Source organism: Pinus tabuliformis, chromosome 5_2 (assembly GCF_031772625.1).
Source record: "Pinus tabuliformis cultivar Carrire ecotype Pingquan chromosome 5_2, CPIR1, whole genome shotgun sequence".
NCBI classification, from domain to species: Eukaryota; Viridiplantae; Streptophyta; class Pinopsida; order Pinales; family Pinaceae; genus Pinus; species Pinus tabuliformis.
The window spans coordinates 550118888-550190976 of NC_142306.1; the positions used below are offsets into that span (position 1 = coordinate 550118888).

General features: G+C 36.7%; 1 pseudogene across 1 annotated transcript; it reads right to left on the minus strand.

Annotated features, from left to right (window-relative positions):
• Positions 1-33153: 33153 nt before the first annotated feature.
• Positions 33154-40709, minus strand: LOC149160123 (S-type anion channel SLAH2-like; annotated as a pseudogene). The gene is made up of 7 exons (XR_016261779.1): positions 40538-40709; positions 39660-39826; positions 39423-39510; positions 38814-39061; positions 34071-34841; positions 33902-33933; positions 33154-33640 (listed from the first exon to the last, which is right to left on the minus strand). The product of XR_016261779.1 is annotated as an S-type anion channel SLAH2-like (transcript).
• Between the last annotated feature and the right edge of the window lie 31380 nt (positions 40710-72089).

Sequence of the window (72089 nt, forward strand, 5' to 3'; positions counted from 1 at the left end):
ACCGCTGTCATCTGACAAAACTCTTACATGCAGCTATATGAGAAAAGAGATCTTTGTCTTCAATGAAAGTTATCACTAATTGAGAGATATAGAACACAAACTTAATGCAACAATCGAAGAATGAAATATTTCACTAAAATCTCCTAAATGCACTTAATCTTCCTATAACAACATAAGAAGTTTCATTTCATTTTCAATGCTTATGATGATGCAATTCTAGCTTCTCAATAACGCTACTAATGCAATATTTTTGTTTCAGTAAACTAGAATGATGTTCTCCTTTTCATAAAATGCAAAATGAATCTTTCACATAAAGCACTTTAAATGAAAATTTTCACAATTCCGAACAAACAAGCAACAAATCCAAAGCATGATGAATGAAACTAAAAACAACTTCTTCCCTGAATAGAACCAATCAAACACATAAGTGCTTCAATAGACAAACCAAGCAATGTAATCTATGCTTGGAAAGAGAAAAGAGACGCTCGAAATAAGAGAACAAACGAGACTCTTTCACTCAATCAATTGAAAATGAAGCAAACAAAGTATCCTAGTCACTTCTAGGAGGAAGAAGAGAGTCTGAGGGTCAAGACACATTGGCACTGGAATGGGAGAAATTTTGATTTTTTCTTAACTTAGAGATCAGAGCAACTTTTGGGCTAAAACTAGCACTGATAGGCCTGATCGACGCGACTATTTGGCCAAAAATAGCACTGATCAAGGGATTCAAAGAAAAAAATAAAAAAGAACTTCACACAGGGCCAGACTTAACACATCAGAGGGTGGGCTAAACCAAGAAAGAACACAAACCAAGTTAAATGAATCTCTCTAGTCAGGGAGAATATGGTCTAAAAGGCTTACAGGGTCAAAATCATAAGAGCAGAACACACCGGCCAAGATTGGGGTGAAACCCTAATCTTCACTTACAGGCATCAGTGCAACTGTCTAACTAACAACAAGCGCTAGAGGCTGGTCGGCATGAATGTTCCTCAGCATATCACATTGATCGATGTGACTGTCAGCGGATTAAGCACACTAATTGAGGAAGTTAAGAAAAAAAATTAAAACAGGGACCAGATCTGCTACTATGAATTTCAAACTCAGGCCAGTAAGCAGGAGAAAAGAAATAGAACCAAAGGGAAAAAGTGGAACTAGAAAAGTTCTCATGAAATCATGAAATCCAAGACAAACAAAAGGATTGGTTCCCCAATGGAGTCACCAATTTGTGGTGAAGTAAAATTATAAGTGCGGACACAAACAAATTCCTCTAGCCTGATGATGGGTCTAGCCACAACAGATACATTCTATGGAATATTTCCTTAGGTTAGAACCAATTAAGAGGGCCTACCTCTTAGTATGCTTATCCTGTTTGATGATGTCCTTGCTTGATTTCTCCAGCTATCTCTTGCTTCCTTCTTCAAGCACCTGAAACAAATAAAAACAGCAAACAACAATCGTGATAATAGAAAATTTGTAATTCAACCTAGTTAACAAGTCAAGAAACATTAAGCCATGAATATTTAAGATGACAAAACATACAGGAAATCAATCGATAGTTGCATCTATATTTATATCAAAGAGAGATTACAACCATTGTCTTGATATTGCGATTCTTCTCTGACAAGACCAAGTTCCCACACACTTCTGATAGCATTCCATAATGGCTTCAATCAACACTATTTTTAAGACTCTTCCCTTTAGGCTTCACTCCAAACCAAATCACACTTCTCCCTCACACAACTAGATAGCTACAATTATGAATAACTTGTTGTTTACTCCAAACCAAAATAGCACTAGCACACCAACATTAACACTCTAACACTAACACTAGCTTGTGCTTGGGAAGAAGGGAGGTTTATATAGGATGAATGGATGGGAGATGGATCCTCTTCTCATGGGAGAAGGTTTTATCCCTTTAGGTAGTTCCATCATTATAGGGGAAACGAGCCCAAACTGACATCCTCGACCCCATCCAGGCAAACAATTTACCAGACTTCCATTACGAAGCTTCTAGAGCTGGAAGCTTCAGCTCCTAATTAAAAAAAAAATCCATAACAAGACCGGTGCGACTGGGACATAGCTCAGTCGCTCTGGTCGGCGCTAGGGATAATTCTAATATCTTCCCATCGGCACGAGGGAGACAAAGGCCATTAGCGCCAATCTTGTAAACTGGGCAAAAGAGAAGTTTCAGGGGAAATGGTGCAAAAGGGAATTGATTTTTTCATGAAGAGGGACACAATGGGAGTTTCTTCATGAATGGAAAGCATGTGGGGTTCACTATAGAGGTCCTCCAAGATCAAGGAACGGGGAGTACAGGGACAGTGACAAAATGTTGGGTAACAGTGCCCACACTTCTTCATCGTTCTTCCATTCATCCCTTGCTTCGTTTATTCAATCTGGTTGGATAATAAAAATGGCACAAAGCAATGCTTCCACATCATCATCCTTTCTTGAGAGTGCATCTGCAACAACATTTTGCTTCCCTTTTTTGTAGATGATTTCAAAGTCATAACCTAACATCTTTGTGACCCATTTTTGCTACTCTTCTGAAGATAATATTTGTTCTAAAAAGTATTTAAGACTATCATGATCCATTTTTACCTTGAAGTGTCTTCCCATTAGGTAAGGTCGCCATTTCTTAAGTGCATGTAGTATTGCCAACATTTCCTTCTCATAAATAGCTTTGTGTAAATACTTTCCTTTGATTGGAAGACTTTCCACAACAATGGGTATTTTTCCTTGCATTAAAACAACACCAATTCCATTTCTTGAGGCATCACATTCCACAATAAAGGTTTTTTTGAAGTCTGGCATAGCTAAGACTAGTGCTTGGCACATTACCTCTTTAAGATGTTCAAAGGCCTTTGTTTCTTCTAGAGTCCATGAAAATGCATCTTTCTTCAATAATGTTGTTAGAGGTTCTAGTATTCTCCCATAATTCTTAACAAACTTGTGATAATACCCTGTTAACCCAAGAAATCCTTGCAGATTCTTTATGGATGTGGGGATTTTCCATTCCTTAATGGATTTAATTTTGCTAGGGTCTACCTTAACACCTTCATGAGATACAATATGACCCAGATATTCCACCTCTTATACTCCAAAGAAACTTTTGGAGGTTTTTTCATATAATTGTTTCTCCTCAAATAGTTTGAGCACCCTGTCAACATGTTGAACATGATCCTTCCAAGACTTGTTGTAGATTAGTATATCATCAAAAAATACTAACACAAATTTTCTAAGGGTTCGAAAATGGAATTCATCAAACCTTGAAATGTAGAAGGTGCATTAGTAAGGCCAAAAGGCATGGCAAAAAATTCATAATGGCCCTCATGAGTTCTAAATGTTGTTTTTGGAATGTCTTCAGTGTTGATTCTGATTTGATGATATCCCGAACGAAGATCCAACTTGGTGAAGTAAATTGATCCATGAAATCATCAAATAATTCATCAATGACAGGAATGGGGAATTTATCTTTAATAGTGAGCTTGTTGAGCTCCCTATAATCTGGACACATGCGCCATGATCCACTTCTTGTGAACCAATGCTACTGGAGTAGAGATATAACTTTGACTAGGTTGAATTATACCAACCTGATCTATCATTTCTAAAACCATACATTCAATTTCACTCTTTTGGGCATAGAGATATCTGTAAGGCCTCATGTTTGGAGGAACACTTCCTGGAATCAAATGAATAGCATGATGATGATCACGAATAGGTGGGAGGCCTTTGGGAGTCTCAAATACCTTGGAATGATCATCCAAGACTTTTTGGAGATCTCGAGAAATAGATGGTTTCGATGTGGGAACCTCTAATGAACATAATTGTGCAATTACGCCTCGTTGTTCTTTCTTTAGAAGCTTTTTCATGCCGTTAGAGCTGATTATCTTTCCCGATTTCCCTGCGATACCCCTTAATTCAACTTCCTTTCCTTCCGAAAAAATTCAAGAAAAATTCTTGAAAATTAAAATCTATTGTACCCAAAGATTGTAGCCATTGGACTCCCAGTACAACATCAACAACAACCAGTGGAATGGAAAGCATTGGACTATTCAATACATATTCTCCCATGTATAGCTTGATAATATGGCATTTTCCAGAGCAATTTATGTTTCCTCCATTTGCAACCATCACTTGACACTCTGGTGCTAGATATAAGAAGCAATTCAATTCCTTGGCTATCTTATAATGAATAAAATTATGGGTACTTCCTGAATCAATCAACACTATTACCTTTTTCTTCTTGATATGTTCTTCTATCTTCAAAGTTTGAGGAGTGGTAATTCCAGCCAATGCATTGCAAGATATGGTCGAATTCATTTCTTCTTTCTCTAGGGTTTTTTCCTGGTGTATATCCTCTTCTTTTGACATTTCTTGTTCCTTTTCTTCCTCCTCTTCACAATCTATGTAAAATAATTTCTTCTCAGCACACTTATGACCTTTAGTGTATTTGATATCACAACTATAACAAAGCCCTTTTGCTCTTCTTTCTTCCAATTTTTGTGGTGTCAATCTTTTAGGTTGTGGAAGGTTAGGGGAAACAACACTTCCATCTTTATAGTTGTGAGTGGTAGGCTTCCTTGTTGCCATAATTTTGCTTTCAATTTTTCTTGCCAACCTGAATGTCTTCTCCAATGAATCAGGTTCCCAAAGGCAGACCTCGCGTTGGATGTTATCATTTAAATTCCCTTTGAACACATAAATCCTATGCTCCTCTCGAATATCTTTTACCATTATATTCAATTTTTGGAAGTCCTCAAGGAGCTCCATCATTGAACCCTTTTGTTTGAGATTTATCAAATAGCTAAAAAAGGTGTTGCTTTTTGTATCCTCATAATGTGCTATCATTTCTTCCGCAAAAATTGCCCAAGTGACAATTTTTTTATGAGAGCAAAGCCAGTGATTCCAAATATAAATTTTCAATGCGTACCTTTTGTGTGTTTTTCACATTATGGAGATCGAAATATTACTTCATTTATAGTATCCATGTTACGGGATCCTTGCCATCAAACTTCCTCATATCAATATTTGGAACATGGTGAGTCTTCAATTCAACATTAGAGTCTATGACATCATGATTAACATTTCTTTTGTTCTTCATGAGTTTCCTTTACTACCCTTTCGCCATTAGTAAGCATTTCTTGTAGCAAATTTGTCAAATCTATCTTCAAATTTTCCATGTTGCCTTTAAGTTTGGCTTCTATACCATCCATATTAGCTTCCATGCCATCCATATTAGCTTCCACATCATCCATATTAGCTTCCATGCCATTCATATTATCTTCCATGCCTTTATTTAAACCATCCATCTTAGCTTATGTTACGTTTTGCGAGTGAAAATTGTTGCACTTGATCTCGTAATTTTGATATATCATGTTGCATTTATTCCTCTTCTTCATGAGTCATGGTAGAGATTTCAGGTTGCCTAGTAGGTGTTTCCATTTTATTTCTTTGGGACATCAATTAATGATAATTATGCTTCACTATTCCCTTTGAATCACTTCAAACTAATTTTTCAAACCAAACTTATGCAAAATTTTTAAAAACACTACACACCTTTTTTATCTTTGTAGGAGATCGATATTGAATCTATTGTATCTCTTTAATTTTAGATCTCCAAGGTCTGAAATGGCATCCTAGGGTAGCCCTCTGAGTCCTCTTTCTAACCCCACCAGTATGATCAATATTGGATTCTTCAAAAAAGAGTTATGACAAATATCTCATGATGACCTGATTATAGACTGGTTCAGTAGAGTAGACTTGTATGACCTGCCACGTGTCCTTGTTTCAACCTTTGGAATTGAAAATGATATAAATTAAACTATAGTCCATCCTCTTTCTATAATTTCTTACCAAATTTAAATTCGATGCTCAAAGAGAAAGTTATGACGATTTTCCCAAGGTCTCCTATTTGGGATGTAATTCAGGATCCTGGAAAAACGCTAACTTCCTTGGATCATATCTCTAAAATTATAGTGGGAAAAGATCTGCAATTTGGATCCCTGGTTCATCGAAATTTCAGCTCAAACGGGTTTTAATTTCAACTTTTGAAACGTTGTAGAAAAATCGTTATAGCAAAAACCCAGAATGACCTGTTTGGAGCAGCAAAACCCTAGAATCCAAAGCTCTGATATCAAATGTTATGTAACCAGCTCATAAAATAGAAGAAAAGATAGATCAACAACTTCAAAATTAGCCTCTTTGAGGGGGAACCTCCTTTACATTACGCAAATGAACAATTCTTTGATGATACAAATGACAAGACCTCCTTTCTATATATAGGAGTCTAAGGGGTCACAATATAATCAGATCCGACATAACAATAATAATGTAAGGGCAGAACAATAAGAATAACAGGATTCTATGGGGCACAATAATAACAATATGGGGACAACATGGGCACAACAATAACAATAAGGGGACAACATGGGCACAACAATAACAATAAGGGGCTACAATGACAATACTAATAAGGGAATAGACTAGTATTATAGGGACCTAACAAGTTCTTTCCATGGTTCTAAAAGTGAGTTGGTATTAATGTAACCTTTCCCCTTCTCAAATAGTCCTTCTCCTTCCTCCATAAACAAATGAATTGGATAGTGCAGTGAAATGTGTGGTTCATACCACTTTTCTCCTTATGTCACTAACCATGTAACTTCAACTACAACCTCCTCATTTACTTGAACCTATAAGTTTCTTACCACTATCATCTCGTCCTTCAAATTTTGCATAAACTCCAATGCAATGAGCTTTTCAAATCCCTATAATCTTTTGAAATATCACACCCATCGTAGGAAATTCAAAATTATGCATGCTTCTTCTATAGCTCGCATCTTGTTTGGCTTGTATATGATTGACTGGCCCCCCATTCCTATGACTGCAACTCACTCTTGTTGTTCAAAGATGGCTAAAAAAAAATTTGAGGTGTTGAAGTTGGCACAATTTGTTTTTTTAGCTTCCATTGCGGTAACAACACTTGAATAAAGGAAAAGCATTTGAATCAGTATGGGAAATATTTTATGAAATCATATCCTCACCCCCCTCAACTAGTTTAATGGTCTTCCTTGACTGATAATCAAATCAAGCATAGAAGGTATGAAAATGGGGCTTAATCAATCATTTCAAATAATAATTCGAGGATGAAGTATGTACTGCCATATAACTTACCGCACAGGAAAGTGATGTGGTCACCGCCAGAACTAAGCACTGAAATAAGAGATTGTCTGTTTTTAAATATTCATGACTTAATTTAATGATTGACTCGTTTAATAACCCCTTTTATAAAAATAGTGGCATTATGATTATTGAACAACAAGGTTGTGCGAATGAATGTGAAAACAAAATATGGATATTCGGATGATAGGTGCAGTCATTGTTAATTTAATAAAAAATTCCCTTTTATCATAGCAAGTCTATAATAAATCCTATTTCCTAATTAAAGTGGAAGAGTTTCTAAGGGTCCTGCATCCCATAGTATTCCCATATATTTGAAATACAAATATCAAAGCATTGTAGTTATAAGAAATTTCAATCCATTTTCTGAAAGCCAAAGTATGGAGCTTATTCCCCTTAGCTCTTCCTATAGGACTAATGGTTATTGAATGTGATCAAGATTTTCTTATATGTTTTATATCTCCCTTTTACCCGGCATAGCCCACTGCCAGCAAGCCTATTCAGTACCGCAATAGGTTTTCCTTAGTACCATACAAGCATGGCCCCGCTATTATCAGGCATGTTCAACAACCCCACAGGTTTTCTTGTACTCCCATATTCCTATTAAAGATTTGACATGTATATGATATTTTAAATTTGCGGTAGATGGGTGGTATAAGAGTTTATTTACTAAGCACATTACTTCACTTCTTAAGTTGGATTTTTTAGCACATCTTTCACCATAGTCCCTTTGTCATTGCTACTTTAATGTGAAGTGAGATGGAGTGTTTCAAAGAATAACACAAAACTTCTATATATAGTGATTAATTCCCATGGTGTTATTTTTAGTGGAAACACTTACATGAATGGTCCTCCATAAAAATTTATGCCACTAATACTCTTTGAATAAGGATTTGTACAAATTAATTGAAAAGGTACTTAAAGGATAACTAACATGAAATGAGTCATCACCATTCAAATATTGGAAGTTTAATGATAACACAACCCCGTCCCCTGAACTAATTCCCAATATGGTGAATGTATGGTGAGAGGAGAAAGGGCAAGATTTTCAATCAATCATAGTCATTTGTAAAGTAATAGGGGATCAAAAGGTTATTATACCTTAAAATTATTTAAAATATATAAAGGCAACACTCTTATTCAAATTTGAGTAAAGGAACAACAGTTGTGTCTTGAGGTTGCAACAGTTGTGACTTGAAGTTGCAACAATTATTACTTGAAGTTGCAACAACTGTGACTTAAGACAAAACAAATTATGTAGAAGAAAATATGTACACAAAAGTAATGAAAGAAAAAGAAAAAAAGTAAAGCATTCAAAAGAAAAAATAGATAAAACTATATATATATATATATATATATATATTGAAAATTTGATTGAAAAAAAAAAGATTTTACTGGTCGCAAGTATGAAAGCATCCCCCTGACCACCTATGATCTCTAAATCCGCATCATTTGTGACTTTGTGAAGAAAAGACTCCTTTGTGACTGGTTGATGGTATAAGCACATTAGATGACCATTTGCAAGGAAAGAAACACCAGAATCATCTATAGTAGTAAGGCACACTGTTCCATTATCATATACTTCATTGACCTCATAAGGGCTTAACCATCTAGTTTGACATTTATCCAGTTAGTCATGGAATCTGGAGTCATACAGTAATGCCGAGTCGCCTCTTTGGAACATTTTTCTTTTGATGAGACGATCATGCCATTTATCCCTCTGTTGCTGGACTATAGATTCTTGTTGGAGGATAGCAAGGTGCATTTTGTCTAATTTGTTAAGTTTCTCCAGGGGCTATTTTTGTGTCTCTATGAGACCAAATATGACTCCTAGGGTAGTCTTAAGAGTCTTAATCTCAAATTCAATTGGAAAAAATGGATTTATACCATACATAATCTGGTAAGGTGAAAATCATATGGTATTACACCAAGTAATGTGATAAGCCCATAAGGCTTCAGGAAGCTTGAAGGACCAATCTTGGAAATTAGTAGTCATTGTATTTGTTAAAATGTTCTCTAGGAATTTGTTTGTATTTTCAACTTAACCATTTTCTTGTGGATGGTATGGAGAGGTAACTCTATGATTACTGTCATATCTCTGCAATGTTGCTGAGATTTTATGAGTTGTGAATTACGATCCTCCATTAGTGAAAATTTCTCTGGATAGGCCGTATCAGACAAAGAGTTCGAACAATAAGTTTATAATTTCCTTATTTGTAACTCTTGGAATAGCTATCGCCTCCACTCACTTCGTAACATAGTCGGTACAAACCAAAATATAAGATTACTAATTTGAGGGACAGTTAATGGGGCGCACAAAAACCATATCCCATTTTTCAAATAGTTCCAACACTAGTTGCATTTAAAGAGGCAATTCATTAGATTGAATAGGATGCCCCATCCTTTGGCAGTTGTCACAACCTTGGACATACTTCTTAGTGTCCTTAAATATTTTTGGCTAGGAGTAACCCATATGCGACACTTTATTCCCTATTCTTTGGTCAGCAAAATGACCTCCACAAGGTTCGTCACGACACACCTTAGGATTATCATAAATTTCATCTCCGGTTATGCATTTATGAATCTAAAGATCTACTCCTCTATGAAAAATATAACCATCTATCCAAGAAAACTGAGAACTACACTAAATAATTTGTTTCTTCTCTCGAGGAGACAAATGTGAAGGTAACTTCCCTACTACTAAATATCTAGAAACATTAGCATACCATGGTGTTTTAACAAAGACTACAAATAAATACCCATCTAGAAATCGGTCTTCTACAATAAATGAATCATTTGCAGTCTGGATTCTGGATAAAAAGTCTGCAACGATATTTTCCTTTCCTGTCCTATCCTTGATGGTGATGTTGAATCATGTAATAGAAGCAACCAATGAGTCCCTCTACCATTAGTAATCAGTTTATTATCCAAATACTTAATAACATAATGATCTACATATAGGAAAACATGATAGCCGGTGATATAGTGATGAAATTTGTTAACAGCATAAACAACAACCAAAAACTATTTTTTAGTCACTATATAATTTAGTTTTGCTAGCATCAATTTTTTTCTAATGTAGTAAACAATATAAGGTTTCTTATCTTCTTCGTACACAAGTTGTGCTCTTATGGTTGTGTTGACGGTGTTGGACCTGCCAACATTCAGGGGATATTTTCGATATGAATTCCCAATTAGAGATCACACCGTTTGGTCTAGGAGTCCCATCTGGAATACTATCTGGTTGCTAATGCAATGGGTTTTAATGATGTGCCTTGGTTGCAATAACGCATTGGGTTTTAATGATGTGCCTTGGCTGCAATAACGTGTAGAGTGATGTATGGTGACTTTGGTGGGAACAAGTGTGTGATTCTGTGGAAGGTCAAGTGCAATTCATGGAGGTTCTAACACGCGAAGGGAAAATGAGTGAGTCTCTTAGAAGCCTTCAATAATACACATCTTGAAAGGAACACACAAGCATAAAGACATCATGAGCTAATTTGCAAAATAGTTCACAAGTTAATAGTGATGGAATTAAAAAACAACACACATTCAACAAGATTCATACCAATGCAAATGAAATAGTTCATAAGCATAAGTGTAATTTAAATAACATAGATTACAAACATAATAAGAATAGTCCTATTATATTCACAACATATGCATGAAAACATGTCATCTCTGAGTTTTTATTAAGTGAAAGTTCCAGTCATATATACACCATTGACGTACCACTAGCCCCAATAGTGGAACATGAAGTCCACATCACCTGCTCCTCCAAAGAAAGATACTCCCTCTATTCTACAGAGAAGCCAAGGCTCTCACAAACTCCCAAGATCCTTATTCTAAGCCTAAGCCTAGCCAAAATCTTAGCTCCCCAGAAGCCCTTTACATGAGTTATGAGGGTGTATTTATAAAAAGATGGGGTGAATCTTCAAATGCCCTTTGTGACTTTTGGACTTCCCTCACGACTCTTCAACACCTTTACAAAATGACTCATTACATTACATCATGACTCTTCACATTCCAATAAATTTTACACTTGGAATTCCACTTACAAAATAAGTACAAATAATATTACAATTTACACCCATACCCACATAAGACAAAATTGGGTAGAGCCAACTAGATATCCTAATAAGACAAAATATATCATGCCTGAGTTTGGAGAAACTCTAGCTCAGAAATATCCACTTGATGTCTCTTGACCACATAACGGTTCAAGCACTCTACTGTGCAATAATATCCATAAATTGTGTGATGGCGTTAGGCTGGAAGAGGACTCTAGCCTCCATGGCATTTGGATACACTCACTTGGAACTAGTTTATGTTTCCTTCTTGAGCAGGAGAAACATTGTGTTGATTTGGATAGGGCCACCAATGTACTTGTGCATATTCCATATATTCACCTAAATAACTTCCTTGATGGTTACATGTCTCCATTATTCCAAGTATTCGTCAATCTCCTGCCTGACATAGTTCTTGTGCTTGATCTCTGTGAGTGAACCGATTGATGGGATCATGTGATATTTCACCAGGGAGTCCAGGTTTTTGTATAATCATGCATACGAGGCCTGGATGTTACCAATAAATGAGGTGAGTTATTTTTTCTTCTTGATCAACATCCAAACTCTTACTTTCTCTAGGTCTTCCTATTGCTTTATTTTATTTCCCAAGTCAAGTGGTGTCGCTTTGTATGGCATTGACCATTCATGCACAACAATGATGACACCTTGTACATTCCTACGAGTTTTGACAAAATATTTACACTACTACTGCAAGCCATGCATTTGGACAACTACCTTATGCACGGTAACAAGCTCCTCATAAATATTTTGAATGGTTTCTCCTAGTGTTGATACTTCACCAAGTGTCATTGCCCTTAGCTTTTCCAAATGGACCTATGCAGAAGCTGCATTTTGGGATGCTACTCAAAGTTGTTCAACCTTTTACCAAACATCTTGCAAGTTCTTTTCCAATTTCTTGTTCTCGACCAATAAATAATATGTATTTTACTTTGAAGCACCTGCGAAGGCCAAGTTGGCTGTGGCAATGACACCTAGTTTTCTTCTAGTGTCAGTCACGATCACCCTTTCTCTAATGAATGCATGATATGCAAGGTCATCTAGAAAATTTTTCTTCCTCACTTTTACAATATTTTTCTGAAGCTCATCATTGGTCAGATTTTACGTATCCATCACTAGACCATATTCAAGAGGAAAAATTTCCTCTTCCTCACTTGGAACTTGCTCTGCTGGAGGATGGGAAGACTGAATAGTGACCTATTGTGTACTTGGCATCAAGTCAACATCTTAATTATGCGGCTTTAGTTCCTCCATGTCTTGGATTATAATTAACTCTTCTATATCCTTTGTAATCTCTTTTCTCTACATCTGTTTTCTCTCCTCCTCTAATTGTTGATTATGTTCTATCTCTTTAGCTTGTCTCTTGGTTGTTTCTTCTGTTATTGCCTCTTCTCTTCACCTTTCTTCTTCTTCTTCTTGCTTCTTCTTCTATTATTCTTCTTTCCTCTTTTGTTCCTATTCGTCCCTCTGTTTCCATTTTTCTTCCTACACCATTTGTTTCCTATTATTTTCTGTTGCTAAAGATGCTTTCATAATGGTTGGATTTGCTTTCATCTTGCGGCTTTGTTCTCCCCCTGGAATCTACAAAAATTTCCTCTTTCCCTTCTCGCGCACCGTGTGGCACACTTTTGTTGGTGATGCCTCTAAAGTGCTCACCTGCTATGGAGCAACCTATGAAGTTCCTACCAAAATGATCTGTTCGTGGAACTTGGAGGCATTGTAACAATTCCTCCATCCATCCTCCTTCGACCAGTGAAAGATCTCCTTTACCCACTAAAAATGGATTCTCGCACAGTGGTCTTTGCAAATACTCCTTGGATTGTACGAATTGAAGTCTCGAGTGCCAAATGCAAATTTCTCTATCACTTTCCCTTTGGTATCTGTAACTTTAAAGTTCTTAATTTCATTCAATCTGATTTGCATAGGAAGAGATAGCCAAGGTGCTTTCTTCTTCTTGTGCAAAGCTGCTGACAACCCTGTGGAGAGATGACATGAAACTTCCTGCATGACTAATTTATCAGTGGTATACCTCGGTAAAATATGTGATGACTTCTGTTTGTCGAATACCCTAAGGAAAGTGCTAGCCACTGAGGCAAACCAATCTGCAATATTGCTTCCATTGTCGCATGTGACATGCAAGGTGGCTCTTCCTCAAAGATCATATTCTATAACAGAATGAGGAAGTCATCAGTTAGCTTCTCCGTTACTCCTCTATGGCTTCACTTCGAAAGAAACTTGCAATAAACATACACAAAAGGCTCCCATGGTGTCCAAGTCCAATTCATGCCAAGGAATGTATTACGTGTGTAGATTGCATCCAGTAGATATGCAAACATATAAAATATAGATTTCAAACCCTGAAGAGGATTAAGGGTGTTAGATACATGGATATGCAACTATTGATCCAACAAATATGAACAGTTGAATGGTTTACCTTTGTTCACAACCTGGTCCAATAAGAAATCCCACCCTTCAGGAAATGTCTCGGTGCTCTACTAACCATAGATTTTGCAACATAGGATGATCAACAATTGATAGACCCTCCTGAGAGATTTTGTCTTGTATGTGTTGGTGGGTGTCTATCGGAACTTCATTGGCTCTTTCACCTAGCGTTTAATAATTTCCTTGGTGCTCAAGTGGATGGTATTCGCATAGAAGTATGAATCCATGAGCGATTATGGGTCAGGAAAATGGTACATGAGATGATAATCTTCCGCCAAAAAAGAAGCAAGCCTCTATCCACTTGTACTGCCAAGAGTCATAGTCTTTGGATCTGTGTGACAACATCCAACTAATAACATCTTCACATGGGAATGATGAGTACCTGCATGCAACCATGTGTAACCCTAACATTTGGACATTAATGTACACCTGCGAGTCTTCTAGTTATGTTTTGAAGGTTCTTGCTAAGAAGATTTCATTCACCTTCTTCCATGTGAGATCTAATTCCTTTTCTACAAACAATTCAGTGTTTGAGTATACTGGAAAGTAAACAAGTGTACTCTCAACGACTTCCGTGGTGCTTCCCTCTGTTGTATCATTTGAAGCAGTTCTCTTGGGTTCCATGATAACACTGACTAATGAAGAGAAGTGCTTGACACCTACAATACTTGTGTGTGGAAAAGGCACTCATGAAAGACAATAAATTAGCTTCAACAAATCAACCTACAAAGAAATATCAAGCACAATCAAATGCATTGACTTGGAAAATTGTGTAACTATGGAAGTGAAGGGAGGGAGGCTGGTTGTGGGAACTGCACATTGTGTAGTGTCAGTAGCCAGTGATGTAGCTTGAGGCTAGAGATTGCGCAATGCGTTGTCCATCCTGGGCAGACAGAGAGAGAGACTGTGCATTGTGTAGTCTTAGTGGCCAAGGTGGTAGGAATGAGCCCTGGAACTACGTAATGTGTAGTTGGGCCAACCTGTACTACGCATTGCACAGCTTTAGAGGCTAAGATTGCAGCTTGAGCTCCAGACTTGAGCAATGGTCGACTAAACAAGGTGAAAATTGGCCAAAGGAAGGGCAGATTTTCCTGGTGAGAGTCTAGGAAACAAGAAGATATGAGTGATGGTGAATTTTAAAGTGAAGATATGACCAATTATGGATATATTAGTGAAAAACAAGTGTACAATATTAACATGCAAAAGAAAAAACAAACATGCAAGAAGAGTTGTCGCAACAACGATCGTTAACGGGAAAAATGATGAAAACTAATGTGACACTTGTGAAAGGAAAACGACAAACCAAATAAACAATTGAAAAAGCTAATATACATTAAAACACCAGCAACCAAGAAATGAAATAAGAAAAATAACACTCACAGAATCCAAACAACAAAAAGCAACAGGAAAAAGCGACAAAAGATGACAAAAGAAAAACTCACCTAGAAAAGTGTCGCAAACTCTACCGAAGGCTCCTTGATCTCCTCGGGAATGCTAAAGCTCCAAGATCAAATGTACAAATGAGCTATAGGGGTGTCAATTAAATATATCTTGACTAATTGAGGTTTATGATGTGCATGCCTAAAATCAAGGAAAAAGTGATACTTGGTTGAATGTTCCAAAAATAATAAGTGTGCCACCTTTGGGAAACTAATTAGTGAATCCTTATTTTCTAGGGATTTTTTTTTCTTTTTCAAGAAACTTTGCATGCACACTGCCAAGGAGGATTGGGTGATTCTCGAGGATTAGGAAACTTTTTGACTCAATGCATTGGATAATTTCTGAGCTCAAGGGATGCTTTGTGCAGTTTCCATCATCAAGGCTAGCTTGCCATCTAGAATTGTGAATTTCTCAAGCTCAAGGCTTGCCTACCAAGAAGGATTTTGTAATTTCTAGAGGAAAGGTTGGCCTGTCTTCGAATATTGCACAGTTTCTAGAGGTAAGCCCAACAATGTTGCAAGGTCAAGTTAAAAGGTTTCTTGTGACTTAAAATATTTAGATCGGATCAAAACAAGCTAACACAAGCATGCATAAAATACAAGTCTTTGACATACCATGAATGCTTGACGACATTAGAAGATAGGCTCCTGTGGACAGAAGGAAGCTCCAAAATTAAAGCATCAGAAAAATTTTGGAGGGTGGTTGTAGCAGCTATAACAAGTCGTGTCTAATGCATCAGAAGATATGTGGAACAAAAGTTTTCAATTAGGACCTTGTAATACCGGTGTTGTTGAAAGTAGTTTCTTTAATTTTAAGAAGGCATTATCACATTTTTTAGTCCAAATAAATTCCACATTTCCTATTAATACATATAATGGTGCTGTAATATTTCAAAAATGTGATATAAATCTTCAATAATAACCAACATAGCTAATGAAAAGAGATCTTGGGGTATTGCCAAAATTCCTTTTCATGTAAAAATTGGAACCTGGGCCTGTGGGTTATGGCCCACTGAGCCTAAACGGAAGCGTTTTTAAAACTTTTAAACCTTTTGTCTGTTCAACGTGGATCTTTATAAAATCGGCCATTCCCTTAATGGGATTCTAAATCACCATTGCAATCATTAATATAGGCATTAAGGTTTGAAAACCCGCGCCATACACATCAATATATGGGTTTAAAAATAATACAACCGCCCTATAAACCTTGGCGGTCCACAATATAGAAACAAGCCACTTGACAAATTTTTCCATGCGATAATTGGAAATCGCATCTCACACAGTCGCAATGATCGCAATTCAACGGATTCACTGTTCCGATCTGACCCAATCCCAATTCAATACGTTCTCCTCCGATCTAATCTAATCGGAATCGAAGACCAGCCAGAACGCGATCTGATGCGATCCATTTACTTTTATTCCGATCCGATTACACAACGCCGATTCAGCTCTTGGACCGATTCACATCAAAACTGACTTCTCTATCGTCGAACTGACAACATTGCACCATAGCTGCAATCCATTCAACGCTCTTCTTCTGCATTGACACCAACGTTATTCAACAATTTCTCTACCCCATGCGATGATATTCAGGATCGGACAGGCTTTTAAGACACGGCCTCTTCATTTGATGCTCAGTCCTTCCTCTATGGCAATTACATAAAACTCAGGTTTTATTCAAAAGTCAAATACCAATAATAATATTCCTACAGACGTTTGCAATAGCGCTTTCAATAGAACACTCACACAGAACAGTTAAACGTTATTTTGGATCTCCATCGATCCTATGACTGATCGATGGTCGATCAACAGGCTTACAATCTAGAAATTAACTCATAGATTTAAACTACAAAAACCCATAACTCGACATGCAGAAATCGACATAGAATATAGTTTCGATTATATACAAAACACAATATATCTAAGGTATTGCAGCCTTAGTCACTAAATCAACACTATTTACATTGTATTCTCACTCGCGCTCACTCATCTCACGCATACAAACATGCTTATAAAGGATTTACAAAAGCGTGAATCTGTTATGATCCACAAAAATATCTCCCGAAATCACTCAACAAACTCTATTAATTTACGAAAATATGGTTTTTGTGGCCGCGTCCTCCTCGTTCCTCTTTGGATTCTTCTTTGATTCAGGAGGGGGTTAGATGCTCCTGCATCAGACTCCCGAGGTAAAAAAAATTATGACCTCCTGGTCATATACTTCTCTTGGTCCTTAGTAATTCTACACACTGTATTCCTTCAGTGGCACTGCCTTCATGATCTTCTGTGAGCTGCAACCAACCTCTGCAGTAACAGTCTCCTCTGTTACATGATACCTCACCAAGCCCTCCGCACTCGGTCTTTTGGCATCCTTCTGGTTCTCTTCTCTGGAACCAATTGAGCACACCTTGCTCTAGGTTGCTGCAAATCTTCTCACCTTCCGCTGCCGCCATCTGCATGACAGTAAGACCATAAACTCTCCATCTTTAACACAACTGTACCTCCTTCCCCTTCTGCTTGCATTCCTCTTCCTTCTCGCAGGAAATCCTTTCCCTGCTCTGATACCACTTGATGAAAAGAGATCTTGGGGTATTGCCAAAATTCCTTTCATGTAAAAATTGGAACTTGGGCCTGTGGGTTATGGCCCACTAAGCCTAAACGGAAGCGTTTTTAAAACTTTTAAACCTTTTGTCTGTTCGATGTGGATCTTTATAAAATCAGCCATTCCCTCAATGGGATTCTAAATCACCATTGCAATCATTAATATAGGCATTAAGGTTTGAAAACCCGCGCCATACACATCAATATATGGGTTTAAAAACAATACAACTGCCCTATAAACCTTGGCGGTCCACAATATAGAAACAAGCCACTTGACAAATTTTTCCATGCGATAATCGGAAATCACATCTCACACAGTTGCAATGATCGCAATTCAACGGATTCATTGTTCCGATCCGACCCAATCCTGATTCAATACGTTCTCCTCCGATCTGATCTAATCGGAATCGAAGACCAGCCAGAACGCCGATCTGATGCGATCCATTTACTTTTATTCCGATCCGATTACACAACGCCGATTCAACTCTTGGACCGATTCACATCAAAACTGACTTCTCCATCGTTGAACTGACAACATTGCACCATAGCTGTAATCCATTCAACGCTCTTCTTTTGCATTGACACCAACGCTATTCAACAATTTCTCTACCCCATGCGATGATATTCAGGATCAGACAGGCTTTTAAGACATGGCCTCTTCATTTGATGCTCAGTCCTTCCTCTATGGCAATTACATAAAACTCAGGTTTTATTCAAAAGTCAAATACCAATAATAACATTCCTACAGACGTTTGCAACAGCGCTTTCAACAGAACACTCATACAGAACAGTTAAACGTTATTTTGGATCTCCATCGATCCTATGACTGATCGATGGTCGATTAATAGGCTTACAACATAGAAATAAACTCATAGATTTAAACTACAAAAACCTGTAACTCGACATGCAGAAATCGACATAGAATATAGTTTCGATTATATACAAAACACAATATATCTAAGGCATTGCAGCCTTAGTCACTAAATCAACACTATTTACATTGTATTCTCACTCGCGCTCACTCATCTCGTGCATACAAACATGCTTATAAAGGATTTACAAAAGCGTGAATCTGTTATGATCCACAAAAATATCTCCTAAAATCACTCAACAAACTCTATTAATTTACGAAAATATGATTTTTGTGGCCGCGTCCTCCTCGTTCCTCTTTGGATTCTTCTTTGATTTAGGAGGGGGTTAGATTCTCCTGCATCAATAGCCAAGCCAACTGTGTACCTCTTTTGGTGTCTGAGGAATAGGAATCCTAAGAATTACCTCAATTTTTGTCAGGTCCACCTAGATTTTTGTAGTAGAGATAAAATGTCCCAAAACTACACCATCTATCATTAGCATATGCCACTTTTCATGGTTAAGGCACAACTTGGTTAATCTACATCTGATGAGGACTTTCTCCAGTTTATTCAAAGCGCCTTCAAATTCATCACCATAAGGTGTGAAATCATCCATATAGATTTGAAGTCCATCATTAACTAAATTGGATAATATACCCATAACTACTCTTTGATAGGTTGTGGGTGCATTGCAAAGACTAAATGGGAGAACTTGGTAAGCAAAAATTCTCCATGGGCGAGTAAATGTAGTTTTATCTTGATCTTCTAAAGCAATTTGGATTTGGTTATATCCACTGAATCTGTCCATAAAAGAAAAATATTTCTTCCCAGAGAGGCTATCAAGGACTGGATCAATAAATGGAAGAGGGAAGTGGTATTTTTGTGTAGCCTTGTTTAATTCCCTATAATCTATACAAATGCACCACTTCCCATTATTCTTAGGGACGACGTCGAGTGGCAAAACCCATTGAGTATCTGATATATGATATATGAAATTAACATCAAGCAATTTTCTAAAGTTCCTGCTTAACTATATCCTTAAGGTGTGGGTTCAACCTTCTTTGAGGTTGACAAATATGGAAAGCATCTTTCTCTATATAAATATGGTGTGTACATAATTCAGGATCAATGCCCTTCATATCTGTGTAATCCCAGGAAAAATCTTGTTTATGCTTCTAGAGGACTTGTATCAGTTGTTCTCGTTGAGAACTGGTAAGATTGGAATTAATTTTTAATGTTTTACCAGGCTCAATTTCAACTGGAATGTTATTATGAACAACTATTGTAGGGATATGATTGCTAGTGGAATCCTCCATAGGGTTACCTTGAGCTTCATTATCCAATACAACTTCAAGCATTTGACAAGTTGGATGTTCTACTGTAGAGGGTTGACTAATGAAGCTACTAATGATATCATCCTCAATCTATTGTTTGAAAGTAAGGGCTTTTTTTATAGTCAAGATAAGACACAACTTCTCTTTTTCACAATCAAGAGAGAATCACATTGAGCTACCAAATTCTATGTTGGGTTTAGGAGGTGGATAAATAATAAGACTCTTAACTACTATTCCCCGAGAAATTGTCATATTCCCAGTCTGACATCCAATGTAAGCATCAGCGGTATCAAGCCATGGACAAAAGATTTCTAATGCTTGCTCCATCTCTTCCTATTTCTTTTTCACCTACAAGACATCCAATTGTGTAGTCAAGGTACTCAGTACATCAATTTTAAATTATTCTAACAAATTATTGATTTATGTACAAGTACTCCCCTACCAGTGCGCTTCCTCGGGAACACCTGATACACAACTTAATAATTTCATCATATTCTTCTTTTGAAATATCTCCCTATCCCATGAAATTAATTGTTTCTAACCATTCATCTTTCATTCCCCTAATAAGGACAAACTTCAATACATCTTTGGTAAGAATAGTATATGGTGACCTCTACAAGTTATATTGAAACCTTTTTATTTATTCTTCTGAACTCTCATCCTCTTTGTAGGCCATCTTAAATATTTCTTCTCTCAAGTCCCTGAACCGATAGTAGTCTTGGTATTTCTTTAGAAAGGCTTCCTTTATTTTGCCTAGAGTATTAACGTTACCACCTCCTAATCCCATATACCATCTTATTTTTTCTCCATTCAAGACAAAGGGGAACGACTTCAAATTTTATGGATTGGGGGCATAATCATACCCTCTGCACAGGACATCGAATTCAAACAAGAGCATCTATATATTCCAAAGACAATCCATGGAAATTCGTAAGACCTTGTAGTGGCATAGCTTTCATAGGTGAATTTTCCTATGGGTCAACAATAGGAAATTCTATTGTTGAAGTTTTTGTGGCTGATTGGTCCATTTGTATTGCCATTTGGTCGAAAATTTTCCAATACCCTTCTGGGATCCCAAAGTCAGGAGGTATTAATTGATAAGGACCAATGTAGTGTTGATATCCTTGTTTTGGATATGTGGAAATATGTCTAGGCCTCACAACACTACCTAAGTTAGGGATCACAATCCCTTCCCTTGATATTGGTGTTGTAGGAGGATCTTGTTCAAATTTTTGAAAATTTGGGTTAATTCTTTAATCTCCTCCCTCTCCTAAGTTACAAGAGCGCCCTTCACTCTTATTATGAATACCAGGATACCCGGTTGATGAGGATTGAAAACTCTCCTCTTATTTTGTCGCCAATCCTGAAATTATATTATGAATCTTATCTTCCATTGCAGCAAATGCTTTGGCCACAAGAGTAATAACAAAATTAGATCCTTTTATGGATACTGATCGAGGTCCCACTGAAGCTTGAGACTTTTCTTTATGTATGATATCATAAAGTTCGGTATCCCAAGGTTGATTGGCATTGGGTTTTATTACTCATGGGAGTTTTTTTTGGATTCGTTTCATTTTGATTTTTACTTCTATTTCCTCCTCTATTCATGCACACTATATGACCTGAAACTACCAACTGAGGGAAAACTCCACCACAAGCTTATCTAGGGTGTGTACGTAGTTTCTTACCTTATGTCTTTAATATCCAACCCTCTTGGAGTCAAGTATGAATCTGCAACTAATTATTAGTATAGTAGTACCCTTTTGACAACCTCCCCAACAATCACGCCAAAATGTTGGGGCTTTTAATTGCTCAAAGAAAGCAACTAATTAACTAAAAATTAATCTTATCAACCCAAGAAGTGTCTTTTTAATTCAAGGCGGCCGACAAAGTCTATGCAGGGAACTACTAGGGACCAATAATGGTGCTACATGAAATGATTTAAATTCATAACCTTTCCATGAAAAGAAACTCTATTCTATACTCACCCTTACAATATTTTAGATCTAGCAACACTTAAAATAAATAAGGTAAAATTAAAAAAACAATGACAATACCGGAAATAAACTCTATATCTAAACTAAATTGTAACTTTTCTTGTAGGAATTAAATTTAAATGCATAGGTAATCAATCACACTACTTCAAATAAGATATCAATCAAGGAACAACATATAAAAACCTCGACCCTAATCTAAAATGATTTCAACTATTTAACTATTGCAAGATAAACTAATATATATAACTAAGTAACAACAATATTTCAAGGAACAACATTAAATAATTGAGGAAACAACAATCACATGTTCTAAGGAAACAACTATGAAGAAATACTGTGATAACCTAGATTGTTGATAAACGTACAAAATGTAAACGAAACCCACAATAATTATTTACCATACAGATGAAGAAACAACGAATGATTAAGAAGAAACAACACAAGACTAAGATAATATACTTTACATAAGAGAGACAACACTTCGTCCAGGGAAGCGGGCCCAAACTTCCCAAGAGTCAGTATGTCCTTAGAAGAAACTCATATCAAAATAAAAATAAGCGAGAATTGAAATCAACTAATAGCTCTTTACAATAAAAGTATTTAGAAAGTAAACACAATTAGAACTAAGTTCACATCTTTGTCTCAGGTTTAACAATTTTTCATCATTTTTCTAGAGGCCATTTCCTCTTTTTATATAATACAAAAAGAGATTACAATAGAATGTTGTAAAATGAGGAATGTCTTGAATATCAAAGATTCTCCAGATGTTCCTTCTAAATTAAAATAAATCTTTTATCTTCAACAGAGAGACCAAAAACTCATCTTCTGCAACTAACTCCTTATTATAGGAACAAATCCCACCTGGATCAACCAAGAATTGTCCCATATGCAACTTCTCTATAGTCACCTTCGAATATCTATTTATAGCAAAGCCTTGTCCATGAATCATTAGCTCAATTATACATAAAACGACCTTATTCTTTTCATTAAAACATAATTTCATAAATAAATTAATTTCACCAAGCTCTATATCATAATCAACAAAAGAATATAAATGTGGATAAAAAAGGACAACAAATTGATACAAGAACTGAAGAGTTAATTAGAAGAAATGAAGCAATTACAAGGCCAAACAACCTTGATAACCATTTGGCATCCATGTTGTAAGTTTTTCAGAGGATTGGGAGCCCTATTTAGTCACTCCATGAATTTTTAATGAAGGCTCATAACTTCCTCTTAATCTTTTTTTCTTGCCTTCATAGACGGGGCTCCCAATATTAAGTTGTAACACTACATTGCATTGTCATGCTTTTGTTTTTTAGCCTAATGTTAGCTTCAAGTTGATGTTTGATAACCTGTCACTTATGCATTTTCTTCAACTACTAGCCTTGTATCTATCATTTTGCATATTAACAAATTTATTCATAGAGGAAACGCTCCTAAGAGTGTCCTTACGCTACACACATTCCTTGCATTGAGCATAGGTGTGTTCCCTATACTAGGAATTAGTTTTTTCCCATGACACTTGTTTCATCCACTATATAATAGCATTATTTTATTCTTTTTCAAGCATTATAATATGAAAAAGATTTAAAAAATCTCAAATATACTAAAAAATAGGGAAGGGAAAGAAATGCATTTTCTAATTGATTTGGCAACAATCACGAGTAATATCACTCTTGAACAAATGACCAATTTTGAGTCTTTGTCTCAACAACTTGAGTTTTTAGTATGACTCTAGGAATTTGAACCTTGTTTATTAAGACTTTACTACCCTATATGGTTACTCTTCCAATACTTATGGAGAAGTAGTTGATGCATCCTATGTCGCAAACTTATAGCACTGTTCATTATTGAATCAATGCATCAGAGAAATTTTGAGGTCTAAAATGGGCCTCAAAACAAATTTGTACAACGAAAATCAACTTTAAGAACCAATAGGATTCAATATGATGATGTTAACCATTGGGGATGATTCACCATTTTGGAGTAAAAAAGTAAAAAGATTAAAAAAATAGTAATAATAAAACTACTTTTTCAACTTATCTCCCTACAATTTAACTCAAATTTTGAGCAGGAGCACTCATTGAATCCAAAATTTAATGCCTCGTCTGAAGAGTACCCTTGTTGCATACTTTTGATGCACCCTGTTACACAAAAAATGAGAAATACATGAAAAACGTGATTGCAATCACATTTTTTCATGTATTTATCATTTTTCGTGTGGCAGAGTCCATCAAAAGTATACAACATGGGTACTCCTTGGATGAGGAATTAAATTCTACATCCAATGAGTGTTCCTACTCAAAATTTGAGTAAAACTATAGGGGGATAAGTTGAAAATACAAGTTGAAAAAATAGTTTTTTCTTTTTTCCCTCTAAAATTTGATGATGTGATCTAATATTATTTTATTATTTCCACTATTATTTTATAATATTCCTTAGGAGGCCCATTTTAGACCTCAAAATTTCTCTAATGGCTTCCCAAGTTACTTTTTTTAATGTTTATGTTTAAGTGAAGTTTAGTTTGTGTTGTCCCTTTCTCATATCTCCTTAACCTAATATGTTATCCTTTCTAGTTGTTAAATCACTTTAAGTATATGCAATAACCTCTATCTTTTACTCTGAAGGTATCCATTGGTTCTTATTAGTGAGTCAACTCTTACCTACTATGACACATTGCTCTAATTTTACCTAGAGTAGTACCCTACATCTATTTTCACCATTAATAGGTGACTTTTCTCTCAACAAATGAGATATCCTCACTAGTTGTTCACTAAATGGATTCCCAAGTGTTCAATGTCAATACCTTTATTCACACTTTGGGATTCATGTTATACCTTGGATTCCATTTTCATCATCACTGGAATTCCTCAACTATGTCAATGGATTGTATTATTGGTCATCAGGGTTACTCATGCATGTTATTCCACTTGATGTATCTGAGAGACATACCTAGGGGTATTTCCTTTTAAAACTTTAATCTAAGTATTTCTAAATCATTTTATCTTTAGTTTCTTCAAACTAGATTTTGGGGGCTTCCTTAATTCCCTCCTACCAATCGATCTCCTCCTAGCTACTTTGGCTCATTTTCTATAAGATCGAGATCTAGAGTATTTGTAGTAACTTAGGGCTTGTGGTCATTATTGGCAGGATCACTTGCTATTAATAGTGGGAATATATCAATGTCTCCTAATTAATAGATTCCATGTGTTGAATGTCACCTCATTCACTCGCACTTTCTATATTGTACCAGATATCTTGATACTCATTTTCATCATCAATGGGTTTTATCACATTTGTTAACAATGTACTCCAATGACCAATAACAAAAGGGGGTCACCCAAATTCAACTTCAACTTATCTATTCAAATGGCGTAGATACCTTTATTGATTTGGTTTTAAGACCTCGAGGCTATAACAACATCACCCCTTATATGTTGCTACCCAAGTTGTATTTATAATAGCACACATATATTTGACATTGGTACTTGTGGAGGGTTAGCATTTTTTCCTCCTTCACTTTGGTTATGCTCCGATGTACTGAGACATAGTTCCACTATGTAGCTATATCATGTGGTCATGTTTTATACTCTTATATATGCATGGACCCACTATGTACTCATTATCATTTCCATGAGTGATCTTTATATACTTCATGGGTTGGCAATGTCATTGACTTGGTGGTCATGATTTTCCACACCTAAGCATGGGTATTCGCACCTCAATAGGTGACATATCTTATTTGGTTTCTTTTTGTGATTATGATTTTGGTTTTAAATTTATTGAAATCTTTTTGGACCCACTTGATAACTTCCTCTTGGATTTCATAATGTATTTCCACAATCATATTCCCTTCTAAACTCACATATTAAGGGGCATCTACTATAGCATATTTTGTCATTATGTCATAAAGATACACCCAATTTCCTTAATCCCTTCATCCCTTACATTTGCATACCTCACTTCTCCTCAGGATTATTTTGAAAAAAAAAATTGGATTGCATGATATTGATCTAGAAACATGTATACATACACTTGCTTCTCCTAGTTTTTCACCGCCTATTCCTATGTACAACTATCCCAATCGCCTTCTAAGAGTGTAAAATCAAGCCGAAGGTGGAGGCTAAGAGGAAGCACCCTTATGTTGGAAAATTAATGCTAGAGATTGTAGAAAAGTTCTTTCTTGAGCTTTTGAGGATAGTCCCTTAGTAGGAATCTCTTGTTTCTTGATTCATCTTCCCCTTTTAATCTAGCATAGAGGAAATTTACTCATTCTCTTTCCATTCTTCATGCGTGGAGTGAGGATAGTGAGGAACACTACTTCAGTGATCTAAGATGAGGAATCTAAGCAACGATTCCTAGAGGCGTTGCCAATTGGAACTAGTAAGGTCTTTACTTTTACATGCTGCTTTTTGAATCAATAATAAAACTCATATGTTACCCTTCACTTATGTTTCATTAAATTTAGTTAGTAGGTACTAATAATCTAGTTCTAATTAATTACGGTATTTAGGGTTTTATTTTCAAATAAATTTTACTTTTTATTGTCTTCTTCATTTGTGTACATTAATGCGTGGAATGTTGTAGCGAAATTTTGTGACAAATGCTCTTGGTCAAATCGTCATCTATCTAGGTTTGTTTTCATTAACTACCTCATTTAGTTATAGAAGTGATTAAATCCTTTCTATATAGGTTTAGAGTGTGTTATATTCTAATTCCACTCTGTGATTCTAACCTTAATCATTTGGGAAATTTTCCCTTAAACAATAGGTCATTTATTATTTCCATGTCTAGATTTCTAGAGCTAGGGATTCCTATTTTAATACCCTTTAAGAGGGAGCTTTAACATTTTTTTTCATTCATTAGCTTCATTTCATTACCCCTTTTTTCATTTAATAAGGTGTCTAGTTCATCAAACACAACCATTTTATTTAGATATTCTTTAGATAATCTAAGGACTAGGGAATAACCTTATAATGAGATGGGATTTGCTCAAGATTTATTTTTCTCTTTATGAGCACACAGATACATTGAAATGAATTTTACTAGTTGTGCATCAAATTACATTGAGAGAGAGAACTCAATGCCTAATCATATGATTAAAGAGTGTGATTCTCAAAAGTCAAATTATAGGACAAAAAATACAACTTCTACTACTCAAAATAGAATAAAACTCACAAATGGTACTAGTTTAACAAGTTCTAATTAAGATCATATGAAAGTTAATGGTTCTTATACAGATATTGATATCTCTATACAATCCATATTTAAGTGCATTGATCTATAAATTGTAGTGGCTATTCCATTGGAATAGTTCATCACAACAAATTATATAAAAAAATCCCGAAAATATTTACTATGAGTGTTAATTCCATTTAGACCGTAGAGTCTTTATTTACTACACTATCATTAAAGGAGTAAATTAACTAAAATGAAATAAATATAGAAAAATAATAAATGCATAAGCCACCCGCAATAGAGACGGATCTTTCATTAGGAAACCCTTAAGGGAGAAAGCCAAACTAGAAGGTGATGTTGTTATACTCCCTTTTCTATGATATGGAAAAAATGCAAGTATAAAGAGGTACTCCCTATGTAGTTACCTAATACCTATGGGTTGTGAGATTGCTACAAAATGTTAAGTTCCCTCTATTTCTCTCTCTAACTTTGCACTCCTAGTTTCTTGGTCAATTATGGAAGAAAATACAATAGTATAGAATGGAACCCCTACTCCTCCTAGTGCCATATTATTCAACATACCCTAATAGCCAACTACGGTAAGGTTTTACTCCATATATCCTCATCTAAAGTTATGGGTTTGAAACTTCCATGGTTTTCTTCAAAGTCGACATGTGGATAGCCCAATATGCATGAGTATTAGGGGTTGATGTGGCATCCACTCATACAATTGTGTTCAACACGATAGGTCAACTTTTAGGGGGCATAATATTCGATATAAATTCTCATTAATGTGATTTTTGCACCCTTGGAAAGGTATTTGGGTGTATATTAGTGTAATGGGGTTTGGTATTAAAGAGGAAATTTTTTTACCCAAAAATATGTTTTTTAATGTGTCAAATTTTATTTGGAAGGTTTCAAACCCCAATTCTCCAAACTAGGGTTGATCGTTGAAAATGAACCCATGAACTGATTCCTCTAATATTTCCACTCTAATAGCATTGAGATAGAGGAAAGCTAATGTAATGATTCAATGTGGATCATGGATGGTATTAATGTTAAATTCCCTAATTTTATTAAACATGTTCTTGTGATGATAAATTCATCTAAGAAAGGATACCAAAAGAAATGGACACCAATTTCTACTCATAAAACAACACTTAGCAAGGTTAACGCATGAAGATAGAGAAATCATTGATATTGAAATATGCTACTAAAAAATGAGATATAAGAAGTGTCTATGTTTTGTTCATCTATGGATTGAATGATGGTGTTAAAGAAAAAAAAGAAATGTAATTTTAGAGTGCTAATGCTTTTATGATTTTAGAGATGTCTTGTCTATCTTAAAATATTCTACTAAAAAATGAGAGCTAAAAAGTGTTTTTGTTTTACTCATCTTGTTGGATTCACATTTATATTGAGACATGGGTGGGTGAATCACTATAAGAAAATTTATTACTTATTTAAACATCCATGAATCATAACCAAACAATTTCACATATGGAACATAAGATATAAATGAAGACTTCTTTATAACATATCTTTGTAGGCACCGACCTACCAATACAAAATTTATAGGCACCTACCTACTATTAAAATCTTTTTAAGCAACAACCTACAGGAGATGCCAATACCCCTTACTACAAGATTTGTAGGCAAAAACCTACAAAAGACACCAATCCCCTGTTGCAGGATTTGTAGGAACCAACTTACAAGAGACATCAATCCCCTCTATTGCAAAAAAAATTATGAACTAACCTACAATATATACCAATCCCATCCATTGCAATATTTGTAGAATCAACCTACAGGAGTCACCAATCCCCTTTGCCACAATATTTGTAGCGACCATCCTATAAGAGACACTAAGCCCCACCACTACAAATATTTGTAGGCACAAACCTACTAGAGACACCAATTCCAGGGAAAATTTTAAGAATGGAAGTTTATTTTAAAGTTTAGAAACCTTGGTGAATCTAACTAGTCCATAATATGCAATCTGTAAAATGTTTGGAATTTTTTTTGTAAAAATATTCAAATTTCTAATAATTTTATGTAGTCTTTATATAATTTTTTGGAAATTTTTAAGGTAAAACAACTTTATACTATAAAATTTGGACAAATAAGTTTTATAAATAATGGAAATTAGCGAATCATTTTTTTGGAAAAAGCATGGAAAATTAGCCCACTTGTGAATATTAGCCCCTAAAATTTTCCCTGACCAATTCCAACCATTGGAAATACTTATAGGCACCAACTCACTAGAGATAGCAATCCTCAATGCTACAAATATTCAAAAGCACCAAACTACTTCATTGAGTCTGCTTGCTACTGCTACCTTCACTAGGTCTATTCATTGTTTTTTTCCTTCGCTAGGTTCGCTTGTTGCTTCTACCTTCACCAGGTCTACTTTCTATTTATGTATTCAACAATTTTTTTCTCTACTTATTTCTACCTTCACAAGGTCTGCTTGCTTCTTTTTCCTTCATCAAGTCTGCTTCTCCCGAAACTTGTTATTTTTACCTCTTCCCAAGAGAAAACTTATACAACATGCCACATATCTAATTTTTCAAATCTAATTCTAAAATTTTTATCTCAGGAACTTCTATATGTCTCCTTTGAATTTTTGAAGTTTTCACATTTTTAAAAGTCCCCAAAAATCAGTTGTAGCAAAAATGTCAAACTGACCTATTTGAAGTTGATTTCAAGACTATTCAGTAGCCCTATCTTCCATAGGATATATCACCAAAATTATAACGAACCAAAATTTGAACTTTATACCACAATTACCTAGATATCTCTCTTGTTTCCCCTCCATATTTCACATTCTATAACATCTACAAACATAAGTTACAACAAAAATGCCAACCTGACTTGTTTGAAGCATATTTCAAGAGCATTCAAGAACCCTAACTTCCTTCGAGAATATCTATGAAATTATAGTAAACCAAGATCTAAAATTTCTACCACGGGTACCTAGAATATCTTCTCTGTCTCCTCTAGATTTCACAGTCTGAACCATCTCAAGAAAAATAATGAAAATACCAAGCCAACTCGTTTGAAGCATATTTCAAGAGCATTCAAGAACCCTAACTTCCTTAGAGCATATATATGAAATTATGGTGAACCAAGGTGTAAAATTTCTACCATAAGTACCTATATATCTCTCTCCTATCTCCATATTTCACAGTGTGAAACATCTCACAAAAAAAATATTATAAGAAAAATGCCAAGTTGACCCATTTTAAGTATATTTAAGGACCATTTAGGAACCATAACTTCCTCAAAGTACATCTCTAAAACTATAGCAAACGAGGTCTACAGTTTCTACCACAAGCACTTATATATCTCTCCCCTATCTCCTCCATATTTCACCATATGATACATCTTACTAATGAAAATTCCAATCTGACATGTTTGAAGCATATTTCAGGAGCATTCAGGAACCGTAACTTCCTCAAAGCATATCCCTAAAATTACAGTGAATCAAATTTCTATCGTAGATGTGTGAAGCTCTCCCTTTTATCTACAACAAGTTTCATGGTATGAAACATTGCAAAAGAAAACTTATAGCAAAAATTCCAAGATGACTTGTTCACTCTGAAAATCACATTTTTTCTCCAACTTTAAAACCCCATGAGTATTACCCAGATTTTATTGTGCACCTCATATCTATTCTTGCTTGCATTGTCTGGAAATGCACTCATCTATCCTTTATTTATAGTGTTTCTATGTTCACTTAGGGGGCTAACTTGTAAAATTGGTCAAGCCGACTAGGATGACCAACAATTTTTGGTTGTTTTATTCTAATAAAATATTTCATATCTCTTCATCCTATGGAGTTAGAGGGAGTGACATATATCATTGGAGAATTCTCAATATAATATTTTCAAACATATGTACTATGCTCCCATTTCAACTACATATCCATAGTAAAATTCCTTCAAAAATAAGGTATCCAAATTGGAAATTAAACAAAAAACATGAGTATCCAAACAATATTTCAAACAATATTCATCTTGTATTCGTTATCTTAGACATCTATAGTCGCCCCCTATGTTTGATTTCAATGACAACAATGTTTCCAACAATCCCACCCTACTTTGACATCAATGACAACACAATATTCAACACATCTATAGATTGGATTATGATGTGTTAAAGAAAAAATGAAATGTAATTTTAGAGTGCTCAATGCCTTTATGATTTTAGAGATGCTAGTCTTGTCTTTCTTATGAAGGGATATTGGCTAGAAATATTGACGGGCTTAGAGGTTAGGACACAATGTCACCTACATATTGTACTCATTTTGTCATAGATAAATTTGTTTGGATGGGGAAGACACTAGAACTAATGGTTTCTTTCTAAGCCCATTGTTACACACTAAGGGATGGATATTTCTAACCAACCAAGCTATTTCATTGATGAAAATAAATGCATCTTGGAGGATTCCAAGAAGGAGAGAGAAATTGGTTTTAACATTTTTACTTCTTTAGATAATGCATATCAAAGGCTTCTCTTACCAGAATGGTAGTTATGAAAACTTCCTTTCATATTAGAAAACTTCGAAGGTAATTGTAAGAGCATCTAAGATGGAGGGGTATTGGCAAAATAATTCTAAACTTTGAAATAAGTTTCATTCTACCATTTCTCTTTTTCTATTGTGCATTATATTTTTACTTTCTCGTTGTTACAATATGTACATATTTTCGTATTTTCTTCTATTGAACTTGTACATATTATTTAACGATATCTATGTTATTGTGTAGGATAAAATATTATTTATCACACAATCAAAACTTGGAGGAATATGTACATATATTGACTAAATAGATTCAAGGGGTTTTAAATTGGTAAGCTTCACACAATGAGTGTTTTAACAATACACTTTATCACCAAGTATTCTAAACCCTATGGACATATGGAATATATATGGAAACCCACCAGGGACTTCCACTCATTCTATAGGTGGTACCCAAAGTAAAGTAGACTTGTTAGAAGATTGATGCTTTGTCAACTTAGGGCTCAAACCCATTAGAACAATATACTCATAAATCTAAATTTAAGGACAAATTGCGATGCAATAAATAGTTAGAGGGAAAAGGAAAATTAAGATATTTTAATGAGGTGATCAACCATAATCTAGAAGATCAAAAGTATGAAAAAAATCAACATTGCTAAAATAAAAATAAATTCTCATGAACTTCATAATAAAAAAATGGGCATTGAACAATTCCCAAAATGCCATAGGATGAAAGCATCTATCATCTTTACAATACTTGGAGAGTTGAAAATGAAAAAATAAAATCTTTTAGGATGTTCAATATATATCTAAATTAAATTTCAATAATACTATGGTGATTTTGGAGAATTCCTATTAATATTTTTTGAACTAAAAATAAAACTCTAAAAGAACCCAAGTAACCCCTTATTTTTTTAAAGTCTAATAAAACAAAACAAATTTGATTTTAGTGGATGTTAATCTCCTCATCATTATCTTATGAAAATATACTTAGTAGATTAAATTCTAAGTGATGTTGAATTGGCATTTTAACTTTATATTTTTTAATAAATTACTCATTCTAAATGTGCAGGTCTTCATAATTGGAAATCATATTGTTGATAAATTGTTTTTAGAAATCATTGTATAGAGTGTGTGAAACATTTCGAGCATCACTCATCATCTAGAATAAACAAAGCTTGCATTGATGAGTGGAGTGTCCACCCAAAACGTGAAGCATTTTTACACTCAAACAAAGCTTTCATTGATGAGTGAAGTGTCCATCCAAAACGTGAGATTTTTACACTCAAACAAAATTTTCATTAATAAGTGGAATGCTCACCCAAATTGTGAAACATTTTTACACTCAAAAATTATTTCTCAACCAAACTTAGTCAATTTTTTAATATAATTTAATATTTTTACTATTTTTTTAAAATAATTTTTAATATAATGTTTTATTAAAATACAGCGTTCACATCCAAATGATTAAAGAAATTTAAAAATGAAAAGATAATTTAGATATGCTTCACATTAGTAATGAATAATAATAATTCATGGAATCAGTAAAAAATATCCAGTGAAAAGGATCAAAATTCAATTTAAAAAAATATTAAACCCTCCCCATCGACTCTATGTTAGACATAATAATGGGAAATTTGAAAATCAACTGAAATCCTTTTGACGTTGTAAAGTTTTTTTTTTATGTTTGTTCTTCATATTATTCTTTTTACTATTTGCCAACTTAGACAGCATCATATCCTTCTTTGCCCCTGCAGTTTTTTTGGCTTTTTTCAAGTTCTGCTTTGTCTGTAATTGCAATGCTAGCATCATTTGGAAAGAGAGTGCCAGGCACGCGAGCCTTCGATATGGTAATCAACAGCAGACTAAACACTATGACAGAGGAAATAATAGACAACACCACAGCTAAGAATTGTGTAAATGGGTTTCTGACTTCATTTGAATATTTGATTGTGGCAACAGCAGCACCAGTCAAAGGAAATGTATAAGCCCACCAAGCAATAGAAAATCTGCAGATAAGACAAAATTATGTTGTTAAACACTTAGGCAGCATAACAGGAGACATGAAAGGAAAGAAGATGTATTATAATATGGTATAACGTTTATCTGTAGATTTCAAGAATATTTTGGAATCTTATGAACAGGAGTAAGGTTAATGGTTTCATCTATTTTATCAATAAGATTCAGAAATATTCTAGATATTTTCAATAGAAATGAAATGAAGGAATTTAAAAAGATGAAATTATTTACAAAATAAAAAAATGTAATACCTGAAACCACGAAAGAAATTAAATCGAACAACCTGATGTTATCAACAAATAAAATTTCCTTTTAGAAAGTTTTTTTTTTTTCGTCAGAGTAACAACGATCTTGATAGAAACTTAAAATCAAGAATCTTGATAGAAACTTAAAATCAAGAAGCTAAAGTTGTGTAGTTACCATAGAAGTGTACAGAAAGAGGGCAATGAAATAGGCAAGTTTTGAAAAAATGTCGAATTCTCCTCGAATTTTTTCCCAAGCCACAGATGCCACACTGGGAGTGGCTACAAATAAGAAAACAACAGGATGGAGCTCTTTAGGAAGAGTTTCATTTGTGGGTAATCTCTGGTAAAGTGTCACAAAAAGCACCATGTAATGGGCCAGCCCCACAGCAAATATAAAAATAGCTCCCTCCTTCCATCCAGTTGCTGCTCCAAGCAAAGCCCCAACAAAGTTTCCAACAATTGCCAAATAGTTTGTAGGGTTAGCTATTTCAGATAATCTTCTATGACCTCCTAGCATCCACTGGCCATATATCTTCAGTTCCAAACAAAGAACAGGGGACATAAAAGCACACCATGTAAAAGGATGTATAGATTTTGCTATCTGTGGTGGCACCCCAAGTGCTAGGAACATACAAGCTATCCATGGTGCAAAGAAGAAATTCACTCGAACAGGATTATAGTACTCAATCCGAACTGCTTCAAAGTAAAATATGCACTTCAGTGTATATACCACAAAAACTATAATTAGTGTCACAAGTCCTAGACACCACAATACCAAATTGATAATTTCAGGAACATGTAAAAACTCCATGGACGGTATTGCTGCAAGTGTTTTCCAAAGAATGGCTTGACTGCCAACACCAAGACAGATACCAAAGCATGATATTGGAAATCGCAGAAGAAATGGCCATAGTTGGTCAGTGGAAATCACCAACTCCTCCGAGTCCTGACCAAAATTAATAAATATTTGGAAAATAAGTCCTTGCTGCATTGCCAAAAATATGTAATTAATTGCCTAAAATAGAGTTAATACATGATATTTTCTTTGCCCTAATGTGCTCTTCTTATAGAGCATAGCCATGGTAGTATAGAGGTTGCATTTTACATGCAGGATTTCTTCATTCAAAACAGAGGTAAGCATATAATGAAAATCTGTCCATTGAGAATGCCCTGCACAGGAATCATTTTTGCAAATTGTCTTGTTTGGCATAGAATATTATTCTGAGTAGAAAAAGCATCTTAAATGGGTGTGAGACAGAATATTGAATTAGTAAGAAGTCAACTCAAGAGAGCTTTCTTTCCTCTCTTAATTATCATCAGCTTGCAAAGGCCATTTATGAGATCATAAACAAACTATAATGATGCAATCATTGTAGTTTCTTGTCAGAATCATATTGATCTTCCGTGGTATCAACTATCACTTATACACTCTGAGAAATAGATGGATTTATTAATATGTTCATAAACATTTATGTTAATAAATGATAATAGATAATTTGTAAAAAGGAACATCAATTTACAAAGTGAAAAATGAAAAAATATGAATGGGATTTGGTGACCGAATCTATAGGCTAGAAAAGATTTCAAAAAATAGTTCAAAAGTGAGTTCCAATAGTGATTAAAGAGGGGATTAGAGGATTTTATAAGGATTAAAAGTATCAAGTTAGATTAAAAAATATTAGGAAGGAAAATTGAAAGTGATTTATCTAAAATATTGTAATTAAGTTGACTATTTATGATTATATCAAAGTAGATGATTAGAAAAAGGAAACCAACATTTACATTTCAAGTTGTAGGTTTATATTTTCATAGATGGACTAATCTGTAGAAAAAGGTGTTGAAGTAAATTTTATGTGCTAAAAATACATGTCTCTAAATTTATCTTGACAATAAAATTTTAAGACTATCTTATTTATGAGCTTCAATTTGGTAGCTTGAAAGCAAAGCTAGTCGCCCATAGACTATTACAGTGCACAAATCCTCTCTATTTTCTCTCTCCGTGTCCCTCTTGGCTACTCTGTTGGTCTATGAAACAAATGCACTAAAAAAGAATGGAACCCCTTTTCCTCCTTCTGGCCTAATAACACAACCCAATAGTCTACTAGTGGTTAGGTTTTAGTCCTTCAACTCTTAACTAAATTTACAATATAGACTCTTCTGGAGTATTTTTCATCATGATCATGTGGCTAACCCCTTTTCCATGAATAATGGGGTTGACGTGGTATCCTCTCGAATTATGGTGGCCAAAACTAGAAGGCCAACTTCCGAATGACATAACTTTTGCATACAAACTCTAATTGAGGTGATTCTTGCACCATTGAAAAGGTCTTTGTGTGTAGAATAGGAAAGAAAGGGGCACATTATAGAAAGAAAGCTTTTCTTTTAGAAATTTTTATTTGATGCCTCAAAGTGCTCCTAAAAATTATTAGACTCCAATTTGCCAAACTAAGTCATGTTGGTAAAAATGGTCTATGAGCTTATTCCTCCATTTTTTCCATTCTAAAAGAATCCAACATGGATGAAAACAAATTTAATGATCTAATTTGGATCATTATGAGAAATCTACCTCTCGATTTTCAAAATTACAAACTCAATTATAGCTCACCATCTTATAAAAGAAAAAAACCAAACAATAAAATCATTAAGCATTGACCATAACTAGCCAATCAACAAAGAAAACCAAACATTAACTATAACAAAGAAAACCAAACGTTAACTATAACAAAGAAAACCAAACATTAACTATAACAACTTGCACTAAATTTAAAAGTTGAACTCCATTCCTTATCTTCTGGCCATTAAAAAGCTCATAGAAGACTAAAGATCCATCACAAAGCATCAATTCTTCCTTTGATAGTTAGTTAGCTTTTTGGTTTAATTTCTTGTAGATATGAGCCATTGACATCCACTCAACATCCTATATGGAGTCACACATCTATTACATCAAAGAATGAAGACAGACTATTCCCACTTTGTTTTTACCATTAACCTATTCAATTACAACCTTTTAGTCCCCCAAGACCTGCAATTTCTTCACACCATGAGCATTAGTGAAGTACAACAACATCCATAATGTTGGGAACGCTTTTTCCATATTTAAGCCATGACCTAAAGCATATCTTACATGGATTAAGTGAGAGGCATTTAGGCATAAAACCAATCCAAAATCACATCTAGGAGGGTGCCCTAGCTAACTCCATTAAAGAAGGCACAAGGGGTATTGAAATCTAAAGTGGGCATAGAAGAAGAGCATGATTATTTCCTTCTAAGATCACACTTGAATTCTTGAGTAAGCTTCTCGACCAAGCCTACTACCACTTCCACTAATGACTCATGAAGTAAATTATAACGAACAATAATGACTCATAATTTTCCATTAAAGCATCCAACAACCAATCATGGAGACACTCTTCTAAGCATGGCTTATTCAAAAATATATTGGAATTATTATTTTTTTAATAACTGAGTTTCACACTTTATCTAGGGGCAAAGAAAACAAAATATGAGACATAGTATTAGAGACATGTATGCATAATGTACATCTATTTAGGCCTTCCCATCCCCTTTTAAGCCCATTATCCCAAGCCGACAATTTGTTTCTTAATGCCATCCACAACAATATTGTTACTTTCAAAGGGTCATAAAATTTCCACATACTTTGCTATCACCAATAATTCAATCCTTGAAAAGCTACTTCAACTTGTGTTTTCTATAACAATTTCACTTTGTATTCACTAGACAAGGGGATTTTAGTCTTGCACAAGGAGTTCTCATCATCCTCTATAATTCGAGCAAGTTTTACCTACAAAGCCGAGCCATTTTACCACAAGCCTTCCATCTAGACCCAAGTCTACTTCAGACTTCTAGCACGGCCTTCTAAACTTGCCATGCCCCTGCACTTTGGAATTCCAAAGAGAGAAAATACCTTGATCATGTGGAAACTCAAGGAGATCATCTGAAAGCATGTAGTCTTCATCAGCCCTAGACCTTTGATCCTCTCCCATCTTGATCTTCTTGTGATTCCCAATCTTCCACATTTGCTGATACGAGAGAAAACATCCACGAAGGATTTCCAAACTATAGAGATATTTTTATGGATTTCCCTCAAATTCTAAACCAAACCTCCAAAGAGAGACCACCCATATATTTTGAAGTCATTACCAATCCCCAAAGAGCTTGTTGTATGTGAGTCTCTAAAGATTTTTAAGCACTAAAACTATAGATATTTTTAATAAGACACTCCCTACACTCTTCAATTGAGTTATACTTGACCACATTGAGTTATACTTGACCACATAGCTACTGGAATGCCTTGTAAATCCTCATTTTTAAACAAAAAGTACTACAAACTTTTCATTCTGATTTTCATTAAAATCCCTTTATCCATATAATCTAGATGTCTAATATACTTAGATACTCTCTCAGACCAACTTAAAAAACACCAAGTAACTCCACAAAACAACCATCTTTAAACCCAAAAAAATATGTAACCTTCAACCTTCTCCGATAACCATAACCATAACCATAACCAATCATCAAAACATTAAACATTTGATTTTAAAAAACCAAAATAACAAACATATTTACACAACACTGAATTAATTATTCTTTTGATAAGAAACAGTATTCCTTTATCATTACTCCATTAAATATATTTCTAAAACACTAAACAATCATACCAGGCCAGCAAACAGTTTCTCAAATATGATTTTAACGAACGCAACATTTCATGTTCCATAAAGTTCTATATTAACAATTGATATTGATAATATGCTGAGGCTTTCTTATTTGGAAATGATTAAACCATGTAAAGGATTTTAGTAATATATGATAAGTGGGGAAAATCTTAGTCTCTTGGACATGGATGGTATGTTGACACTCATGAAAACTGAAGGCTAAGTTTTGATGCTTAGCTTACCCGAATAATCTCCAACTCAGGACCCTGCAGAGCATCAAAGAAGCGCCTAACAGGCAAATATTCAATCTCAGGCTCCTCTGAGTCCAGGACTTCATCATCTCTTTCTCGTGGGATGCTAAGAAGGCGAGAAAGATGACGTTCAAGTTTTCCAGGTCTTGTCTTAAAATATGCATAGTTGTCATCCTTTCGTCTGTTGCCACCATCACCTATAACTATTCCACTGGGCATTGCTTTAACATCTGTGTTCCCTGCAGGTAGGAGTTGTAAATAAGACTTTGACTTTGTCTGTAGTAAATCTTTTTTAAAGTTTGGTAGGACTATATTTTTATCATGTCTAATTTCTCACTTTGATTGGAGATAGCACAAAATTTGAATCCAAAATTTCCAGTTCAGTAAGAATTCATTTCCATGACCATTATTAATTGACCTAACCCAAGCAGACCAAATAAAATTAAAAAACATATATTTCAAGAATTTATGTTGAGCCTTTATATCTTCAACAGCTTTCTGATCTTGAAAACATAATTTCTATGCTTTTCCCATCTTGAAATTTAGCAGGTAAAGATCCAACAAGTTAAACGAAATTACATAAGATTGGAGAGAGTTTACCTGATACAACCGATGACCTTAATTGACAGGAAGGATGCTCAGATTTAAACGGGCTTTGCACTGTTGCTACTTCATCAGAAATATTTCTCTGGAAATCAGCCACAACATTAATAGTGCATAATTAGTAAATAACCGATAAGAAACTGTAACCTTCAAAACATTTTAAACATCAGAAATAAATTTGCAGTATTGTCTTACCACTAGAGAACTTAGTTCTAAAGGATATTGTGATGTTACCTTGGGGATTACTTGAGAAGGTTTCTCAATATCACTATCACATTTCTCAAATATAGGACTTGTTTCAGATGATATGAACTTCAATGATTGTGGCAGACTTTCAGGAGGTGCTCTTTTAACTAAATTGACAACTTCGATGGACTTCATATTGATACTTATTTCAGGATCTGTAAAATTCATCTTGTGTGTCATGTTAATGTATTACCTGATGTTAAAGCAATTGCCACAACAGAACTTTTAGCAACAGTCATAACCAAAAGGTAAACTATATTTACCACCATAAAGCAAGGATTGCTACAAAATTGCTGCATGAAACATTTGCTGCTAAAAGAAATCAGGAAACAGAAAAGACTATAATATCCCTACTAAAAACACAGTGATTGTGTAAACTGCAACATACAGGAACATCCCAGGACTTGACAAAGTTCAAAGCATTTATTTATTTCCCTATAAATTGTTAATTGCTAGTATTATCTCTCTGAGCCATATGAATTTGAGAAACAAGAATTCCAAGATAGCTTATCCACCGTGGAACAGAACATGGAGAATTTGGCAAATCAGTTATTGAACTCTGTATTAAAATCAGAAAGAGAAATGGACTCCAATGGAGAGGTAGAATATGAAGATTCTCTCACAATTGGATGGGTTAATACAACCCCAGCTTATGCCAAACCTGCAACACATGTACCACCATGTAGTGAAAGTCATAAAGCTTAGGAACTCGTAAGTCAGTTAGTCGCATAAAGCTCTAAGAATGGACAAGCTTAATGGAATCATAATACAAAATGACAAGCCATGGACAGGACAAGCCTCTATAACTAAGTGGCTATTGCCATAAATGCTGGTGTAAGAGAAAGGGAACTTGGACTAGGACTAACTGTGATAGCCACTCTCAAAGTTATCAACGAAGTTGGAGTTTTTATTTCCCTTGAGACTAGCTTTTCTCTGGTTATCAAAGCATTCAAGAATTTGAATTATCTGACCAATAAGCTCGCACTGCAGAAATCCAAGTGTGATCCAGAGTCTAGGATAATTTGCGGCAAGCTGAGAACCTCAGCAGTGATCCTTAGAAATATCCATGGAACATCCAACGGTGCAAGAAAAGAGCAAAACTAAGAAACTGATAAGCCATGTGAATTTGAGAAACAAGAATTCCAAGATAGCTTCTCCACAATGGAACAGAACATGGAGAATTTGGCGAATCAGTTGTTGAACTCTGTATTAAAATCAGAAAGAGAAATGGACTCCAATGGAGAGGTAGAATATGAAGATCCTCTCACAATTGGATGGGTTAATACAACCCCAGCTTATGCCGAACCTGCAACGCGTGTACCGCCATGTAGTGAAAGTCATAAAGCTTAGCAACTGGATTGCCAAACCTGTGACATCCTTGTACCACTATGTAGTGAAAGCCTGAAAGGTTAGGAATCTGATGGAAGATTTTGGGGTTAAATTTCTTGTTTTTTCCCCAAAATAATTTCAATAATTCACTAATTAATTTTTTTTAAATAAATGATGGGCTCCGTTTTTATAGAATAATATTATTCTACTTAAAAGTTCACCAAATTTATAAAAACTATAAAATTATCACAAATGTCAATATTTTTAAAATTATTTCTAAGTTAAAATTATTTGTAAATAAATTTCCTTTTTCCTTCCAAGCGATTGAAACTCTATTTTCATTACCCTTGCTGACATGATATGACATGCCTTACTTTGATGGCAAATTCACTGCCATCTACTTCATAAAAGCGAAAAATCACCAGACACATTGGGAACAGTTCAAGCAATTCCACGCTGTGGGATATAAACGGGAACAACATAGTGGTCCTTTCGCGACATTTTTTTAGAGAGCAGAATTCATTGGCGGACTAGTTCTCAAAGCGTGAGATCTGGGCACATCCTGGGTTTTATTATTATGAATGTCTGGTTCAGGACTCTGTCATTTCTGTTTGTTTGAAGGACTATTTTTGCCTGATTTGTCCCAAACAGGCGATCATGTATTTTGTTTCTCTGCCTGGACTATGAGCCATTCTTTCTGGGTCATTCGCTGCCATATGCAGGGGCATTTTTGTTGTTTTTGTTCATCGGGAAGGCGGTTGATGGGCGAGGTCCCTGACCTCCGTATGCTCTCAGCTTTGTATTTTTGTTTGCAGCAGGGAGTATGTCTGTGGTCTATGGTCTGGTTCACTCTGTTTGACATCCTTGCGGGTTCTGGAGCTGTAGGATTGGGTGCAGAGGATTTCTGCTAGATGTAACAGCTTTAATTTAATTGAAATTTGTTATTTATTTCTTAATTTAATAGAAATTTGTTATTTATTTCTTGGGAAAAAAAACGATATATACAATGATACTATCTAGAACAGAGGCAAAGACAAACTGTGAAATGCTTTTTTATTTTCCAACGGCCCCATTCATATAGGAATTTTAGTAGATGAATTCAATCTGCTGGTAACGTATATCAGAGACTTATAAAGTTACATATAGAATGAATTAAATTGTTTGTTTGAGAATTCCAGATATGAATTGTGTAGAGGTTTTTTCTGTCTGATGTTTCGAGTAGACATTTCACCTATTTTCAAGACCAAAAAACAGATTATGTTTAATATGGACCATGGACATTCTGCCCATCTTCAAAACCTAAAAATAGAGACCAATGGTGGAGGAGGATGAAATATTACTATGGAGATCTCAAAAAGTACCAGCAGGTTACCTGTGAAAAGTGGTACATGTCAAAGCCAGTGAGTGAAAGGAGAAGATGATGTTCAAGCCAAGCGATTAGTAAATGCTAATAAGAAATTTATGACAGTTGGTTTGTTGAGCGAAGGAAACAATGTGATCTTCTTGGAGACAAAAGCATCACTTTCTGGCCAAACCAGTCAAACAGGGATTGGTCGTCAAAAGTGTTGCCCAACATGGGTTTGTATAAAACATCTTTATTGGAGAGGGAATTAGAAATAAAAAATTAAAAAAACAGGGGAAACAGATAGGACAGCTAGTTTCTAAGGATGTGCATGGACATCTTGTCAATGAATAAAATCATTGAGAGGATAGACCAATGAACTAGTGGCTTAACTACAGGGCTTAGATATTTTACAAAACTAGATTTTATCTCATCCTGGATTATGTCTGATATTTATTTTTTAAAGTGTATTTTTTGATTTTTTGATTTTTAATAATATATTATGATTTTTATGGAATTTGGCAATATTAACGAGTTGTTTTATTTTTGAGTTTGAATGTAACTTTGCACTTTGTTTATGTTTCATCATTTTGATTGGTTTTATTTGAAGGATTTTTAATTGTGTTTTGGTGACAATTTCGATCTAAATGACTTAGGAGTATTTTGGTTTCATTTCATTTACCTTAATGTCTTAAGTCTTGTATAATAGAATCCATAGGCATTGTGTACATTGAATTGATTTTGGTTTATGTTTCAACATGCTATAATGTCCATGTTTTGCATAGGCTGTTGTGCCTTATTTGCACGGATCAATATCAAAAGACAAACTAGAATCATAGCCATTTAACACATGACATTAGAAGTTAGGTATTAGATCAACAAGTGAGTAATAAACAAATGACATATGCACATACAAATGGAATGTGGCAATATTAATAGGTTGTTTTATTTTTGAGTTTGAATGTAACTTTGCAATTTGTTTATGTTCCATGATTTTGAATGGTTTTATTTGAAGGAGTTTGAATTGTGTTTTGGTGATAATTTCGATTTAATTGACTTAGGAGTGCTTTGGTTTGATTTCATTTACCTTAATGTCTTAAGTCTTGTATAATAAAATCCACAGGCATTGTGTACATAGAATTGATTTTGGTTTATGTTTCAACATGCTATAACGTCCATGTTTTGCGTAGGTTGTTGTGCTTTATTTGCACGGATCAATATCGAAAGACAAACTAGAATCATAGTCATTTAACACGTGACATTATAAGTTAGGTATTACATCAACAAGTGAGTAATAAACAAATGACATATGCACATGCAAATGGAATGATGTTGTGATGTGCGTGGGAGAGACAAGAACTATATTGAAACATATGGTAAAGATGTCAAGCCATGTTTCTTGAAGAAACATCATGACCAAAAAATACACAAATTTGTGTCACAAAACTCAATGACACAAACACATATGACAAGTGTGATGCACATAAACATGGTTTCCAGCCTTGTATAAGCTTTTCATATTCATTCCCTATCATTGGAAACCTATTTATCTAGTTTCATAATAAGACAATAGGTTTTGCCATGTTTCTCTCATAAGTGCATTTGGCACTCAAAGGCGACCTTTCCCATTTATAATTATTTTCATGTGTGAGGATCTCAATAATCTTAATTACCGAAATCAAACACTATATCAAGGAAGAAGATCACATAGAGAGTTTTTAATTGAAGAAGAGTAGTGCTCCAAACAAGAGTCAAACTTCAGCCTCTAAAGGTATTTTGCATATAATTCAAGTGTTATAGAAAGAACTTGAGAATTCTGAAGGAGGTTACTTAAATGTTTTGGGTGCATTATAAACCCTACAACTACAAAGCAAACATTCAAAAATTCCAAGTCATCTAGGCAATTTTAGCTTTCCACAAAATGTTCAACTTATTAATTTGAATTCAAAACAAATAATTAGATGACTTATTAGAAATATCTCCATGTCCTCTACACTCTGTGATAGATGGTTCACTCATATAAATTTGTGAAAGTAAGCTAAAGGTTTAAAAACCCAAAGAAAATGAGGTATTTTGACGATGTCCAGTTTAATTAATTCTTAATAGTTTTAATAGTATTTTTATTTTCTCTTGACACTATGGACAAGATGAAAGCAATACAATGAATATTGAGTGTTAGTGGTATAGGATTTTTCATTCCTTAGGTGTGCAAAGAGAAGCGAAAGTCTCAAAGATTTGGTGGCATGCCATTGTTTCCAGTGGGCCAAGGAAGTCTTGCAACAACCCAACTATTCTCTATGAAAATCATTTAAGTGTATAGAAGATTGAATCCTCAACAAACAAGAAGGATTCACTAAATCAAAGGATTAATGGGGATATTATTGAGTTTTTTTTCACCAAAGGAGTGAAAGTGAAAAATTCTTTAAGTTTAGAACCCTAGCAAGTCTTTGGATGCAACGACTGGATTTCTTGACTAAAACTAATAAGTTTAGAGGCTTGTTTACCTCTTGAACCCAATTAATTCATCTCTATAGTTTGAGCTAGATGGAATTTACCAAAACAAATTCAGAGGAAACCATTGAAAATAGTTACTTTTATCCACATTCACTCTCTACAATCCAAGTTGCTAGGTTGGGAGGTTTGGTTGCATTCCAAACCCATATCATTGACAAAACAAGTTCGTGAAGTGAGCAATTTCACCTCTAAGAGAAAATTTGCTCACTTCATGTGTTTTTTTTCCCTCCAAAGCTAGAGATGGAGAAAACAAACCTTAAAGTTGTTGATTAGGAATTCCTTTATTTTTGTTTTCTTTTTCCATATAAAACCTTAGTTTCAAGCCAATGAAAGAAACAAACATCCTTCTCATTGGATTTTCCATCTTCACTACAATGAGTCTTTTTCTTTATCATGTCACTCTATGTGATGTTTTTCTCTTCAATATGTGCATATCCATGGTTGTTTGGAGATCATCCAACTAGCATACACCTCCAACATGCATTTGGAGACATTACAATGTTGATCCCAACACACCAAGCAATGTAGTTTCACTCCAAATAATGATGTAACTCTTTTTTCATTTTTAGCATCTTAAAGCAATCGTTAAGGCAATATTGCACCAATGCATGTATTCTCTATCATGATAGACTAATTGGGCCCCTAACAAATTTATTTTCTATCTACGAGCAATGGCATAATACCTCTTGTTATTCACGAGAGGCACAATGACTCGCAAAATTATTTTCATCCTCGAAAACTGCCTAACATTCAAGTAAATTGATCCAAATCAACAATGGGTGCTAGGAATCCATTTCCTATTTCATGTTTCTTCATTGATGCAAGATCATATATGGGTTCTTTATTTTTCAAGTTCATAAGCTATTTTCTTCTTTCGTCTATCTCTTCAAGAGAAATGCATCACTAATAGCCTTTATGTTTGAGCTTAATTGTTATATGCAAAACAATGAAATGATTCATGGTTTATCTTTCATGTGTAATAGATTAGTTACTAAATGGTTACCAAGTAAATCAAGATATCATAGTGCTTCCATTTATTATTTCTACAAAATGCAAATTCTCTCATGTTTTGAATGTTTTGAATGTTTTTGAATGCCCATCCACAAATGTCTTGAAATGCTTTGACAATGTTTTGAATATCCATCAACCCTTTTCTTGTCTTATATGATGAGATGCATTTCTTATAGTCTACTAAAAGGGAAGGGAAAGGGAAGGCTTTGGTATAAGGATTCATAGCTTGCCTTGCTTTCAATTTAAAACCCTTTATCTTTAGTCTCTAAACTCTAGTAATATGAAATGGGGCAAGATCCATATCATAAACATATAACCATTACCAGGGCCGAAGACACATATAACAATTTAATGGTGTTTTTACAACTTGAATAAGTCACACAATTATGAATAATCACAAGGATAGAAGATAAAAATCATCTGTACAATAATTAACAAGTTTCTTTGCCTAAAAGTGAAAGACTTTCATCTTAGTTAAGAAATTACCCATGTGGTTGAATGAGAGGGGATTTCAAGATGTTTGCATACATTGAGGGTAATGGTTTTCTCCACGTCTCTATTAAGTTACAAACATCCACTAAGAAGATACTTATTTTTTGTGGATGGAATAAAACTTGATAGGGATGCTTAGGATAGATTTAAGTAAACATGGATATATATCCTTCTTACCAACAAATTAGGTTAAAGAGACAAGGCATGATTACAACATTCATGAATTATTTTATCAATAAGTTCCAATCTTCAACAATTTCAAAAATAGTGATTGATCCAAATACATGAACATTGGCCAAACTTTGCTTCAATGAATAAATATGGGAAAAAGATTTGCATATGCGATGTGAGGGTATTCATTTAAGAAAACCATTAATTCCTTAATCCATATTGTTGATATGATTCCCTATTTGCAACAATTCACTAAAGAGGACAAAAATGTGGTGGATGGTGCAAATCCAAATGTAATATTAAGGCCTCTTCATTCATAAATCCCACACATTTATTTCTTTCCAACAATCCCCAACACAAGAAGCAAAAATCCATAATCATTATAGTCATAAGGCTCTTGGTATGAAATCCAATCTTTTAAGTTTGAATGTATCATTAATGAAGGATCCACATGTTTATGCATAAACAGGCTTGCAATGGCATAATCTAGCTTAAGAGCAAGTATACTTGCATATTTGTACACATTGGAGGGAGGCTTACTATTAGGGATCAAATCCCTCTCAAATATTTAGGAAATTATCATATGGTTTAACAATCAAACAAATGGGACGTGCTCAAGTAAAATGTTTATAGGATGAAGGCAATTCCATGGAATAATATGCATGAATTATGCTCAAGTAATTGGCATTGAAACCATTTCATTTCTCATCCCAAATCTTTATTAATCAAAATGAAAAAAATCAAAGGATGCATTTGTGTTTATGCACTTTGAGTGGATAAAGATTTGTGTATAGTTAATCTTTGCATACAATCAAAAGGGTTTTTTCTCAAGATATTTTCTAATAGCTTCATTGCACAAGTGAAGAGTTTCATTGGCATTTACTACTTATGACATGTTACCACAAATCCAAATACAAAACTGTATGTATAATAAATGTAAAGAAGGATAGTGCATATGCAAATTGCGTTTTGAAGAAGAAAAATACACTTGAAGGAAAGTTATCTACGCAGGAAACAAATGAAAAGAAGCAAATAACCCTTATCAAATATGACCAGGCATAATTGAGTGTATTGAAAATGATTTCCAAGGATGTACAAGTCTCAAGGTTAAAGAAGAAAAAGATCTATAACCTACAAGCCATCAAGAGGCAATGCATAAGGCAAGCCAATGTACAATTTGCCTAAAGTCATAAGACCATTGTTTGGCTTGTAAGCAAAAGATAACAAATAATTGGTTGCAAGTTCCATATGAATTGAGGGAAATTGTAATATGGTATATTGTTATTTAATATATCCTCATCATCCAATAGAGGATGATGGTAAAATAATATAAGGTTGGAAATCCAAGTAAAATAGGATGGCCGAGTAATCTTGGAAGGCCAAAAGTTAGAAGCTACAAAGCTAGGAGTTATGAACCCAAAGGCCAAGTGTTATTGGTAAATATTGTAAAAGGAACAATTGTGGTCATGCAAAAGGTACTCTTTTTGGCATTGTGAGCTACCTTCATATGTTAATAAGAGACATGGTTTCTTGTGTTTTATACTCTTGCAAGTTAACACCAATTGTAGAATATCCTTTGTTTCATAGTTTGCTTAAAGCTTGTAAAAATAGATGTTGCATTTTGTAGGCTATTATCATGCTTGTATTTTTATTCTTATCTTATAAAAAATTGACATGAAGTAGAGGTCTCTTGGTAACTTGTAAGCTATCATTGATTTCTCAAAGCTAAATTGGGGTTTGTGTAGGTTATGGTTAGTGGACAATTCCTCTATGTTCTTTGTATTTCTCCATTTTTTTCATGTCAAAGCATTCTTAAATTCTCCTAAATATGACTATACTAGTTTTTTTTCATCCTCATTCATAGTTTCATGTCAAAGCATTCTTAAATTATCTTAAATATGATTATACTATTTTTTTTCATCCTCATTCATAGTTTCCTTTCATTTGGTTCATAAACCTAGATTACACCAACTAAGCCATCACTAGAGTATTGCCCACTCAATGGAGGATGATTTAATTAGGCCATTCTACTTAATGAACCTATGAGGTTGAAAATGGACATTTGAACACATCAGCCAAGCACTATTTTAAAATTATATCAAGGTCCTTTTGAATAGTTAGTAGTTCCATTTGAATTATGCAATGTACTAAGCACTTTTATGAGGTTAATAAATAAGGTCCTTAGAATCATTGATCATTTCACCATTACCTACTTAGATGACATCTTAGTATTCAACAAGACCTGGGTTACAAGACACTAAAAATATAACTTGGAATAGAATCATCAGGGTTTCCACCTAATCAAAACTAGATAGACCAGCCAAAAAAAGATACTTGAACTATATTATATCACAAACTGAACTATACCTGTGATATATCGAAGTATCCTCTCTGCTAATTTATAGATTTTGTGTTATGTCTGCATATAACAAGCAACAAGACTAACAACAAAGAAAAGATGAGGATAAATTATGAGTCAAATAGGAAAGCACACTAAAGAAATGCCCTTTACTTGAAGACACATTATTCCAATTCAAACTCAATGAAATCCTAAGTATGTGAATATACTAACACTTTAGAAAAGAAAAAGGAAAACAATAAGATAAAATTAAAGCATGTTGATGTAAATAAAGTAAGAAACCAATTCAAGGTTATCATATTAAAGTTGATAATAAGGATGAAGAACCTTTATATTTTCATTTTCCACAAAAATAACTTCTAAACATTACAACTTTCTTATGAAAATATCAACATGTCTCCACGAGGTCTGATGATCATATGCATTACATTAATTAATTTTGGTTTAATTAAGGAATAAAATATGAAATTAAAGAGTAATCCTACAATACTTTATTGTTGTGATGTCATTCATTAAAGAGTAAGCCTACACATGACACGTAGAAAAAGCTTGCTAAAAGAATCATGATGATATGGAGGAAAATGTTAGACAATTTGATGGAAACATGTCCGCTGAGATATTGACTACTCTATTACTCAACAAATTCACTTTTTCAATCTGAACTCAAGTGTTTCACACTCACACCACACAAAAAGAATGGGTAGTCAATTCCAGTTGTGCTCATCATATGGAGAAGGATGCTTCTCTATTTTCTTCCTTAGGTAAGGTTGTTGAGCAAATATTTCTTTAGTATATAATTTTGTTCTTGACATTATTGGTCACAGTAAGTACCTCGTTGACATGGTAGAATTTTGAATGTATATCATTTTCCTAGCTTGAGTGTGAATCTATGGTCAATTTCTCAACTAATGTAAACTAACAAAATTGTCGAATTTTGGCAAGATCAGTTCTTTGTTAAATATCTAAGGAAATAAATTTTGATTGTCACAAAATGGGTTTTCTACTCATAATATGGACTATATAAGTTATGTGACTTATCCCAACTAGATGTTGAATCGACTTCTCTCATTGCACAAATCAACGACTAGAGCAAGCTCTAGAATGAACAAGTCATGCATCTAAATTTTTTAAGTTTGAAGACATTGGAAAAAAAAAGCATGTTACTGGTTTACTAAAGGTTCTTCCACTTAATGGAGTCTATAAGGTGTGTGTGCTAGGAAAAGTGACATGGGAACCTTTCAACTAAGGAAAAATATGGCTTGCATAGAAACTTTTGGAGCTTGCTCATAGTGACCTTTGTTACATTAATAAGCTTTCATTGGTAGGTGGAAAGTATATTTTCACCTTTATTAATGATTTATCAAGGTTTAATTGGGTTTATTTCTTGTAAATTAAGAGTCATTCCTTTGAAAAATTCAAGGATTTTAGGGCATTAGTTAAAAATAATGTAGTCAACCCATTAAATGTTTGAGATCAGATAATGGAGGAGAGAATGTGAATTGGTCATATAGGGAATACACTATTTATTAAATTATCTCTTTGCAAATGTTTATCCCTCATACTCCTTAATAGAATGGTGTGGCGGAAGGTAATAATTAAACCTAGTAAAAAAAAGTTCGATGTTGTTTATAGGATGAAGATTTATCGACTAAGTTTTGGGTTGAAGTTGTTTGTTGTTCCAACTACCTCCTGAATATTGTTTTGACTAGAACTATTAGTTTTATGAATCCAATTGAGTGATGGTGTGGCAAGAATCCCTCATTTAACCACCTCGGAGTTTTCATCTATTGCTTGGGTGCATATTTTCAATGATTGCAAAAAGAAATCAGATGCAAAGTCATTCTCCCATTATAACAAAATACTTTGAAAGTCAAAATCCTATCGATTGTTTGATCCCATCAAACAATAAATCGTTATCACGAGAAATGTAATCTTTGATGAGAAGTCTTCTAGCATTAAGTTTTCAAATTCTTCTTCTGGAATATTTCACAATGATCTATTTGACATTATTGCAAACAATGGATAGACTATCCATCTTCCAATATCTCCATCGCTTAGTAGACCATTCTTTCTGATTTGATTGACTTATAGTCATCTTCAATTGAAACCATAAACTTTCCTAAACAACTTTCTAAATTAAATCTCAGTTCCCCAACTTCATGTTTTCCTTTGTGGGTTGCTAAAGTAATTCAAGTTGTTGGACCCGATGTTGATGATGTTTCCTTAAGCTAGTAGAGTCGCGGTCAGAAGGAGAATACCAATATTGTGTCGATGGATCCTATTCATGATACTTGTTATCTAGATTCCTATGTTGATGCAAAAGAAAAACTTGAATGGGAACATGCTATGCAGGTTGAGATGGATTATTTTTTGAAGAATCACACTTAGGACTTAGTTCCTTGACCATAAGGGGAAAATATCATGAGGTGTCGATGGTTATAAAAGACTAATTTCACTTTTTAAGGTGTTGGTTAGCATCATTGATCCAAATTTAGACAGGAACGCAACAAATTACAGAGATAACCATATACACAAAGATGCAATGGAAATAATACTTCATTTCCTTAATGGAAAATACTGAAATATGCTTACAACTAGAAATGGAAATAAACCAGCTAGTGCGATGGTAGCTTATCTCTGAGAAGAGATGTGGTGGCTACATGCCTCTGAACTGTGTTACAATGAGGCTCGAAGGCCTATTTATTGTTGAGAAACAATGGAAAACCCTTAACATTCCAAAACCTAACCCTAGAAGATGAAACGCCAAACTGTGGGCCCCGTTTGGGTAAATTGGTACACCAACTTCCCGGGGTCGTAACTTTGGCATACGATCTCCATTTGACGCGTACAATAGCTCGTTAGAAAGATCTATCCGAGCACTGCCACTTTGGGAGGCAACATCAGTCCATGGACCCATGTTGCCCCAGATTTCCCAAAAAACGTCGTTTAGGGCCTCAAAACGGCTCCGGAAGTTCAGGACCCGAAAAACTGCTAAAAATAGTAAGTTGTGCTACAATTAAGGAAACTAAAAATGCTGAGAGAAACAATGGTGGGGGTCCAGGTGGACTTGGCAGGTGGCCACCAATATCCACCTGGATCATTCCTCCCCCCTTAGGAAGCAATGGTCCCCATTGCGTTGAGTTCCTCCATGAGATGAGGAAACTTTTGCTGAACTTGTTCCCTGGTGAGCCACTTGCCCTGCTAAAGGAGTTGGTCTGCTTTGACAACTCGATACAGTTGGATATTCTGTTGGCGAGTGTTCTTGATCCGTGTGTCCATGATCCGATTAGTTGCAGCTTGTTCCATGCAATCTGGATTTAATTCTGTGGGTGTGAGCTATTCTGCAATGTCGGATGTGTCTAGAAATGGTGGAAAGTATGGCCGAAGGCGGTCCACATTGAACACTGGGTGCAGGCCAAGGAATGGGGGAATGCTGAGCTCAAATGCATTGTCTCCCATAGCCTTAGTAATGGTGTAAGGACCATATCGGAGTGGTCTCAGTTTCTGATAGGCTCCAATAAGGTGTTCCTTTTGCAAATGCAACTAGACTTTGTCGCCCACCTGAAACTTGTGTGGCACCCGATGTTGATCATGTTGCTGCTTGTACTTGGCATTTGATTTCTCTAGAATGTCATGGACCTGCTGGCGAATATGTTGGATGCACTCAATGAAGCTGGTGGCCTTATCTGTTTCGGACTGGACATGAGCTAAATTTATGTGAGTAGCTGCAAGTGGCATGGCCACATCAATGGGGCATAGTGGCTAGAATCCCAAACCCACCTGAAAAGGGCTATGGCCAGTGGAGCTGTGAAGAGCTCGGTTGTAGCTGTGTTGAACATAGGGGAGGGTCTCGTCCAATGTGCGTGGATGCTTTGAGTTATACATGCGCAGAATGTGCACAATCATCCTATTGACAACCTCTGTCTGGCCATCAGTTTGAGGATGGAAGGCTGTGGACTTCGTGAGTTTGGTGTCCAGCATTGACCAGAGACTGGACCAAAATGTGCTGAGAAACCGACTGTCCCGATCTGAGATGATAGACTGTGGGATCCCAAAGTGCACCCACACTCGTTCAAAGAAGAGTTTAGCAGTGGCTTCTGCCGTGATATTCTTCTTGCAGGCCGCCATAATGGCCATCTTCGAGAACCTGTCGACGACCACAAAAACACAGTCATTTCCATGCTTAGTGGAAGGAAGGCCTGACATGTAATCCATGGAGATGGATTCCCAAGGTCGACTAGGGGTAGGCAACGGGGTATAGAGGCCGTGCTTCTTGATGGTCGGTTTGGCAATGTCATAGGCAGTACATGACCTGATGTACTTCCCAACATCCTGTCGAAGATTCAGCCAATAGAAATAATTTTGCAGTACTGCCACTGTTTTCTCGACCCCGAAATGCCCAGCAGCCCGACTGTAGTGTGCTTCCCAAATCATCTTGGCACGCTCGCTTGAAGGAACACAAAGGTGACCCAGGTGGCATAACAGGGCATCCTTGAGGTGAAAATCTGGAACATGCCGACCCTCCAAGAGTGTCTGGTATGTGTGGCCGAATTCTGGGTCGCTTTTGTAGAGAAGTGGCCAATCAGAAGTCTCGTGCCCAAAAGAGTTGAGCATGGTGGTTAACACCATGGTCGGTGGTCGACTGAGGCAATCTGCAACATTATTGGTGCTGCCCTTCTTATACTTGATATTCAAGTGGAACTGTTGCAGGTATGTATACCACTTCTGATGGCGATCATTATGCAATTTCCCTTGGGTCTGTATGAACTGCAAGGGTCGGTGGTCTGTGTGGATGACCATTTCCTTCCCCAAAATGTAATGCTTCCATTGTCGGCAGGCCTGTACAATGGAATACATCTCTTTATCATAAGTGGGGTACTTCCGGACTGTGTCTGAGAGTGTTTCACTGTGATATGCCACTGGATGTCCATGTTGAGTAAGGACTGCCCCAATAGCATAGTCAGAGGCATCTGTCTCGACCTCAAATGGTTGTTGTAAATCTGGTAATGCGAGCACTAGTGTCGTGCAGAGGCGATCCTTCAACTCCATGAATGCCTTCTGTTGAGATTCTGACCAAAAGAATTTTGCTTTCGCCCCTCCCTTGGTGACTTGACTCAAGGGCCAAGTAATATGAGAAAACCCCAACACGAACCTGCGGTAGAAGTTGGCAAGACCTAGAAAGCTGTGGAGCTTTGTTAGAGTAGTTGGATATGGCCAATCCCGAATGACTTGGATCTTGGCTAGATCGACATGCACCCCCTGTTCATCAATGATGTATCCCAGATACTGAACCTGGGTCATGCCAAAAGTGCATTTCTCCAAATTGGCACATAGCTTGTGTTGCCGCAGTGTTTGGAGAACCTGTCGGATGTGGTGGAGGTGCTCTTCCCAACTCTGGCTGAAGATTAGAATGTCATCCAAGTATACTACTACAAAGGAGTTGGTGAATGGCCGCAAGATGTCATCCATTAGCCTCATGAAGGTGGCAGGAGCATTCGTCAATCCGAAAGGCATAACCAACCATTCGAAAAGGCCCTCCTTGGATTTGAAGGCAGTCTTCCACACATCAGAGGGTTCGATTGGTACCTGGTGATATCCTGAATTCAGATCGATATTGCTGAAATATTTCGCCCCCTTTAGTTGGTCTAGGAGGTCATCAATCTGCGGGATCGGGTACCTATTACGGACAGTGATCTTGTTTAGCGCCCGATAGTCAATACAGAGTCTCCACGTCCCATCCTTCTTCTGTACCAACACGATCGGGCTCCCACAAGGTGATGAACTCGGATGAATGTGACCTTTCTGCAGGAGCTCCTGAATCTGCCTCTTGATTTCATTGTTCTCTAGAACGGAGCGCCGATAAATTGGTCCATTGGGTAGCGGCACACCTGGGGTCAGATCGATGGAGTGCTTGACCTAACAGTGCAGAGGAACCCCTGCAGGGGAGGTGAAGGTGTCCTCGTACTCCTCCACAACCTTGTCCATCTGTAGTTGTTGTGCAGAGGGACCCCGTCTGGAGGCCGCGGCCACCGTCTTCTTCTTTCCTTGAGGGCGTATCATCAGGAAAACAAATTTCCTAGTTTTGGAAATGATCTTACTGCATTGTTTTGCAGTAATCAAAGAGATGGCGGTAGGTGGTGCTACCTCTGGTATCCTGTACAACTTATTTCCCAATGTAATAATAACAGCACGGGGCCTTGATTCATACACAGCATGTCACTTCCACAAGTATGGCTGTCCTAATAATACATCACAAACTTCAAGGGGAGCAATGTCACACAATACCTCATCCGTGAAGGGCTTGATGTTGTATGGAAGGCGACACTGCTGGCTCACGCGAAGATCTCGTCCTTGGTGAAGCCACCCAATGATGTATGGTTGTGGATGTGCTGTGATCGGTAAGCCCAACCGCTTCACGACCTCTGCCGAAATGAGGTTCTTTTGACTCCCGCTATCAACAATGAACTGTATCAGGGAGCCCTTTACCCACATCTGGGAGTGGAAGAGACGCTCCTCCTCCTCTGGATCTTCGGGTTCATCTTTCTGGATCTTGGCGGTAGCAACAGTGGCGTTGGGATCTGCATCAATGATCTGCTTCCCTTTGTCATTCCCCTTATTGGGTTCTGACTCAGAGTTGGAACATGCATCTGATTCTGAAACCTTTAGCTCAGCCACCAGTGACTGCTTGGCCTGACACTCACTTGTGTTGTGAGTGGAGCTCTTATGGAACTCACACCATTTTCCTGTGTCTTTTTTCGGCTTCGTGGCGTTGTTCTTTGCTTGCAGCTTCGGCGGGTTGTCTTGGGCTGTCCCGCCTTGGCTTTGTCCTTTGTTCTGTGGTTTAGGGGTACCTATCCCCTGCTTTGGATTTGCATATCCAAAGTCTCGCTTCTTTTGTTTAAACTTCTGCTCGACCTTGACGGCATATCGGTATGCTGCGGGAATTGTATTTCTTCCTGGATGTACTTGTGCAGGCAACCACGGTATTTGAGTATCAAATGTTGCTCCGAATCCTTGATACCCAACTTTGTGCGAAGGGTATGGAAAAGATTGGTGAATTCCGACACGTCTTGGTCCCTTCCCTGCCGCAGCGTGGTCCACTTTATGTATTCATCCTCATAGCTTCCGACAGGGTAGTACTGCTCCTTGATGGCATCCCGGAATGAATTCTAGGTGGGTGCGGCTGAAAATAGTGAGCCAGTACTTTCATCATTCTGCTCGCAGTAGGTTTCCCACCAGTCCTTGACGTGGGGCGCTGCTTTGAGAAGAGCGAAAACAATCTTTTCCCGACTTGAAAATTCATGAACAGAAAAATAACCCTCTAGCAGATTTAACCATTTATCTATGGCATCTGCGTCTATCTGACCCTCGAATATGGGGATTTCAAAATTAACTTGTACCTTAAAGGGCGTGGCGTTTCCAAAGTCGCTGCTGGAAGCCGATGCGTCGCTTCTGGGTAGCCGCTGAAGGATCTGGGCAAAGTTGTCCATCATCGCGTTCCGTTGTCGCTCGAGGGCTTCTTCGAGCAAGATTTTGATGGGATCTCCTGCCCCCTCGTCTTTCTTCTCATTCGCCATGGGAGGCCGTCGGGATTTGCGAGGCTGGTCTTCCAAAGGTTCGACCAGTTCAAGCCCTAACTCCTTATATCCCGACCTTGTTGGGGACATGCAAAGAAAAACAGAGAAAAAGCAGACCGCTCTGATACCATTGATCCAAATTTAAACAGGAACGCAACAAATTACAGAGATAACCATATACACAAAGATGCAGCGGAAATAATACTTCATTTCCTTAATGGAAAATACTGAAATATGCTTACAACCAGAAATGGAAATAAACTAGCTAATGCGATGGTAGCTTATCTCTGAGAAGAGATGTGGTGGCTACATGCCTCTGAACTGTGTTACAATGAGGCTCGAAGGCCTATTTATTGTTGAGAAACAATGGAAAACCCTTAACATTCCAAAACCTAACCCTAGAAGATGAAACGCCAAACTGTGGGCCCCGTTTGGGTAAATTGGTACACCAACTTCCCGGGGTCGTAACTTTTGCATACGATCTTCGTTTGACGCGTACAATAGCTCGTTAGAAAGATCTATCCGAGCACTGCCACTTTGGGAGGCAATATGGGTCCACGGACCCATGTTGCCCCAGATTTCCCAAAAAACGTCGTTTAGGGCCTCAAAACAGCTCTAGAAGTTCAGGACCCGAAAAACTGCTAAAAATAGTAAGTTGTGCTACAATTAAGGAAACTGAAAATGCTGGGAGAAACAATGGTGGGGGTCCAGGTGGACTTGGCAGGTGGCCACCAATATCCACCTGGATCAATCATAAGGTTCATTTTTGAAAAAATATTTTCACATCAAGAAAGCATTGAATACACTAAAACCTTGCCTGATTACAAAGATGAATTTAGTTCAACTAATCCTTTTCGTTGCTACTCGTTTTGGATAGAAAATTTAGATGGATGTTAAGATTTCCTTTCTTCATGGTGGCCTACTTGAAGAAATCTACATTGAGCAACCCGCTACTATTTTAGTAGGTTCCAATTTTATCTATTAACTACAAAATTCATTGTATGGTTTGAAGTAGGCTCCTTAGGCTTGGTATGCTAAGATTGATAGTTTCTTCCTTAATATTGGGTTCAAATGTTGTGAATCTAATCATAGTCTTTACTTATTACACATTAATGGTGATACTTTGATTATTGCTGTCTATTTTGATGACTTGTTCGTAACTAGAAATAATGTTGAAAATAGCAACAAGAAATGCTAAAAATAGCACTGCTATAAATAGCATTTTGGGATACATTCCAATTTTAGTTAGTCCCTGAACTAAAATTGAGAATTAAAATTCGAATTTGATCTTAGCAGTTGTTTGTAAAATAATTAATTAATTCATCTTGAGTTAATTAGTTGTAGGAAATCAAACATGAAGTCTATGTGAAGTTATGCAACAGTTTCTCCATTGACTGAGGAAGTTATCCCTTGATTAAGGAGATCAGAATGAGTTGTACTTTGAGTTGTAATTAGTTAGCTTAGTTATCTGAGTTAAGTCCAGTTAGATTAGTTCCAACAGTTTGTGGAACTGATTGTGAGTTCAGTTAATAAATGCATGCATGCATGTAACTGTTGCACTTCAGATAACTGAATATTCTCTCATAAATAACTCATGCATGTCAGTTCAGTTAGAGACCCAGTTGAGATCAGGTGATGGGATAGTGTACTATCAGTTGCAGGAATATTCGATGGAGGATATCTCTTGCATGCAGAAGGAATTCATTCCTTGGAGATTGCACAGTTACTTTTGAGTTTGATGGTTGTGTGATGAGGCCAATTCACATAAGTGGTAGCATTGGACCCCAAGAGAAACTGTGCAAGGAAATAGGAGGCTTGGAGGGCTAGAGGAAGGCATATGTTGTGTCTATTTATTCTATGAGCTGTATTGTCCAATTGTACTGAGAGCTGGATAGCTTGTGAGCTAAAGATTTGTGTAATTTGAACATATTTCCACTTGTATGATATTACAGAGATCGGGGTTTTTAACTGAGGCTTTCCCCAGAGTATTCTTCTGTGTTCATGTGTGATTTCTTTCTCATTCTCAGTTATATGTGTTCTATTTGATCTTGCTCATAATCGATTAAGATTCTGCAAGTTTGTTGTAGAAGTAGATCTTGTATTTTGTTTTAGTATATTGCATAATCTGTTGATCTACAGTGGGAAATTCTACATGGTATCAGAGCAAAGGTGATCAAAGCGAAGAACAATATACAAGAAGGGAGAAGTTCGAAGTTTGAAGTTCCTGAATATAGAAATCGATTTCTTATCACATCTCAATTTCACCAATGGCGTTCAATAGTTTAATACTCGAGTATGCCCTTGATGGTAGCTTGAATTATATAGCCTGGAAGGATCACATGGAAGCAATATTAGAGGACAACGATCTAAAGGACTTCATTGATCAAGAAGTCCCCAAGCCCGCAGCGGCTAATGCTATAGAATTGGCAGAATGGAAGAAATGTGTGGCTAGAGCGAGGAGAATCCTTCTAGAGGGAGTTCGAGACCACATAGTCTCGAGTCTCCATGGGAAGGAGACACCATTTTCAATGTGGAAAACATTGAAAGATCTATATCAGAACAACAATGATCAGAGGAAGTTGGCGTTGAAAGACAAGCTTCGGAAAATCAAGTGTGAAAAGGGAAACACGATCTCTACATATCTAAACAAGCTCACCACCTGCAGGGATGAGCTTGGAAGTGTAGGGATCACAACAGTCGATGATGACATGGTGAGTCTTGCTCTCCTCGGTCTTCCTAAGAGCTGGCATAGCTACCAACACTTGGTAAATGGAAGAGAGAAACGGCCAGATTGGGAATGACTTTGGTCGGATCTGATGTAGGAGGAGATAAGAAGAAGCACCAGAGATGGATCCTCATTAAAGCAATATGATGAGGAAAATCTAGCCTTATCAAGTAAGGTGAGGAAAGGGAAAGGAAAGGCGTCCCATTCCAAATCTAGTTCTTCCCATGGTGGGAAGAAGTTTGACAAATCGAAAGTGCGATGCTTTCATTATCATGAGGTGGGCCATTATGCTACGAATTGTCCACATAAGAAATCCAAGAAGGGATCCTCGAAGGGATCAGACAGTGAGGCACTGGTCTCACAGTTCGAGTTGGATTTCTCTCTCATCGCATGCATGGTTTCATCCATGGTGGAATGTGTTTGGTACCTGGACAGTGGAGCTTTGTTCCACACGACCGATGACAAGAATATTTTCAGTACCTTGGAGGAGAAGGATCTCCAGATGCAGATCGAGATGTGCAATGATGGAAAGTACTATGTTTAAGGTGAAGGTACGGTTGTGTTTCAGAGGGAGCATGGAGCTCCTTTGACCCTGACTGATGTAAAGTATGTACCAGGTCTGAAGAAGAATCTTGTGTCCATTGCTATGCTAGAAGATAAAGGCTATGATGTAGTCTTTAGTAAAGGAAAGGTATTCCTGATGCATATTGGCACTGGATAGACCAAGAGGATCAGGATTCGAGTAAAGAATCTCTACAAGATGGAGGTAGACAGCTGTGCTGCTTTGAGTTTCAAAATTGAGTTGGTGCAAAGCTAAGATGTTGGCAAGCTATGGCATAGAATATTGGGCCACTTGCACCATGGAGCCTTGAAGATCATACAACAGATTTCTACCGGACTTCCCAAGGGAAAATTGGAGCAAACAGATACATGCAAAGGTTGTACCTTGGGTAAGTATGTGAAATATTCCTTTCAGGATCAAGACAGTAGAGCTAAAGCAATCTTGGAGCGAGTTCACACAGATGTTTGTGGACCATTCTCTACAGCCTCCACCGCTAAACAAAGGTACTATGTTATTTTTATTGATGATTTTTCTCGTAGATGTTGGATCTACTTTATGCAAAAGAAGGATTAGACCTTCTTGAGGTTTTGTGAGTTTAAAGCCTTGGCAGAGAAAGAATCTGGAAAGAAAATAAGGGCCTTGTGTAGCGACAATGGTGGAGAGTATGTCTCCCAACAATTTAAGGACTTCTGCATTGCAAAAGGAATTAAACGGGAGTTGACGGCACCCCATAACCCACAGCAGAATGGGGTGGCCGAAAGGAAGAACAGATCGATTGTGGGAGCAGCTCGAGCGATGTTGCATGACCAAAGCCTACCACTTCATTTGTGGGTTGAGGCATGCAATACAGCAGTATACTTGCAAAACAGAAGCCCACAACGTATACTGGGAATGAAGACACCTATGGAGGCCTTTTTTGGGAAGCGACCATATGTGAGTCACTTCAGGATCTTTGGATCATTGGTTTATTGCCATGTCACCAAAGATGCCTGGAAGAAGCTAGATCCAATAGTTGAGTTGAGAATACTTGTGGGGTACATTGATACACCCCATAACTATTGGGTGTTCCTGCCTACCAGTCAGAGGACAGTGGTACACAGAGATATGAAGTTTGACGAGCAGAAAGCCATGCAAGTATCACTTGAGAGGGAGCTTAAGTTGCATGCAGAGGAGGAAATTTCAGTTCCTAAGAAGGAGGAGCCTCAGATTGATGCGGAGCCGCCACATGCAGAGGATCCAGGAGTGGAGACATCCACTCATGCTGGGTCTTCCAGAGATGGGCGAAAACACTCAAGGGAAGCTGACAGGTTGATGTTGGATGCATGAGATAATGTGGGACAACCATCTTCTCAGCGTAGACAGAGGAGGTCACCCAAGCGGTACACTGGTTACATGGCCCTGGTTGGGGAGTGTGTAGAGTCCGAACCTTCTTCATTCGAGGAGGCAATGCAGCAACCAGTCTGGGTTGATGCAATGGTGGAGGAGTACAACTCCATCGTTCGGAACTGTGTTTGGGATGTTTTCCCAAGACCTCAGGACAAGTCAGTGGTGAGTTCCAGATGGCTTTACAAGGTAAAGCAAGTAGCTGATGGCAGTGTTGAGAAACATAAGGCAAGGTTTGTTGCCCGTGGTTTCTCACAGGTCGAGGGGATCGATTACAATGAGAATTTTGCTCCTGTAGCAAGGTACTCATCTATTAGATCGATGTTGGCACTATCAGCTCAGATGGGTTGGAAGATTCATCAGATGGATGTGAAGACAACGTTCCTCAATGGGAAGACTGAGGAGGAGGTGTACATTGAGCAGCCGGAAGGTTTCGAGACCTTCGATCGTGAGTCGCATGTGTGCCGACTCAAGAGGGCTTTGTATGGGTTGAAGCAAGCACCTCGTGCTTGGTACACCAGGATCGACAGCTATTTCACCGGGTTGGGCTTCACTAAGAGTGAAGCAGATGCAAACCTTTACCACATCATGGTAGAAGGTAAGCCATTGATCATTGTTCTTTATGTCGATGATCTGATTTTGACAGGTGATGATTAGCTGATCAAGTCTTGCAAGGAAGACCTTCTAAGAGAGTTCGAGATGAAAGGCATGGGTCTTATGCACTATTTTCTAGGCATGGAAGTGTGGTAGAAGGATGGGGAAGTGTTTGTGTCTCAAGGCAAGTATGCCAATGAGATACTCAGGCGGTTCCACATGGAGAAGTGCAAGCCCATGTAGACTCCTCTAGCTGGTAACTGGAGGAAGGAGGATGCTACTTCAGGTGAGGTAGTAGCTACTATTGTTTATCGGCAGCTTGTGGGTTCACTAATGTATCTAGTGAACACATGACCAGACTTATGCTTTGCCGTGAATCAGCTCAGTCAAGCTATGGTTCAACCTACCAAACTATTTTGGAAGGCAGCGAAGCATGTGCTGAGATACCTGAGTCAGAGGCACATCTCAGTATGGATTGTGGTACAGACGGACAGAGGGAGTGAAGATTCAGGGCTTCACAGATGCGGATTAGGGTAGGGAGTCCATCAAACCGGAAGAGAACTTCTGGAGGAATCTTCAACCTTGGTTCTGCTGTAGTTTCTCGGTACAGCAGGAAACAGAGGTCAGTTGCACTTAGCTCAGCAGAGGCTGAATACATGGCTGCTAGTCAGGAAACATGTGAGGCCATTTGGATGTAGAAGATTCTAGTGGGATTGTTTGGTCAGAGGATGGATCCAACTGTGATCTACTGCGATAATCAGAGTTGTATCAAACTCTCTGAGAATCTAGTTTTTCATGACAGGTCCAAGCACATTGATATCTGGTACCATCATCTTCGAGACTGTGTGGTGAAGAGGATCATGTTGTTGCTGTATGTTTCGACCGAGGAACAAGATGCAGATATTTTGACAAAGGCATTGTCAAAATGCAAGTTCGAGTTCCACAAAGACAGGATTGGGGTTACTGATAATTCCTTTCTTGTTGAGAGGGAGTGTTGAAAATAGCAACAAGAAATGCTAACAATAGCACTGCTATATATAGCATTTCGGGATACATTCCAATTTTAATTAGTCCCTAAACTAAAATTGAGAATTAAAATTAAAATTTGATTTTAACAGCTGTTTGTAAAATAATTAATTAATTCATCTTGAGTTAATTAGTTGTAGGAAATCAAACATGAAGTCTATGTGAAGGCATGCAACAGTTTCTCCATTGATTGAGGAAGTTATCCCTTGATTAAGGAGATCAGGATGAGTTGTACTTTGAGTTGTAATTAGTTAGTTCAATTATCTGAGTTAAGTCCAATTAGATTAGTTCCAACAGTTTGTGAAACTGATTGTGAATTCAGTTAGTTAATGCATGCATGCATATAACTATTGCACTTCAGATCACTAAATATTCTCTCATAAATAACTCATGCATGTCAGTTCAATCAGAGACCCAGTTGAAATCAGGGGATGGGACAGTGTACTATCAGTTACAAGAATATTCCATGGAGGATATCTCTTGCATGCATAAAGAATTCATTCCTTGGAGATTGCGTAGTTACTTTTGAGTTTGATGGTTGTGTGATGAGGCCAATTCACATAGGTGGCAACATTGGACCCCAAGAGAAACTGCGCAAGGAAATAGGAGGCTTGGAGGGCTGGAAGAAGGCATATGTTGTGTTTATTCAGTTTGTGAGCTGTATTGTTCGATTGCACTGAGAGCTAGATAGCTTGTGAGTTAAAACTTTGTGTAATCTGAACATATTTCCATTTGTATGATATTACAAAGATTGGGGTTTTTAGTTGAAGCTTTCCCCAAAGTATTCTTTTGTGTTCATGTGTGATTGCTTTCTCATTCTCAGTTATATGTGTTCTATTTGATCTTGCTGATAATCGATTAAGCTTCCGCAAGTTTGTTGTAGAAGTAGATCTTGTATTTTGCTTTAGTATATTGCATAATCTGTTGATCTATAGTGGGAAATTCTACAAATAATACTGATCAAATTCTTAATTGAAAAGTTGACTTGCTAACACCTTTGAGATGGCAAACCTTGGCCTTTTATATTCCTTTCTTAGTATTCGACTTTTAAGACCAACTGATGGTCTCTTTCTCTCTCAATCTAAATATGTATCAGACTTATTGAAATTATTTAAGATAGATGATTGTAAACCATGTGCTACACCCTTTCAACCTAGTATGAACTTGACTAAAGAGTGTCAATCTTTGAACATCAATGCAACCCTTAATTAACAATTGGTTAGTAGGCTTATTTACTTAACTCATAGTCAATCTAACATTTCCTAGGTTGTTAGTGTGTTTTCTCGATTCATGCAAGATCCACAAAAAAAAGCCACCAGAAAGCTACAAAATGGATTGTTTATTACATTAATGATAACTCTCATTTTGGTATCAAATACTATCAAAGTTCAAATTTGCTAGTTAGCTTCACTAACTCCAACCAGACAAATAATAATAATGACAAAAAAATCCACTTTTGGTTATGTGTGTTTCACTTTAATGTTGTACCCTTGATTTGGTCATGAAACAAACAACGTGTAGTCTCTTTATCAAATACAAAAGTCGAATGTCATGGAGCATTTAATGTAATATCTCTACTGGAAAATGCTCAAGGTACCCTCTGAGTTTCGGGTGGTTTTTCAATGAAGAGTTTGTTAACTAATTTGGTGATGCACTGTTGTAGGTATATTTCTTATTTACTGCAAATTATTATGTCAAACCAAGAGCACAATATCACTTCATATCAATGATACATCATTCACAATGTACTACAGCCAACATGAATTTTAGAGATAATAATAATGGCAGTCAATCACACATCACCCTTCATTGGTATTTAACTCAAGAGAGGACACAGTAGTTTTAGACGCCCATAATCATGTAGTGGCATTGATAAAAAAATTAAACACACTTCATGGAAGCAAGGGGAACCTGCTTTGGTTGTTGCCCAAAAATGTTTAGCTTCAGTCAACTCTAGCGCTTGATATACAGTGACATAAATCAGCTACAAGAATGCACTTGATTCCATTTCTCCTTCATTCGACCACAGGGACATACTTCAGCCAAATGACAGTTTACAAACCCCTCTTTTAATGGTTGCTCAACGAATGAGAAAGGGAGGAATCTGACTTCTCTAACATGCAAACTCGGCTACCTTTAAGGTCTGCTCCAGCTCTTTAAAACGCAACCTCTATTTTGGTATCAACGCTGCTTCTATGTGCATTCCAGGGACTCAACCCAGGCAAGAAGAAATACTATATTTCAGCCCAGAACTTAGTTGATTTGAAGGCCAGACTCACGGCCCACAAGAGCAAACTCGCTCAACCGAAAATCATAGAAATTCGGCCCTCTTTCTCTTTCTCTAGCGTTTAGGATTGGAGATTCAGTCCTTGCCTGGCAAATAAACTTGTGAATTTTGCAATGGAACTCCGCAACCTTGAAAAGGTATGTTTTCAGATCTGGAAGTTAAGATCCAGAAGGATACTGAAAATTTCATTCCTCAAATAAGGAGAATAAGGCCCTCTTTTCTCTAATAAACTCAGCCACCAATTGCTGAAGAATTTGGCCTATCTTCTGGGTGTTAAAATTTCTAAAGTAGCTCTATTTAACTTGCCCTCCCAACTGGATCACTGGAGTCAGAATTTCAAATTCGGACTCTAGGAATTACACCTACAAATTCGACCTTTAGGATGCTCATGAATTTCGACCCACCTGCAAACAATAATGGTACTCCTGGAACATAGTTTTCCTGCAACCAATTCCTGGAACATAGTTTTCCTGCAACCAATTCTTCGTTAGATCTCCAAATAGTTCCAATGAGTAATCCAACGATGGTGGAAAATTCTGTCCTCTAAAATTGGAGAACTAGCTAGGGTGGAAATGAGATCCACCCAAACTAGGGTGAGGAATTTCACTTGAAACCTTTTATATGAAACTTGAGTTTCTCTTTAATAATAATGAGAAATGATCAAATAGGATTCTAGCAAAATGATTCCCAACCTCTTTTTATAAGATGTCAATGAGTTCTTCCCCAAGCTTTTACACTTTTTCTTGATATTATTTTATTGGTGAAGGTCACTTTTCACTAAGTGACTTTTGCAACCCTTTTTAAGAAAATAATATTTTAGGCCATTTTCTAAAAAAGGAGTTCTCTATAATGCGACTTTTTGGAGATTCCGGTGACGGAATCCGGCGGAAGAAATTGAGGTTAAATCTTGATTTGTTGCAGTTAAAATGGTTTTTTCACTGCATATTTGGATTCAGCACCCTGAAAAACCCCTGGGACGCTTTCATTGTGCAGAAACTAGCTATCAAACTTGCGATTCCAATAATTTCTTGCCGGATTTCGACCGGAAAAACCCGCCGGAAAGGCTTTCAAAAAGTCGCGTTATAGACAACTGCTCTAAAAAATACTATTTGCCACCATTTTTTAATAAAATAATATTTGCTACCAAAATAATATTTTCCTCCCTTTTTCTAATAAAATAATATTTGCCCCCCTTTTTATTAATATCATCAAAATTGGGCAAACTCCTTAGTAGTTTTTGCACTCATAAAATCAGAGACATCACATTTAATGCAAGGACAGAGGAAATTTGGATTCATCAACTCATGGGAGAGTTTAAGTTTCATGTTGAAACCTCAACCACTATTTATTATGATGATCAAAGTGTAATTCATGTTGTTGACAATCATGTTGGCATATACTAGGATGAAGCATGTCAAACTTTATGCTTACTACTTACAATAATTGGTCTAAGAGAAGGTTGTAACTCTTGTTTATTGCAAGATAGATGATCAAATTGTTGATATATTTACAAATTCATTCTCCAAAGCCAATTTCATTAAGCTACATGATATTTAACGGCTTCATGGAGCTACAATTATTTGGGGGTGGGAGTGTCATGTCAATATAATTTCACCCCCTGAACCTCTATTACCTCGTGCCAATAGGGGGGTGTTGGATATGCTAATAGGAGATAGTCAATCGAGTGGATGACTAGTGGAGTAATTGGTTGTCTAATCGACTGTGTGGTCGATGGGTTGGTCAAGTAACCAACTAGTGGACAGTTGGTCAAGTGGTCAACTAGTGGAACGGATGACTAAGTGGTAAAAAAATCCATATCTTAGCAAAATTAATGTTACATCCAAGCATTATAAAATTTTCATGAACCTCTCAGATGTATATTTATGGAGAATTATTTCCAAAACTAGATTAGGTCCTTTAGATATCTTTTACAATGATCATGTATGAACAATTGGCTATGGCCAAGTGTAGGAATAAGCATTATTTCTTTGCTATGAATAGGATTAATCATATTTTAAAGTTACTAAATCCCACTAATATGCATTAGGCATTGAATTAAAAATCCAATGTCTATGAATGGAATCTAATGACAGAATGGGATTGCTATTATTCACATCAACATTGGTATGTTTTCTCACAGTAATGATTCCATGTTTTTATTGTTAATTAATCTTTCAATTTGATGTCTTTGTGTTATTTGACTATGTTAGGTAGAAGTACAAGAAAAGGTAGTTGAACATTACTTAAGGAAGAACTATGAGAGGAAACTTATGGTGAAAGTGGCTTGGAGTTTGAGAGAAAAAGATATAAAGGTTATAAATTCCCAATATTATGACTTTACACAACTATGTTGTTATTTCAATGTTGTACTTTAAAAACTTCTATGATTTTTCCCATAATAGGATGGTGAATCATGTCCATAGTTTTTTTTTTTTCAAATTTATTTTATTCTAACACCCTCCATCTATCATCCATAGGTGTTATAGACAATTTTGTGCCTTACAGCAACAAGCATGAATTGTCAATAATCCAAGGGATCCAAAGTTCCCTAAACATGATGTTCCTACCCCTAGAGGAACAAGGTCAGCAAACCAACAGCTCTCAGATCAGTTCTCCACCTGAAAACACTCAAAAACAAGCAATCCTGAAATCAAAGCAGGTGCTCCACTAGGCTTCTGCGTTGAAACACAACTGCTCCATGGTGTACCTGCGTTGCAAAGCAGGTAGAACAAAGCCCACCTGCGTTGGGCGAGTTTGGACATGTGGCACAGTGAGTCATTGCTTTGGAATCTTCCAAAAATGACACTTGGGTCAGGTATTTCGCCTTGTGATGAGTCAGAGGCTTTGTTTCTCCAAGTGGAAGCAAGGTTCACCAAGTGGACTCAAGAACTGAAGATCAACTGAAGATTAACTAAAGAGAGAGAGGACACAAGGCAACTACACATCAGTTGCAAGCTGACTCATCCTTTCTCAATTCATCTATATATTGAGCTCTCTCCTATGAGCTCAGGAGGCTGGAATTTGGTGCAAAGTAATGATATGCTGTTGGTTTCATTCTTGAGTTATTGGGTGATTGTTTGAGAGAGGTGAAGAAGAGCAATTCTTTCTGCTGGGAGGTGTTGCTGGGTTGGAGCCTGCAATGGTTGTAATCCTCTCAAAACCTTTATTTCTTCATTAATAAAAGCTATTGAGGTTCTTCTATGTGCTCTTGTTTCAGTTATATATTGTGATGATTGCATGTTTGGTTTACACTAATCCATGAACCAGTTATGATTGCATGCCTCTTGTAGTTTCCTTCTTTGTCATTGTGCAGGATCTCATTGTAGCTGGGCGAGCAGAAGGACAAAGAGCTAGGAACAAGCGGCCAAAGAGGAGAGTTTGGATTCGACATTAAGCGCAAGGCAACGGTTAGTGCTTTCTCCATCCTCTTTTGCTTTCATAAAGAAGTAAACCTTCAGTAGTTTGTTTTACAGTTGTTGCTAAGGAACTGTCACCCTTAGAGTGGGTTAGGGTCATCCGAGTCGGATACTTTTCCCTACAACAAAATGGTGACTCCGCTGGGGATCGTATCCGTTTGATTGTGTTTGTAGTATTTTGCTATTCATTTCCTGAACAAAAGAGTACCAAATCGAAAAGCTTTTAACTATATCAAAAGCGAAGTAGAGGGCAGCTACTCTTGCTCATTTTCTGAGCAAATTCATGATTTGAAGAGCTGATCTACAAGGATCCTTGTAAGCTCTTAGTGATAGCTTTGCACCTTCCTAATCATCCCTTTGAGTGTGCTTCACTGATTGCTTCTGATTTGAGCAAAAACCGTGCATTTTTGAGAAAATTATGACCCGGAAACTGTGAAAAACGCAATTCTCGTTTTCCAAAGCAGGTAGTACACAGGCTACCTGCTTTGCAACGCAGGTCCCGAAGGGGCTACCTGCGCTGAGAGCCAGTTTGGCTGTGCAGAGCCTGCGTTGGCCCAAATTTGCCTAGTGCATTTGGGGTTTCCTCCTTTCTCTTGCCTGTTTTCACTTAGTTTTGCTGCTAGGTGTCAGTCTTGTGCCTGTTTTGAAACCAATATTACTTGCCATCATTCTACCTCTGTTATATAACGAAATTGTACTTGTTCTTTGTATTTCTTACTCATTTACAATTTCCCATAACGAAAAGTAAATTAGTCATGCTTTTGGCCTCTTAGATCTGAACCTGTGTTAGGCATTTTGCTGGTCTAAAGAGTTAGCTTGTTTACTGTCCATAGCTGATTAGTCATTTTACTTTCGTTAGTATGGTTTGATTTCATGTATTTCCAGTGATTAAGCAAGTGAATCTTAAGGTGTCTTTTGATTTTGGACAAACTTGTTTACTTTCGCTTTAAATCGAAATCAAAGTTATATAACCACTTTCTTTTTGTAATCCATCCACATTAAGAAAGGGAAAAGAAAATACATGCATTGTGCATTTTGCATTTGACTGTGTGCTTGACGATTTAGGAAAGATTTGCATTTTAGTGTGTGCTCTATGAACTGTGTGAAAAGAATTTGCCTTTCTTCTCCCTCAGTAGTTAAGATTTTCATCAGTCAAAAAGATTTGAAAAAGCTTGCTTCTCATCTTAGGCTGCATTTAGGAATTTGTCATATACATCTCGTGGTGAACCTTGAAAGGCAAACTTTAAAAAGATCAACTTAAAATATACTGAATGAACCTAACAACGCATTTGAAACATAACGCAAACATCTAGAGGTCTAGGTAGAGACGTGTTCCGGCGTCGTTAAACATAGTGACTGTCGATCTCTACGAAGGTGGGTGATTCCTCCTGAGAGTCGGTGGCACTAATACGGACTTGTGCTCCCACGTACCGTCGCGTATATATTGGGAGACCCCTATAGGAACAAAGCCTTTATCCATAGGAAGCCGTGTCGGCCGCCCTACTGATCGCGATGCAGTGAACACAGCATTCACGAAGATCGACCACCCGTACCGTAAAACGTATTCTGTGGTTTCGCGAAAAGTTTGGCACACCCTCTGCCTAGAACTCCAGAGTAGTTTCTTTTGGCCTTTTTCAAACTCTATAACTGAAAAAGTCCATCCGAGCATTTGTCACTTCGGGCTCGTTAAAACATCGAAGGAGACTAGAGTCATCTTTAGCTTTTTCTCGACTCTTAAAACATGAAAAAGCAAAGTTGTGTCTAAAGCGTCGTTAATAAAATTTATTTTAAACGGAACATAATCACCTCCTATTCCTGCGTTGATCTTCGAAGTTAGTCTTTTGGCATCGTAAGTTCTTGTAGAATCGCTAAAATCTTTTGGATAGACTCAAAATGTCTGAACAACCGTCAACATCTAGGACTGTGTCATCCGACACAGCAACAGCAGAGCCTCCTGCTGCTACTCCAACGATGTTTGCTGGTATACCATCTGTCCCGGCAAATTGTCAACAACAAGCCGGAGTCCCATCAGGGACAACAATATGGTTAGTTCCTATTGCTTCATCCGGATTATCATCTGGTACTTCTTATGTTGAAACTCAACAAATTGATCCAATGTGTCTTCAAAGGCCAATTTTTCCTTTAAGTACTGGATTTCCACCATGTGGAGGGCAGTATGCTCTTTCATTGTTCCCTCCCGGAGAACAACCATATGGGACTTTACAACAAAGTTCAGGTCAAACTGGAATCACATCTAGCGGTTGGGTACCAATACTGCCTCAACAACCAGGAGTTGTATCTTCAATGCAACCAGTACACCCTGTGTCGAATATTACCACCACTCCTGCTATGGTGAATGCGTTGCATCAATCACAATCTCAGGGTAGTGCCTGCTTATCTGGAGCGACTCAGACTCAAACAAGTACTGTGACTCCTCATCTTGGTCAATCATCCAATATTGGTCAACAGCAAATGGTCCAACAACCAGAGCTGGTTCAATCTCAACAACCGCCATTCCAGCAATCATATCAAGGACCTGAGCAACAAGTCTTTGTAAGTAATGGGCAACCATGCTATAATGGTTACGCCCATCAACCTTGTCAAAGTTGTCAGCATTATGCTGGTCTGCAAAGACCCATTGCTCAGGCGATACCATCTTATCCTGGATATGCTTCACCTAACCTGAATCAACAGTTGCCCTTTGTAGCAACTCTAGAATTGCCAGATCTAAACCGGCTGACGAATGATCCAATTGCTTATGCCCCTTGGTGGCCAGCGATTCCGCATAAACTTCCATCGGACATTCCTAAATTCAATGGAAATCCGGGTGAAGATCCGTCGAATCATGTGATGACATTCCACCTATGGTGTTCATCAAACACCTTGAATGATGATTCGATAAGACTTCGCCTCTTCCAGAGGACATTGACAGGTCCAGCGGCTAAATGGTACATTGAATTGCCAAGAGCCTCTTTCGACAATTTCAGCTCCTTAGCCACGACTTTCTTAACCCATTTTCAATTACCGATAAGGTATGAAACAGGAACAGAACTCCTTACCAACTTCAAACAGACAACGGCCACTCACATATCTGATCATATACATGAGTGGCGACGTCGTCGTAGGATGGTGAAAACTTACGTTCCCGATCAACTGTTAGCTGAATGGTTTATAAAGTCGTTACTTCCGGCTATAACGGAAGATGTTGCCAAGGGAGGAGTCGTAACAGAGGAGCAAGTCATTGCTCGTGCTCAATACTTAGACTTAGTATATACTCAGTCGGGCACGCTTTACGACAAAATACCTGACGCCCCTAGACCTGAATTTTCAATTCCTCCCCCTCCTGAATCGAATACTAACTCTCACGCCAATAATGGCGTGACTGGCAAACGCAAAATTTCTAGTCAAAATGCAAATGAGGAACTTCTTGCCTCGGAAGTAAATGCCATGTCGACCGACAAGGGCAAACAACTGAAGCAACCAGGGGGCAAGAAGATAAAGAAAAGGAAAGGGAGACCCCCGACAGGGTGTCATATATGCGATGAGGATCATTGGACGAAAGATTGTCCACATATACCTGAAGTTAAGAAACTCTTCAAGAGTTCAAAAACCCCAGCAGTATTGACTGAT